This window comes from Coffea arabica, chromosome 11c, assembly GCF_036785885.1.
Source record: "Coffea arabica cultivar ET-39 chromosome 11c, Coffea Arabica ET-39 HiFi, whole genome shotgun sequence".
Taxonomy (NCBI): domain Eukaryota; kingdom Viridiplantae; phylum Streptophyta; class Magnoliopsida; order Gentianales; family Rubiaceae; genus Coffea; species Coffea arabica.
In genome coordinates, this window is record NC_092330.1 from 5,195,101 (window position 1) to 5,246,900 (window position 51,800).

Consider the following 51,800-nt stretch of genomic DNA (forward strand, 5'->3'; position numbering starts at 1 on the left):
ATGGTGATCAAGCATAGCATGTAATTAAAATAAGATAGAAAAATCAAGGCAAACATCAAGAATTTAAATAAAATAATTAACAAATACTCTTTCACAAAATCCTAACCCTAGAAACAAATTAGTTGAACATAAACATAATATAAATCAAGAATTCAAGAAACAAACACTATATGTTTGAATAAAGTATGAAAAACTTCTTAGTCTTTCATGCTCTAGTCGCCATGTTGATTATCCTTGATTCTAGCTCGCTTTCCATTGATCTTGAACTTTTAATGTCAAGTTCTAAACAATGAGCTAAACTAGCCTAATTCTTTTCTAACTCTGAAAAGGACATAGACAATCCCTATTTATAGTTTCCTAAAGTTCTAACCTAAATATATTAGAAATAGGCTTCTTGGAGTAGAAAAAAGTCGAGTTAGCATGAAAATCCGTCAATGTCTGGCCTCAAGATCGCCCTAATGCCCCGCCTCGATCATTAGATGGAACTAAAAATTCAACAGAATTAAAAAAAGTCCAGCCTAATGACTGATTTAATGACTTGTACTAGTTATAGAATCCTTATAAATCTGGCAACCCTCATTGATTCTTGTTTTTTCTTGCTTCATTGACCCTACATGCGGTTCATCTCATCCCTGAACTTCCAAATTAGTTTATTTTCTCTCAAATTGAGCTCTCCACCTGTTAGAGCAACATAAGATAAAAATTAACCGATTTTTATTCAAATTAGAGTTCAAATATCACAATTAAAACTCCACGCACTTGAACAAAAGCAATACAATTCTAGCATATCAATGACACCTATCAAGTGTTATAATTGATCTACATCTATCATTGAATCCCCTTTTCAAAGGTCCTAAGGACCACTTTTTGAATGTATTGAATGTCAATTTTTATATTTGTGTGGGTCTTGTGTAGTTCAACAACATATTCCCAAATAGAAGTATATTGTTCTACTCCACTACCCTTAATACTCTTTCTAACCTTGCTCTTAGCCTTGTATGCCTTGCTTCTACTAATCTCACACTTATATTGTTGATCTACAATTTGCCTAATCTGTTTTGTTGGCATGTTCATGTTTGAGTTGATTTGGTTGCAATATCTATTTGCTAACCAAGATATAGTCGTATACTTGTTTTTCCAAGTATGACTGCACTGGATATGCCCATCATGTAATGTCTTCACAATAAATCAATGATGTTTAAAACTTGAACTTTTGAAGTATACACACATACCACTCATAAGGTTTTTCACATTTTGTCCTCAATCTAGATTTGTCATTAGTATATATATACAGGCATACTAGTGAGAATTGATAGGTTGTAATAGTATCTATGAACAGAACCTTGCTTCCAAATTTCACACCAATTTCAAATTAAGAATTTTTTTTATAAACTTCTCTGTATCAAAATAGTGTACTTTACCTCTGCCCCTTTAGCCTCTTCATCAAATAAGTTATAATTGATGTTAAGTTCTAAGTTTACACCATCATCCAAAAAGTAGGTTCTGATCACTTTTTTTGGTTGTTCCTATTTGCTATGTAGTTTGAGGGCCACTATCATTACTTGGTTGTGATTTTCTCAATCTAGAACTCCTCATCAACTGTAGTGAAGACTGTACTGAATATCTGAATGCTTGAGTTCTCCCTTGGCTTGGGGTTATCACCAAGCTTCCTCTGACTTCTGAGAGGTGTCGAGTCTGTGCAATAATAAAATTCTACTCACAAGAATATTTATTCAAATATAATGGTAAGTAGAGTCATTTCTACAGGAATTAGGGAAAAAATTTATTTCTTTCTAAGTAAAACCAATTAAGGGGGTTTTAGAGAATTAAGATTAAAATAAAATACTTAATGAAAATAAAAATAATTAAACCAAAGGAAATTAAATTAAATCAAGATTAACAAGTTCTAGTCAAGGAAATGACTTCAAAAGTTCTTCATACAACTGATCATTAATGCACTTATTATTTCATCTATTCGTTAATAAACAGATTATAGTTGCGAAACAAGCGATAACAACCAGTTTTTCCTTACCGTCTCGATAGTGAAGGTACGTCCGTTAATTACTTTCCTAATCAAAAATTAATTCTAGGTAAACTCATAGAATTTAATCCCTTGATTGTATTAGGAACTAGAAAAACCTTGTTCTAATTAGAGGTGTCAAAATGGGGTGATTTGGGCGGGCTTGAATTGGGTTAAATGGGTAATGGATATAAGTGAGTCAATCTATTTATACCCATTTAATTAGATGGGTATAAATGGGTAAGTCAAAAAATGAATTAGGTAACCCAATTATCCATTTATAACTCATTTATTTTAAATTTTTATAAATTCATTTTTACAAATTAAGTTATCAATTTATACCATTCTTTGCACCCATCATTAGTTTTAAATATTTACTTATAATGCTCAATAAGTCTAATTATCAATTTCTTTTCCATCTGTCTCTATGTTGAAAAATTACATATTATTTAATAATTAAACAATAAGAATATAAAAATTTGAACTAAGTACTATAAAAGTTAACATAAAAACTTAATTTAAAAATTTTAAACCTCTAGCATTTTTTCGTGTGTAAATTTAAAATTTCATTTTGAAAAAGTAAGAAAAGTGGCTAAAACTTGTCATAGATTGGTAATGCTAAAAAATGAGTTAGTTAACAAACTAAGAAAAAATAAAATGATAAGATAAAACCAACAAATAATAATAATAATAATGAAACAAAAGTAGTTAATATTATGAAAAAATGAAAAATTTGAAAAAAAAATGGGTGGGGAGAAGATAGGAGATTTGGAAAAAGATAATTTTAAATGGGTTAATTGGATTTGATGAGTTACCCAATAATACTCATTTAATAAATTGGTATTATTGGGTAACTCATTTATACCTATATGCAAAAATTTAAGATATTCATACCCATCTATTCATGGGCGGATATGGGTAAATTTGATTAGATTGGTTTGTTTGACAGTTATAGTTCTAATCAATAAACATACTATCAGAGTTTATTTAAACTAAATCATATGTTTTCCTAAAATAAAATCAATCATGTTTATCGCCACTAATTTAAAATAATTAAATAATTATGAATTTAACTGTCCTAATTGGCATTAGTTTATCAAGTATTAAATATCGGACCCTGATATTCAAACAAAAAAACACCCATGAAAAATTAAATCAGAAAACATACAAATACTATGAATAAAAGAAATTAATAAAACAATTAGATCTCACAGATGTAGATGAAACAAATCCTTTATTATTTATTGTAAGGATCGAAAACAACCTAAGAGGGGGGTGAATTAGGTGGTTTAAAAGTTAGCCAAAATATAAATCACTTTTTTTCTGAACTAGCCCTCTTTTTCTAAAGTACCAGACCAAGGAACAATTTATGATAAAGCGGAAGTAATTTAGAGCAGAAGAGATAAACAGTTAATGTTGCATAACAGTGAATAAGAAGATGGAATAGCAAACCAAATCTCAAACTCGACTAGAGTTTGAATATCTCTTTATATTGTAAGCTCCTTCAAGTTAATTCAACATACAACCAATCTCTTGTGTACACGGAAGGATCACTTCCTCCTTGTCTCAAGATACACTTGATCAAGTAAGGAAGTTTTACAATCACTCGAATAACTCTCACAGAGCTACACTATTGAGGAAATTGAATTACACTTGAAAAGTTAAATGAATATCACACAATTAAGAGTACAAATCTTCTTTTTGGAGTATTCTTATGCTTGAATCACTCAAGATCTGATGTAGATTTAATGTGTATCTGTTATTTTGGTGGTTGACTTTTATCCTATTTATAATAGACCAAAAATATCTTCAATTAATGCCACTAACGGACACAAGGCAGCTGAAGAGTCAACTAGCCGTTAGTAGTGTCGGACGTCCGGTAGGCTGGTTTTGTGCGTCCAAACGCAGGCAGTGAGTTCAAGAAATTTTCTTGAAATCTTTAGGATGTCCGGCAGTATCAGAATATGCGTCCGACCATATGATGTAAAACTTGGAATCCTTCATTAATTCTTTCGGACATCTAGTGCTTCTAATGCTTGTCGTCCGAAGCGTTGCAATGATTGTCGGACGTCCGGTGCTCAGGTATTGTGCGTCCGATCGAGGTTAGAGATCTTAGAAGTGTTGACTTATCAACTTCGGACGTTCGAGTGTAAGGACCCGAAAATTTTCTTATTTTTATAGAATATTACTGAAATATTTAAATGATTATTCACTCATTTTCTTCGAATTATTTATTTCGACCATTTTAAATTCATTTATATGGAACGACACCTCTTTATATTTTTAAAGCGTTTTGTTGAAAAATTCGCTTTTTGAAAATTTGTTTAATCCGGAACGACGGGTACACGTTTTTCTAGGCTATACTTGAATCGGGAGTGTATTAATATTGGAGAATTAAGAACGATCAATAATAGATTAAGAAAGGTTAATGGAGGAATTAATACTCAATTCACGTGAGGACTCGTAAAATTATTATTTTTAAAACCCCTAATTTTGGCTCAATTAATTATCTATTTGGATTTTTGCCATGAATATTATTTTCTATCCTTATTAGACCTAAGTACATGGTTTTATAGCTTCGTTATATTTTTAAAGTGTCTCGTTTCAAAAATTATTTTCTTATAAGCTTGTTTAGTGAAAAGGTGAAAATGTGTCCAAACACTTTAGCCAATTGGGAATACAATAAGCTCGAAAATTTAAGACATATACAATGGTCCTAAAACAGGTAAATTTAGGTTTAAGTACTCAAGTGATAGTTAGTGGTACGATCGTTATAAGAATTTCTCGAAAGTTTCATTTTATCGCGCCTAAATTGGAAATACGTGTTTTCACGTACGCGCTTAATTGAGAGACTTTGGACCATTATTTTGGGATAATTAAGAATGAATAATTTTTATATGAATGTAAGTGCCTAAGAGGTTTAGTGCACTAGTGCAACAAACTTAAGAGAAATCGAGCACAAAACGCGCGTATGCGCACCAATTTCGGTTGACTTTTGTGGCCTTAAAATATTAGACGTCAAGCGTTCCTTATACGCCAAAGTGTCAGACCAACAATTCATTTCTCCAAACTCCATGGCCGGCTAGCAACTGCAAAAACAACCGAAAACTTTTCCAACATTTCCTCTACAAACTCACTCAAATCACCACCAAACCTTCATAGATTCACCACACAAGTTCAAGACAACTTGGACAGTCACTTGGACAAAGAAGGAGCTGCACATTCATGGATTTTCTTGGGGCTTTTGGGACACCAAAATCTGACCTTTTAGCACACAAGTAAGGTAACCATGATCCACTCTTCAATTCTTGTTCAATGAAGGCCAACTCACACTTAAGAGCTTGATTATGCTTATGGGTAGCTTATTATTGTTGGAAATTGTTAAATGTGGGCTCTATGAACTCCCACTTTGAGTTGATGGCTGTGATGATGTTTGATGATGGTTTTATTGTTGAATTAGTGCTTAAGGAAGTAGATTAAAGGTGCATTATTGCCAGAAACTTCATTGAGCTCTTGAAGCAAAATGTTTAGATATTGCCCCTACCTGTCCGGTTATTTTAAGGCCAATTTTTGAAGATCTGATGGCTTGAATATGATGTTTATATGTTGTAGTAGTTGTGTAAAAATTTTCATTGAAAAATATTGAGTTTTGATTGGTCAAATGAATTTATTTCCAAAGCTAGTAATCTGGAAACTGTTTTCGTAATGACCAGACCAGTGTTCGTATTTCGGCCGTAACTTTGTCCTCCGATGTCAAAATTGAGTGCCGTTAGTGGCATTTGAAACTAGACATCCCCTTATTTCCAACGGTATAAAATACATATTCTGGTTCCATGTGTGTGAATCGCACCACTCTTCTGAACTCAGCTGTTCTGTTTCTCTGTTTTGCTGGAATGGAATACAGGAGCTGTGACTTGAAGCTCGATTTCGAGCTAGTTGTGTACCGAAATTTAAAATGATTTCTACTGTGAATTTTTAGCCCTATGAATGTATTTTCCAACGCCATAAACTATGCTCAATTCCGAGTTAGGTCGACTGAATTGTGATCAAACCAAGAACACTGCTTTGTTTTGGAAAAACCCAGTTTTGGACAGATTTGAGATGAGACTTGTTGTGGTCTTACTAAATGAAATTCTTGGTGTTAAACACCTACCAAATGTACCATGAATGATCGTTAGACTTTCCTTTCACATATGAACCATGATTAGAGGATTTTCTTAGCCAAACGATTGGATTTGGAAAGAAAAGGATTAAAGGCATATTGCCTTAAGAATTTTTCCGAACTTTAGTTGGTTCGTTGACTACCTTCCCAAAGGTATTTTTCTGTGAAACTTGATAGAGAGATACCCTTCATGTAAGAGTAAAATACTGCCAATTTTTGGTACTAAGCCAAGTTCGTTTCGATACCTAACTAAACTTCTGGTGTTGGAAGTTCAAATCTGGAAATTCTTCTCAAGTCTTGAATTTTCTCCAACTTCAAGCTACCGTATTTCGGTACTCGAAACTCCGATTCTTGATCCGCTTGCTCTGCTATAAACCTCACTTGCAACTCTAATTGAGTTACAAATTTCAGGGGCCGATTCGCAACGTGTGAATTGTGTCGAATTTTCAAAGTTGGCCAAAATCCAACTTAATTCTGTCTTGTGAACCGAGTCAGTACCTTCAAACTCATTTTTGAGCACTTTCCACTTCGATTCATGGAAAAGTGTCATCTAGGAACTTGTAGTACTTTCTAAGAGGTTTCAAACGGTATAAAGTTTTCCAATTCTCGACTTATGCCGAGTGAGTTACGATTTTTCAAAAATTCATAATAAAACTGAAATTTTCCAACTTTCAAGGAAATAGAGTTTTTCAAGAACTCTTTATTCTTTTGATATTATCTAAACGTTTTATCCCCGATTTCCTAGATAAAGACTTAAATACTTTTGAATGTTATCAAACCCCTCCCGAACCTCGATTTACGAGTAATTGAGGTTCATTTTCACGGAATCTCTTAGATTAATACTAGTGAACGAATTATTCCTCGATAATTGGGATATGAATGATAATTCACTATTATTTACTCAGGCGCACACGAGAACCTTCAAGAGGATCCCACGGTGGACGTTTGAACTTTTCTTGACCTTACTTACACCTAATACTTGGTGAGTGTCAGGTGTATGTAAACTTGTTACATGTTTAATTGTTATTCATGATTGGAAATCTTGAAAGTGGAGTCGAGTGTGTACTTTACCACACTCGTTCTCATTAGAAATGAAATATTAATGGTTGAAATGTATTGAATGAATGATTGAAATGCATTGAATGAATGATTGAAATGTATTGAATGAATGAATGAAATGTATTGGTATGCTATAGTTGCCTACGTCGTTAGAATGAACCTCCTCGATACACAAGTGTACATGGGGACGCCCAAATCTCATTGGCCGACCTTGGATTCGAGCCGGCATGGGCTTGGTCGGGAACTTTGGCGAGCCATGAGATATATAAGCTTGATCTAGTGAGAGATCTTGCTTAGCATACTCGAGTAGTATCGTCACAAACAAATGACAGGCGGGCCCGATACAGGGGTATGTAAGGTGAAAGGGGACAGGTTAAGTGGAGTTCTACGGACTAAACCTATCCAATTGACGGAGTGTCAATTCGTGGAGGTTATTGAATGTGCAAGTGGAATATAGCTCCTGAGGGCTCCAGTATCCTTGAATTGTTTCTGGTTATATTTCCAGTAAATTGTTAATTACTAAAATATGATTGCTTGACTTGTAAATTGAGATTGTTATTTGAGTAATATGCTTGTATGTGTGTTCTTGGCCTCACGAGCGTTTTTGCTCACCCTGTAGATTTGTTTTCCTTAACAGGATTGAACTTGGCGAGGTATCGAAGAAACCTTCCTGATACACTTTCGTTTAGGGTTTCTATTACTTTTGGTTATGTCTTGACTTTTGGGTTGTAATTTGGAATCCGAATGTAACTTTTGGGGCATGATGTATATTTAGGATTTATGATGGTTGTTGAACACCCGATGTACGGGTTGGATAACGGATGACTTTTATTAAACTTGAACGCTTCCGCATTTATTGTATCTAAGTTATTGACCGTATTGTGTGGTCCGGTAATAAGTTTGAATGGAATTGCTTGAGTCCTGACGAGAGCTAGGCAGGCGTCCCGAGAATACCCTTTGGTTCGCCTTAGGGAGAAGTGGGGGCGTCACACCGAAGATAAGTTCTTTGCGCGTCCGAAGATACTCAACGGTTATCGGACGGTTGATAGGATGTATTTGTGCGTCCGATCGAGGTTAGAGATCTTAGAAGTGCTGACTTATCAGTTTCGGACGTTCGAGGATAAGTTCTTTGCACGTCCGAAAATACTCAACGGTTATCGAACGAACGATAGGATGTATTTGTGTGTTCGACAGATGTTTTAGCAGATACTTGGCCTTTGAACCTGTTTTGCTCCATTTTCTTACCCAAAAAAAAACTTGGAAAACATTAGTTTTATCCACTTGTTTTGTAATCATCATAAGATACGAACAAGGATAAACAATCTCCCCCTTTTTGATGATGACAAAACAATGGATGAAGTGAAGGAATTTTGGTATGGTTTCCCTTTTCTTAGAGAGGTCTTGGAGTATTTACAACTCCCCCTCATAATGATATCCACATCCCATCAGTGACCCCTCCTCAGAAAATTTTTCATACCCCTTAGAAAAATTTACTTGACTCCCCCTCACATATAGATCAGATTCATATCCTGATTCCATCCATGTTTCTCCCCCTTTTTGTCATCATAACAGCAATATCCATATCAGAACCAAAATTAATCAGAACTGAGATCAGAGCAGCAACAAATGACAGCAATCAACAAGAACTGACATAAACAGACAAGGCTAAAAGTAAACAACATCCATTTAAGACAAGAGGGACACAACCATAATATAGAAACATCTTCCAACAACGGATAGTTAAATATTTTTACAGACCAGTAGAGGAGTAAACTCCTTAAAATTAACAAACACACCAGATGTCTTTTTAAGAGCAAAATATGCGAAAAAGAGTTATTGAGAACTACTCATGAAGTGCAGTGGCCTAGTAGTGCCTATATGGTGATTTTGGATGATTCAGATCTTCTCCTAGTCAGACGAAATTGCTCAGGATCCCCATGATCTTCCTCTTCAGTATCTTCAGCATCAACTTCAGTCGCTTCTTCAGAGATGGGAGCTTTTCCTTTATTCTTGGGCTGAGAACTGGAAGCATGAGCTTCTGGAGTAGCTTCAGTACCAGAAGTGTGCTCAGTAGGCTCAGTTCTGAGCTCTTTTTGATGAGCATGTTCATTGTTCATAGGAGTGGGAGGCACAAGAAGATTTCATTTCTCAATGAAGGAAGCCTGCTGGTCAGGTGTCATGGTCGACATTAGACCATCTTCAATGAGCATAACATGTTGCTTGAGGTCTTCAAGCAACGTGATAACCTCAAAGTTGTATATAAAGGATTTGTTGGCTGATTTTCTAGGGTGAATGATGAAAAGAGAGATATACATGGATTGATCTCGAGGGGTTCTGGGAGTGACTGGAGTTTCGTGAAGGCTCTTTCTTCTGAACTCTGACAGAGGTTTCTTGTGACACCAGTGATCCTCAAAAAACTTTAAATTTTTTCGTTCAAAATAGGCCTTTGAGAAAACAGTTGAGGCATTTTCTCTAAGAGACTTTCCAGTGAAGGGAATTTCAAGGTGAGCAAAGATGGAAGTCAGGAATTTTCCATAGGAAAGTTTCCTACGACTGTCGGTACTAATCTTAAGCAAGAATTTGCACATCACAAAATCAAAATCGATTTTTGATATAATCCACAAAACAGTAAAACAGATACAATTTCATTTTGTTTGCATCGGTTCTGTGACCATCAGTGGGTACCAACAGATTGGAAACAATAGTGAAGATAATCAAGTTCTGAGGACTGAGATCCTCTAATCTCGCCTCAGCAGGAGTGTTGAAATGAGTGCGAAAGTAAGTCATTAACTTGGAGATGTGAAAATGATGGTAAGTAGAGGGGAATTCTTCATATGAAAAGAAATTTACAATTTTTCCTCTGAAGCCATCTTCAATCTTAGTTTTCAAAATAGAGTTAATGACATCAGGAGTTAAAGTGATATCAACAGAATTGACTCTAGAGATAAGCTCGGTGTGTGAGTTTCTTTTCCTAAGATTTGCAAAAAAACTGCTAAAGCATGTCAGGGTAGAAGGTGTGTGGGATAGTCAGGAGGTGAGTCCATTTTTGGAACTCAAAAAGCTTAAGCACAGGTTCTAAGTCAATCTTACAAAATTCATATGGGATGACAGACCTCTGAATGATGAATCCTTTTTGAGAGATTAATTCAAATCTATCTCTGGCCTCGTCATCAATGAACTTTAGCAGGGGTGTAGGTTCTTTGACAAGCTGACCCTCTGGTTCCTTTGAAATGCGTTTCCTTTTTGCACTTTGTTTGGCAGATGACCCAGTAGTCTGAGCACCAGATCTTGTCCTAGGTGATTTTCTGGTAGAGGGTTCAGGTGTTTGCTGATTTTCAGCAATTTGTTCCTCAGTTTGATGTGCTTCCACTTGTACAGGAGATGAATCAGCAGTTGGAGCATCCTGTATCTTCTTTGCAGGTTGCTTTGCCTTTCCACCATGAGTCCCTGTCCTCTTTTTGGATACCCTGGTGGAAGGTTCTACGATCTCAACATCTTCATTCCTGAGCCTAAATGTGTGCCCGGCACTTGCTGAACCACCTCTAATTCTCACCATGATGTAATACAGTTGATTTTTAAGATGTAGTGTAGTGCAGATGCGTGTCAAATTGACTACTAGTGCGTTAAGAGCTGCAGAGGATACTTGAGATGATTACAGATAGTGGATTTGAAAAAGTTAGGGTTTCTAGTATGAATTGAAAATTATGAGGCAGTTGGGAGTTATGGGGTGTTATGAGTGAAGTAAAACGGTCAATGGAGGTGTAATGAAGTTGGTTGGATCAATTCCTTGGAACTTGAATGCGGGAGAGACTAATTTGAATTTTAAATTTGAAGGGGAACCGAAAGGCTGCGTCCGAGTCTAAGGAGGTAACTGAACTGAATGAAGTGGATGGCTTCTTTATAAGACACAGTAAATTGAGTGTCGGACGGCCAAACGAAGTGAAGCGTCCGACATAATCGTCTGAACAAAAATTTCCTGGGGAAACTGATGAAAAATACTGTCGAACGTCTGTTCTAACACATCTGACGTCTGATAGAAGTTTTTAGAGAACTTTTTCACAGACGCCCAGTTTTGTTCTAAGATACACAAACTGGTCCAATGGAAGGAATTTTGTAAAAATATCAGCAATTTGATTTTTCGAACACACATACTGAACGCAAATTTCTCTCTTTTGGACAAGATCACGAATGAAGTGATGTTTTATATTTATGTGCTTTGTTCTAGAGTGCTGAATGGGATTTTTTGTCAAATTTATGGCACTAGTGGTATCACAATACATAGGCACACATTCATATGTTAGTCCGAAATCATTCAATGTGTTTTTCATCCATAACAATTAAGCACAACAAGCACCAGCAGCAATATATTCTGCTTCAGTTGTAGAAAGAGAAAAATATTTTGTTTCTTGCTGAACCAAGATACTAAGCAGTTTTGAAGGAAGCTTTATATTCCTGATGTACTTTTTCTATTAACTCTACAACCACTGAAATCAGCATCAGAGAATCCACTCAATGGGAGTTCATTACACTTAGGATACCAAAGACCAAAATTCAAGGTTCCTTTTAGATATCTAAAAATTCTTTTTACTGCATTCAAATGTGATTCCTTTGGACAGGACTGAAAACGAGCACACAAGCATACAACAAACATGATATCTGGCCTACTAGCAGTTAAGTAAAGCAGACTACCAATCATACTTCTATACTTCTTTTCATCAACTTTTGTACCTTTTTCATCTTTGTCGATTTTGGTAGATGTGCACATAGGTGTTCCAACCTGCTTTGAGTTCTCCATTCCAAATCTTTTGAGCAGCTCCTTGGTGTATTTTGTTTGATTGATAAACGTTCCTTCTCTGATTTGAACCACTTGGAGTCCAAGGAAGAAATTTAACTCTCCTATCATGCTCATTTCAAACTCTTTTTGCATAATTTTGAAAAATTTCTTGCACAAATTCTTATTAGTAGTACCAAAAATAATATCATCCACATATATTTGAACAATTAGAAGATCACGTGAACTTTATTTAGTGAAAAGAGTAGTATCTACTATGCCTCTTTTGACCATTTTCAATCAAAAAACCACTCAAGCGTTCATACCATGCTCTTGGAACTTGTTTTAATCCATATAAAGCTTTTGCGAGTTTAAAAACATGGTTTGGATAGTTCTCATTTTCAAAACCAGGGGGTTGATCAACATAAATTTCTTGATCTATAAAACCATTTAAGAAAATACTTTTAACATCCATTTGAAATAATTTAAAATTTTTGAAACATACAAAAGCTAAAAACATTCTAATATATTCTAGCCTAGTTACGGGTGCAAATGATTCATCAAAATCTATTCCTTCTTCTTGAGTGTAACCCTTAGCTACCAATCTGGCATTATTTCTAACTATCTCACCTTTGTCATTCATTTTATTTCTAAAAATCCATTTAGTGCCAATACTAGGATGATTTTGTGGTCTATCAACTAATGCCCAAACCTTATTTCTTTCAAATTGATTTAACTCCTCTTCCATGGCTAAAATCCAGCTCTCATCATTCAATGCATCAACAACATTTTTGGACTCAAAATGTGAGACCAATGCAAAGTTATCTATTAATTGTCTAGAGGTGGAACATGTTCTGACCTTTTCAAATGGATCCCCAATGATAAGTTCCTTAGGATGATTTTGGACGAATTTCCAGACTCTTGGAAGATCATTAGGAATCGCAGTGTCATTGTCATTGTCTTCTCTAGCAGGACTGTCTTGATTTTCATCTTCCTTTGAATCATTTTCTGATAGAGCTGTGCCTTGATTGCTGATTGTTAGCTTCTTTAATTCTTCTCGAACACCTGCATCATCATCTTCACCACAACTTATGGATGTGTCACCATTAGATTCATCAAAAGTGATATGTATAGCTTCTTCTATAACCAGAGTTTTACGATTATAAACTCTAAAACCTCTCTTATTTTTACAATATCCCAAAAAGATCTCCTCATCAGATTTTTTATCAAACTTACCAAGAAGCTCCTTAATGTTCAGAATGAAACATTTGCAACCAAAAACTTTAAAATAACCAACTACAAGTTTTTTATCAAACAACAGCTCATATGAAGTTTTATTCAAGATTGGTCTTAAGAGAACTCTGTTCATGGTATAGCATGCAGTGTTTATAGCTTCAGTCCAATAGTACTTTGGTAGATTGCATTCACTAAGTATGGTTCTAGTAGATTCTTGAAGAGTTCTATTTTTCCTCTCAATCACTCTATTTTGCTGAGGTACTCTAGCAATAGAAAACTCATGTGTAATGCCATTGTTGTCACAAAATTCTGGAAATCCACAAAAATGAAATTCTGTGCGATTGTCACTTCTTATTTTTATGATTTTCAAACCAATCAAATTTTGAACCTTGGGAAACTGGGAAACAAAGTTTTTGAAAGCATCATCTTTATGTGCAAGAAACATCAGCCAAGTGAATCTAAAATAGTCATCAACAACAACAAAACAGAATCTCTTGCCACCAAGGCTTGTGGTTTGAGTTGGACCAAAAAGATCAAAATGTAGGAATTCTATGGGTTTTGAGGTAGAAATACATTTTTTTGGTTTAAAATATACCTTGATTTGTTTTCCAAATTGGCAAGCATCACAGATGCGATCTTTACAAAAATTGAGTTTTGGAAGCCCTCTAACCAGATTCTTTTTGGAAATCTCTTTTCGCAAATCCATATTGAAGTGACAAAGCCTTCTGTGCCACAATCAGCGATCCTCATTTGCTACTTTGAGACAACTAAGGCTGGAAGCATCAACTTTTTCAAGAATCACCACATAAATGTCATTAACTCTTTGTCCTTTGAAAACAATGTTACACTTTGAGTCAAGAACAAGGCATTCATGTTTCTTAAATAACACGAGCAGGTTTCTATCACATAGTTGACTAACACTCAGCAAATTGTAACTCAAGTTGTCGACTAAAAGAACATGATGAACAAAAGTCTGACCATTCTTACTAACAGTACCAATTCCAACAGTTTTGGCTTTATTATCATCTCCAAAAGTAATCTTTCCACTTGTTTTTGGTTTGAACTTGATGAACTGTGATGCATCACCAGTCATATGTCTTGAGCATCCACTATCTATGAACCATTTTGATTCTTTAATAATGTCTACCAGGTTCACCTACACAGTAGTCCACAATATAATATTTGGTACCCATTACTTTTTGGATCTTTCATGGTTGGCATTATATCTAACAACCCACATGCATCTCATTCCATTTCTCATATTTTTCTTAACATAACAGTTGCTATTCATGTGACCAAATTGACAACAAAAGTTGCTACAGTCATTGGATCAATCAAATGAACAGGTTTAATAAATCTGACTTGTCTTCTCTTGTGGACAGTAAACTCATTTTTACTATAATTCAATCTTTTCTGATGAGTGTAAAGGTGAGATTCAGTGTCATTTTTTTGAAGACGGTTCTGTTTCATATGTTGTAACAATTGACATAAATCATCTATCCTTTTTTTTAGGCTGCATTGTTCACTTCTGAGCATGTCACAGAGATTTGTCTTTTTGTTAAGTTCAGCAAGCACATCAGTTTCAATCCTTTTAAGGTTCTCATTTTCATGCTTAAGACATTTGTTTTATCGAAAAAGATTTGCATTATCTTGTATTAGAAAGCTAATTTTCTGTTTTAGTTCTTTGTTTCTAACATAGGATTCTTTTAAACTGTTATGTATTTTTTTTAGGAAAGAATTAATATCAACATCAGACTCACTATTACTATTAGTTTGAGGTTACATTAGGTTACCTCTTCATTTTCAATGGCCATGAAAGCTACTTGGGCGGATTCATCTTCTTCCTCTACTTCTCCTTCTGAATTGCAGTCATTCCAGGTGATTTGAAAATTGTTGAATTTTGATTTTCGTTCACTTTTGTTCTCCTTCTTTTTTTTCATTGGACATTCATTTGCATAATGACCAGGTTGGCTGCATTTAAAGTACTTATCAGTTTACTTTTTGTTGAATTCCAGCTTTCCTTTATTTCTGAAATTGTTGGACTGATTTGGAAAGGAATTGCTATGTCCTCCTTTTCTGAATCTTCTGTTGTTGTGTATTCTTTTGAATTCTCGTGTGATGAGTGCAATGTCACTATCATCACCTTCCATGTCATCTCCATCCAGAGAGATTGTATCATTTTCTTCTTGCGAAGTCTTCAGAGCAATGCTCTTTCTAACTCTTGTCTTTTTCTTCCTGCACCTTAGACTTGAGTTTTAACTCATAAGAGATCAGTGAATTTATAAGGGATTCAATAGATAAAATGTTCAGATCTTTGGCTTTCTCAATGGCAGTCACTTTGCTCTCCCAATCCTTTATTAGAGCATTCAGAATTTTTCTATTTTTCTCACCTAGAGAGTAATCTTTTTCAAGAACTTTTTGATCCTTAATAAGATCATTGAATCTGCAATACATCTTGTCGATGTTTTCGTGAGATTCCATCTTAAAGGATTCATACTTCGTGACCAGAATGGACTTCTTCTGTTCTCTCACATTTTCATTTCCTTCGTATATTTCTCGAAATTTATCCCAGATTTCTTTTACAGATTTGCAGCTCTTGACTCTAACAGATTCGTTTGAGTCTAAAGCACTGTACAGTACATTCATCGCCTTGGCATTCAGAGTGAGATGAGTTCTGTCTTCAGCAGTTAGTTCACTTCTTGTTTTTGGTCTCGACCTGTTTGTATTTGCATCAATAGTAGAGGCATCAAACGGACCTTCATTGACAATAAATCATAACTCAATATCAATATATTGTAAGAAAATAATTATTCTTTCCTTCCAACTGACATAGTTTGAACCATTGAACATAAGAGGTCTAGCTACTAATTGTGTGAGGCCCCAGTCCGTTCTACGTTGAGATATTCATTAGTTGGGCGGTAACGTTTGATTTTAGGAGTATTTCGAAAACCCTATGTAGGGATTAAGATTTAAAGCCCTACTATCCAATTATTCCATAATAAGTGCAAGTGAGCCTAAAAAGTAGGGTTTCACTCTTTGGTTTCAGGATTGGAGCAAAATTAGGGTTTTTTGCAATTTTCGCCGGATGAAATTTTGGTACGGAAAAAGGATCAAATTTGGTGATTAAAAGTGACTTTTAAGTGAGAAATAATATGTGATTAGGAGCAATAAGATAAGGTTAGTGAATAGGAAGTAAAAAACCCTAGTACGTGTGTTTTAAGAAAAAACGGCGCGAACCGGCGGGTCCCGCGCATTACCGATTGAACGCACCAATTGACCACCACTTACTTGCTATACAAGTTTACCATTAATGGAACAAAATATCTTCCCCCTCTTAGCTTCTTATTGGCCGAAAATTAGAGGTTAGAAATGCAACAAGAGAGAGAAAAATTTGTGGTCAAGATTAGTCCAAGTGTTGAAAGAATTTGTGGTCACAATTAAGCCTTGATCATCTTACCTTCCTATAAGACAACTTGAGCCTTTTCTCCCTCATTCTTTCTTGCTGAGTGCCGAGCTCAAGGGGAGAGAAAAGAAGAGCAAGAACAACAAATTTTCCTTCTTGATTTGCTTCAATTAAGTTAGAAATCCAAATCTAACCCGATTAAACTCACCTTTGAGTGTCTAAGTAGTGAAGTGTTGGAGAGTTTTTGGAAAGGAAAGCTAGGAGGACACTTGGTGGACACCAATCAAGGTGAGGATGCTGATTTCCCTAAATTTTACCTTCAATCTTGTGTAAATTAGCTTGGTAACTTCAAATTGGTGGTGAATAATTGATGCAATCATGATTTGGGGGTTTTTCCCTTTTGGTTTTATGAACTAGGGCTTGCTGAATTGCTGCCCAACTTAGAGTGTGTATGATATATGTTGCAATTGAGGTTTCATAAGGTGTTTTGGTAGTGATTGGACCAAGAAATTAAGGAAGATTCACTAAAAAACTAGAAATTCCAAAATCTGGAAAATTTGTTCCAACTTTCTGTCCGAAATTTTAGCTGTATGTTAGAGGCTGTTTTGGCCTTGGGTCAAAGAATGAAAATTGTAGGGAATGGTATTTTATGTGTGCCTATAAAATTTCAGCTCAATCGGAGCAACGTAGCTCGTGAAAAGTCCAAAATACCCTTACTGTTTTAAGTATTTCCCAGCAGTCCGTTTCTTCAGTTCAGTCCAGTTTATCACGATTTTTGACCAGGATCCATTCTGATTTAGCTCTGGGCCAAAACATAAAAGTTGTAGTGTTCTGAAGTAGCTTTAAAATGCCTCAAAGAAAACCTGATTCGGACTTGTGTACACTGAGTTATGTCCATTACAGTGTTCTACGTTTAAACAACCGACGAATTGGTTTCTGGTTTAGTAATTCGAGAATTTGACTAAGTTACATTAGAAACTGGACTACGTGATCTTCATGGATGTTGTAGATCTGTGTCTTAGCTTCGAAACGGCGTAGGTTTCGTTTTAATCCGATAAGCGTAGCCTCGGATATGGTATTACCGCATTTGTACGTCAAATCTGTCTTGTGCTAAGTTGAATTTCTGCACTTGTAATTGTTGTGAATCTTGTTTTTATGATGTTCTGAGCCTATGGAACGGCTCTTGGCTTGAATTGTTTTATGTGTGATGTTGGATTGTGGTTGAAGAAAAATAATGAAGCCTAAATGGCTGGAAATTAGGTAAACACAAAGGGCATGCTGCCCGACTTTACGCTCGAGGACCTTTGCTACTTTGGTTATCGAGGGTTATACGTTAGTTCTTGGCCAAAACATCAAAGTTTTAGCCTTATGTCTCAGCTTTCTAACGCCTCTGGAATTTCTTGATTTCGATTTTTGAGCCGTGAGTTACGGCCTTGCAAACAGGGCCTGTTTGGTAACCCGCCATGAAACGTCTGGCACTATTTCGTGCCTTTTGACCTATATCTATTGAGATCTGGGTTGCGATGTCTTCATGAACATTGTAGCCCTTCCTCTTAGCTTCGTAACGGTACCTCATGTACCTTGATCCGATATTCTTAGCCTAATTTTTGACCAAAACGGTTTGAGATGGCCGACTTGGCCATTTCCGTTTGCAGTTCCGCGCGGACGTGTGCGGCCGTTTTGCCGTTCCCGCACTTGCGCGTGCCAATTTTGCCGTTTTGCTTGTTTTAAGTACGTTAGTTGCCGTTTATGATATATTGTGACATAATTTTCGATTTCAGACAGTGGTGAGCTAGGCGGTGCCGGTGGGGCCCACTACTAGCCAACACACAAAGTGAATTCCGCTTTTATACTACTTTTGGTATTTTGAGTAAGTATTCAGGCCGCTCTTATGTGTTAGTTGTTTATGTGTTTCGTTATGTGTAAAAAAGGTATCTAGGCGATGGTGTACTTTATCGCACTCGATTTAGACCCTAATTTACGCACCAATTTGTACATGACATATGTATGTGAGAAATTTTGGAACAAAAACCCTTGAGCTTGTGGCTCGGGGTGACTTTTGAATAATTTTGTGAATTTTGTGAGTTTGCGGTTGAACTCAATACCTAGATGGACTATTCGAGCCGGTTAGGGCTTGGTCGAAGTCAGTCCAACTTGGTTTGAGGTCACCAAGTTTGTGACCCGAGCTTATGATTAAAGCTCAAGTTTGTGATTTCGTTCGCCTGGGCAAGTTTGTGAGGTGACTGGCCAGTGAGGGTGATAAGGTGTCGGTGGGTGTACAAGTGAAGTTCTACGGACCTTATTTATGGTCGACGGAGTGTCGACAGGAGATCAAGCATGGCAAATGAATTGGTTTTGGAGCCACCCGTATCCTTATTATGTGATGTTACTTTTCTGCTTTTGCTTTACTCTTACTGCGTAAATGTTGCTACGTGAAATTTACGCTTTTGCCCCTGTTTACTTACTAAGCTTTTAGCTTACCCCATTCCGTTTGTTTTCCTTAGCAGGGGCCGACGCGGGTACGTTTGGGGCTCATACACTAGTTTAGTAGATTGGCTTGTAATAGTTGAACTTTTAGGATGTTTGTTTTTATTCTGGTGGTTTGTATTAGGATCCTTCTTAGGGTCTTCCTTTTGGTTTTGGTTGTAATTATACGGATGTAATAGTAAGAGCAGGTACTTTTGGAGAATGTAATTATAACTCTTTTGGGATTGTATATAGTATGTATAGTACTCTTTTGGATTTTCTGGCTTTTATTGCTTTAAGTTTTGAGTCCTGGCGCGAGTTAGGCAGGCGGCCCGCCGATACCCTTGGGTTCGCCCTTGGGAGAAGTGGGGTCGTCACAAATTGTCCCTCAAAGAACATGGCATTGTTGGTTGTCATATCTACTCCTAAGCCGATTGAGCTTAATTTCAAGGAGACCAAACTCTGATACCAATTGTAAGGATCGAAGACAATCTAAGAGGGGGGGTGAATTAGGTGGTTTAAAAGTTAGCCAAAATATAAATCACTTTTTTTCTGAACTAGCCCTCTTTTTCTAAAGTACCAGACCAAGGAACAATTTATGATAAAGCGGAAATAATTTAGAACAGAAGAGATAAACATGTAATGTTGCAAAACAGTGAGTAAGAAGATGGAATGGCAAACCAAATCTCAAACTCGACTAGAGTTTGAATATCCCTTTATATTGTAAGCTCCTTCAAGTTGATTCAATATACAACCAATCTCTTGTGTACACGGAAGGATCACTTCCTTCTTGCCTCAAGATACACTTGATCAAACAAGTAAGTTTTACAATCACTCGAATAACCCTCACAGAGCTACACTATTGAGGAAATTGAATCACACTTGAAAAGCTAAATGAAGATCATACAACTAAGAGTACAAATCTTCTTTTTTGAGTATTCTTATGCTTGAATCACTCAAGATCTGATGTAGACTTAATGTGTATCTGTTATTTTGGTGATTGACTTTTATCCTATTTATAATAGATCAAAAATATCTTCAATTAATGCCATTAACGGACACAAGGCAGGTGAAAAGTCAACTAGCCGTTAGTAGTGTCGGACATCCGGTAGGCTGGTTTTGTGCTTCCGAACGCAGGCAGTGAGTTCAAAAAATTTTCTTGAAATCTTTAGGATGTCCGGCAGCATCAGAATATGCGTCCGACCATAGGATGTAAAACTTGGAATCCTTCATTAATTCTTTCGGACGCCCGGTGCTTCTAATGCTTGTTGTTCGAAGTGTTGCAATGATTGTCGGACGTCCGGTGCTCAGGTATTGTGCGTCCGATCGAGGTTAGAGATCTTAGAAGTGCTGACTTATCAGTTTCGGACGTCCGAGAATAAGTTCTTTGCGCGTCCGAAGATACTCAACGGTTATCGGACGGCCGATAGGATGTATTTGTGCGTCCGACAGATGTTTTAGCAGATGCTTGGCCTTTGAACCTATTTTGCTCCATTTTCTGATAAAAAACAAAATTTGGAAGATATTAGTTTTATCCACTTGTTTTGTAATCATCAAAAGGTACGATTAAAGATAAACATTTCTCAACTAGAATAGAGAATTAGTTACTCTCTAGTGAGAGTAACCCAAGCAACTCCATTGAAACAATTTGCATAAGTCTTTAACCAAAAAAAAAAAAAAACCAAGAAAGGAGAGAAAAGACCAAGTGATCCTGGCATTCCCTTCACAAAGCAAAGAGTCACTACTCCTAATTTTTTATCCTGACCAAAATACTAATCAAATGGGATGCCGACTTTCTCTCTTCCAATTTCCTAGTTCATATCGACTACAATAATAAAAACATGTTTCCTAATTAGAAAAGATACTGTAATAGATAATCTTCTACGTTTTCTAATCCAATGCTATAACTAATAAAGAAAATTAAAATCTTCCAAATCTTCACCCAAAAGCTGTCTGGAATTCAATTTGGATTTAGAAATCTCCGTGTGCAAATTTCGAATCATCTGGATTCGATAGCAATTCTTGAAAAATTACCTCTTTCATCACTTTTTGCTGATTTTCCTACAATGGGTACCATTAACCAAATATAAGTAGAATCTACCAATAAAAACAATATTTGACTAAATTTATAACCAATTATAAATTTAGCAACAAATCGCAACCTATTAACTTACTTCTTTTTCATCTTCAATTTTACTCGCAGGCATTTCCTGAGTTTAAGCATGTTGAGTTGAATTAGACTGACTTTAATGTGATTCACTTGGCTATATTGTTAGACTGTTGACTTGATTGTCTTCATATATTTCATTTTTTCTACAATATTCAATAAACTGCTCAAATTGTCTTTCATCACCTTCATGCTCATCTTGTTCTCCCTTATTTCCAATAGGTTTAGAGGAAGTATGTTCACCATTATCAAAACTTGAATGTAAATCTGTTCGAACTATAGATGTATCATCTTCCCCAGCAGTTTCATAAATTGATTCTGTTTGCTTATTGCTATCCTTCCATTCTAGAGTAGCAAATGATCTATAAATATAACCACATTTCCTAACAGATTGTGTGGTCTTTGCATTTTTACTACCACGTGCATGGACTAGTTAAACATGCTCCCTATCATCAATCTTTTGTATTATTACTGCAAACTTCTTGTCATGTGATGGCTTTACGATAGCCTTGATATGAAGTTTGAACACCTCTTTCTCTAGCACATGGTCACATATCACTTCTATCAATTTGAAATGCTTCACCCAACTATAGAACTCTTTAATATGATTATTAATTTGAAGGTACCTCAGTCCATGGTTGGTATCTTCTCGAATTAAGATAACAGTAGAATATAACTTCATTGTTGTGACCACAACTCATCACCATGTGCTTAATCTCATACATTGATATCCTCTCTCCATCACATAGATCTATCTTCTTGAATTCTACCCCTATGATACAATTTAATTAAAAATAATTTTTTAAGTAAAATTGAACATTTTATTGATAAGAATAGTAAGTTTGTACACGGAATATAAATTTCTACTACATCAATAGTACTTTATACTATGCAATACTCGTCAACTTAAACAAGTCACAGATAGTTTCAACTCTATAGCCAATTCCCAACTTGCCTTGTTTACTGGAAATTTTTTCCAACCCATCACTACATCTCTTACAGCAGTCAGCACTTCATGAATAATGTCCTCCTCTTTTACAGGCATTTGTTTGAATAAAGCTTGATTTCTAGCTTTCTAGATATGGTATACCACCCTAACAAATACCAGTCTCCTCACTTGATCAGGAAAAGATTTCGACTTCCAAAGGGCACTTAACCATTGTACTTCATTTTTCCATGGTAGAATATCTTTAGTAGACAAGCAAAATGTGTACCAATTTTTTCTACACCTTCCTTGAAACAGAACAATCAAAGAACAAGTGATTCATGGTCCCCAATTGGCCTTAACATAACTTGCAAAGCTCACCTTCCAGTTTTACTCTCCATTTCTTCAATCTATCCTTAGTATTTAATTTTCTAAGACATAGCATCCAAATAATAAAAGCATATCTTGGCACTACTCCTTTTCCCCAAACCAGCTTATACCAGCTTACTGTGTTACCATGAGGTCTCAAAAATTTCATCCCTGCTTTGACATTGTATCTTCCTAGTTGTCCATCAATACAGTATACCTCATCTTTTGCCTCCATGCAGGGTAGGAAGATTTCAGGTGTGGCAGCTTTAAGGCTTTTGAACTCCTTAGTCATCCTTTTCCCTTGTGGCCATTTCCATGCCCCCTCCTGTATAAACTATGTTACTGCAGATGTTTTCAAGAACCCAAGGTTATATAATACATTTTCAGAGTATTTTGGTATAAAGGCCCCATTACGTGCTAGTTATCATACCAATAATTTGTATCCTGCCATCACCTATTACAGTTTTTATACTTGCTTGTCAATCCCTTCTAATCTTCAAAATTTTGTCACGACTACGAGTAGTTAGCCGGCTCTTTTATTCCCCAAAAGGATGCACCTTTAAGACTGACAGCATGAATCCACTTAACCCACAAGTTGTCCTTCTTGCTGTATATATTCCAGATTTTCTTTAATATTAAATATTTGTTCCATAACACCAGATCAAAAAGCCAAGTCCTCCCTCTTTTTTCTGTAAACACACATCATACCATTTTACCTTAGCACAGTAGTGGAATTTGATCTCTCCAAACCACAAGAATGATGCCATTAAATTGTTAATATTTTTATTACAACTTTTGGCAAGATAAACGCACTAGACTAATAAAGTTGAATACCATTCAAAACTGTCTTGATTAATTGTAACTTGCCACCATAAGATAATCTTTTTGTCACCCAGCTTTGCAAAGTTTGTTGCATTTTGTTAATGATTTGTTCGCAATCTACAAAGCTCAATTTCGTAGATATCAAAGGTAGTCCCAAATATCTGATAGGTAAAGTCCCAAATGGCATCTAAATTATATCACTGAATTCCTTCTGCATCTCTTCATTCACCCTAACTATGTATACTTGACATTTTTGCAAATTTGGTCGTAGTCTAGATAGCTACCCAAACTCTTGCAAAGTCTTCTTTATAACCGTAAAGGATCTATAAGCTGTAGTAGTAATGATAAAAAGTTCATTAGCAAAAGTCAGGTGTAATAGCTAAAGATCCTGGCATTTTAGATGGTAGTCAAAATCTTCACTAGTGATTTTTTTTATAGCCACCTTGAGAATACTTGCATAGCCATAAGAAATAGGTAGGGGGAAATTGGATTCCCTTGCCTTAAGCCCCTTTCATTACAAAAGTACCCAATCAATGATCGATTTAAGTTGACGGAGAATGAGACTGTAGTAACACAGCTTGCAACTAATTTAATGAAATTATTAGGAAATCCCATTAGTCCCATAGTAGATAGTAGAAACTCCCAATTCAAAGTATCATAGGCTTTCATAATGTCTATTTTGATAACTGTACGAGGTGGTCCATTAGCTCTTCCATAACCTCTGACTATTTCATGTATGAGCAGCACATTATCAAGAATGTTTTGACCCTTTATCATGCACTCTGTGTATGGCTAATAATAGATGGAATCGCCTGCTTCAACCTTTTTGTAAGAATAGTTGAGTAGCATTGTACAGAGTCTTGCAATAAGCAATAGGCCTAAAATTCTTCATATGCATGGCATTTGGCACTTTGGGGACTAGAGTGATTGTCATAGGTAGAACATGTAATGATTCATAAAGCAAAATTTCAGTGCTTCAATAACCTCAGCACCTACCACATCTCAATTTTGCTTGAAAAATTCAGCTGCGTAGCCATTCGGGTCAAGAGCTTTACCATCCTTCAATGCGAACATAACTCTCCAAATTTCTTCATCAGCAATTTGGCTAGAAAATTCTCTACATTGCTCAACAATAAGAATATGAGGAACAATTCTTCTCAATTTTCCTTCTAACTCCCAATTCTATTGACCCTGAAATGCAAAAAGTTGCTAATAAAAAGAGACAATAAACTCCTATACTAACTTGTAATTTGTAACCTTAACATCATTCTTATCATATAAAGATAATGATTCTGTTTGGACATCAAATATTTGGAATATTATTTAACATAATATTTACCAAATCAAGAAGATATTTCAGATAACACAAAAATTGTTTGGATTGCAAATAATAAGCACTGACCAATTCGATTGCCCACAAGAAGTATTTTCACGTGAGCTCTTCCACGTGGTTGTATAAGTTGGATTGCTTCTTAGCTGGATTTTCATTTTGCTCTCCAATTGCTCTCCAATTGTCTCATTTTGCTCTCCAATTTTCATTTTGCTTCTCACCTGTTCGTTTGTTCTGATTAACTAAAAAGCCAAGTAGTGTATACAAATCTATAAATCTCAAAACCACAAATTGGGTATGACGTTACTATTCCTTGTGCAACAGCTTAATGACCAGAATATTAACTGGCATGAAGAAGAAAGTACTTCATTTTGTGGTTATTTTCTCTCCATCAGTTACTTTGGAAAAAGCTACTGTGAGAACCTGCAAAATTTTCTTATTTTATAATTATTTTATTCTATTTCTTTCATGCATTTTCTTTATTTTATTTTACTACCTTAATTTTCTAGATATTTTTATAAGTGAGTATAGTTTTTAAATTATTTTCTTGGTATAAGTTAGTACATGTTAAGAGTGAAGTGCGTTATGGACGTGGGTGCAGTTAGTGCGATAAAATTTTGACGATTAGTTGCAGTTTTGTATAAAGGGATATTATTTTATAAGGTGTTAGTAAATAATTAGAGGTTGGTTAAATAAAATTACCATTGGAAGACAAAGAGATGAGATTAAACCATAAAGCGCCATTTGTCGCGACACTACTAGAAGATGGATTTTGACCAAAGTTGTCTTAACTTTTCTAAAACCAATTTTGACCAAATTTCTTTCCATTTTTCCTTTGTCTTGGCCGAAACTTGAGGAGCAAAATAAGGAGAGAAAACTTCATCATACACTTCAATTTAAAGCTTCAATCTTGAGTTTCAACCATCAAAATTGCAAACTACTCCATAAAAGTTGCTTATTAAAGTGGATTAGAGGTGTTGGTGGAGTGTTTTTTGAAGAGGAAGTACTAAGCTACCATCTTTCTAGTGGTTCTAAGGTAACTTGCCAAGAAATCCCTCTTTGCTTCGAATAATTGCATATTAGTAGTTTAAGGTTACAAAATAGATAGTTTTATGAGAAATATTATGGATTAAGGTTGTGATATGTAAATTTTCAGTTTTTATGATGAATATTCTGCCTTCATATGAAGCTTAATTGTAGACACCAAGAATTTTGGCTTTTTTTTTATATATAGTTGATTTTTTGTTTTAATTTTTGCTTATTTCATTGAAAAGAAAAGAAAAAGAAAAAAATAATAAAAATAATAAAAATAGCAAGTGGGTGGCATGCATTGGGACAAGTGTCCCTTTGTGTTTTGGACAACATAACACCTAAGGCATTAGGTGTCTAAACACTGGGTGGTTTAAGGAATTTTGAGGGAACCAAAAAAAAAATAGAGAAAAGGGGGGGAGCAGAGAACGGCTAGGGTTTCAGGGAGAAAAGAAACGAAACAAAAGAAGAGAAAAAAAGCTAGCGGTGGAGGAAAAAAAAGGGAGAAGGGGGCTGAGCAAAACGGAAGAAAAAGGGCAACGGTAAAAAACTAGAAGAAATTGAGAGCTTGGGAAGAGGCAAGAAAGGCAGCTTCGGGCGGTGGGGGAAGTAAAAAAAAAAAACAGAGAGGAAGGCTGGCGGAAGAACAGAGCAAGGTAGGAGGAAAACGAGAAAAAGCAAAGAAATGGGCTTCGGGCGGCTTCGGGCTGAAACGGATGAAGAGGAAACCAGGACAAGAAAGGCAAAAACAATTGGTGGCTAGGAAAAAGGAGTGACGGAAGAAAAGAAAAAGGCAGCGAAGGCCAAGAGAGAAAAAACAGAGAAGGTAACCAGAAAAACAGGGAAAATGGGCGGAGGAAAAGAAGAAGAAAGCAAGGGACGGAGGAAGAACCGGAGCCGGCACCACCTCGTCGAATTCCACCACTGCCACCTATGAATCTTCACCGTGAGAGACCACTGTAAGTTATCACCTTCCTTTACATTTTAGTGTTCCTCCAAGCACGGGCCATGAAAGTTTTCAAAGCATGTCTGCCGCGAGCTGTCAATTCAATTTTCATGTTGATTGTTCATGGATTTTAGAATATATATGCCTTATGTGTTAAATTGGTTTGAATTACTTGGGATTTCTGATAATTTTGGGTGCTGAGTTATGTCAATTGCGCGAGAAATTGGTGAAATTTTAATGGCCATTTGTTGTTCGATGAAATGCTCCATTGAGAGTTCGGCCTGAAGGATGGACTAATTTTTGTTTTTGTATACACTCGACCAGTCCAAACGAGACTTGTGGAAAATTTTGATGTGTTTACTTTTTGTGCATTTCATGTCTTTCTTACCCTTTCTCTGGTATGAATCAGAGTCACATCTTGACATTGTATGAGAATAAGTTTGTATGAGTTTTTTTTTTTCCTTTTTTTGGGGAGTGGCCAGAGTTGAGCTTTCTGGTATTCTTCATTCGCAAAGAAAGACGGAAATGGAAGCTGACGCTTGATCTATTTGGAGAAGATAATTGCTTGTTTGGATTTATAATTTCTGTCCCTTTATTCTCCCTGGCTTTGTGGTTTAACCCCAGAGTTTTGAACTTCCTAATTTGACTCCCAAATTTCTATAATTTTGTCGATTGGATCCTTCTTTGCATTGCATTGGAACCCCTCAAGTCCCCCTTGTTCTGATATGACCCGGAAATTGAAAAAAGTGAACTTGTTTCTCCCTTTTAGATTTTAATCATCTTTTAATATGCATGAGTAGTATTTTAACTAGATGAATTCTTGTTTTTTAGGACATAATTGTGGCTTAATAATTTTTGTTGATTTTATCATGATCGGGTGCTTGTGAAAAGGTGATTTGGGTTGAGAGGTTATTTTACTTGGTTTTAAGGGAGTGGGTTTGAGTTTATTATTTTGGATTTTTGGCTTGGGCTAGAGGGTCAAGACCCATCTGTTTGGTTGGCTAATTTTGGGCAAAAATAATATACTAGCCCGCTCCATTTGCCTTGGACTTTCAGTCGGGTTAGGAAGCCTTCGGCCCAAAGAAAGAAAAGTGGCCCAATGACCTGATGTTCTTAAGAAATCAGTAAACAAATTTGCAGATGGGTCCTTGTACTTTCGAGTATTTTCACTATGGCCCAAGCAATTAAAAAATCCACCAAATTGACCCCTCAAAACTTTTTCCTTGCCTTCCAATTGGGCCCTATTTAGTGAATATGGGTTGTTTAGTTTATTTGAATGCTTTTGTTTAAATTTTCAATTTCATGTTTATTTTATTTCTTGAGATTTATTTGTTAATTAAAGTGATGCCTTGACCTTTTCTTTTATTTTGGAGGGTAAATTAGTAATTTCACTCTATTAGATCTCCAATTCAAAGGAGGTACACTCTATCCCTTATTTTCTCTTTATTTGACCCTTATGTGCACTTATGTGTTTTATGTGTGCAATTGCATGATTTTTTTGTTTTTATTTCATTTTCATTCATTTATTTCTTTAGTTATTTAATCCTACTTTAATTTATGTGCTTATTCTAATGTAATTATTTGAAAGGCATTCCAATGCCGAATTGTAATAGTTAGGGGGTTATTTATTTATTTTTTTTCTTCCCCCTTAGATTGTAGTAGGTTCGCCCCAACTGTAATAGATAGGGCTTATGTGCTATGTGCTTGTGTGTGCCTATGTGTTTATCGCTTTCCTAGGCCTTTGCATCTAGATGAGCATGCTTGTATGCTACGTGCTATGTAAAACTAGGTGCTTTGCATATCTATTTGCTTTAGTATTATATTTGATTATGTGGAAGAATGCACATTACCATAGTTAGTCCAATACTAATTATGGTCTTCCTCTCGAGCCCTCATAAGTCCAATGCTTATGAGAGAGCGTTAGTAAAGGGCTAGTCTAATGCTAGACCCAATAGAACCGTCCCCCTTTTCGCTAGTGTCATATTTGCATGCTTCACTACAATTTCATTTTCATTTTAGTATTTCTCATTTCTGCGTGCTCCTCTAACCTTTCTCCTATATATCTAGGATTGCATTCTCATTTTAGACTAGTTCATTTGCTTGTATAGGTTAGAAAGTTACCTTTCTGGTAAGGGAAACAGACAAATATGGCTACACATAGCCTTAGCACGCTTGTTTTCTTTCTAACGAAAAGGCAAATCAAAAGTCACGATTTAGGGTCTCCCCATACCCGTTTTGCTTGCATTCCTTTGGGGTTCATGCATTTCTAAGGCACATTACCATTTGCACACTCCCACTTTACACTATCATTTTTTCATTATGATTTCACACACTCTCATTTTATACATTCTCACTCCGCACACTACCACTTCACCCACTATTAATTCACACGTTCTCACTTTACTTTACACTCTCTCACATCTACCCATTTACATTTTTTCACACTCATTTGCACCCTTGCACTTTACACACCCACTTGAACACATCCTTCTAAGGTTTGGTGATGCAAAGAGATTATGGGTTCGAACCCTGCCTCCCTCAAAAATTGTCATAATATGTGACGGTGTTCTTTGGCCATCTTCGATGGAGTTTCTACTCACATCGAGTCTCCTCCCCCTCCCCCCTAGAATAGGTTAGTTTAACTTATAGAAATCCTATCGTTTCGACAAAAAAAAAAAAGAACACATGCACTTTACACACCTATTTGCACACACTTGCACTTTGTACACTTGCACCTAGCACTCGTTTTTACACTAAACAATATTTTCACATACTCTCATTTTTTTCCTCATTTTAACTCGAGCATTCATTTGCATTTTTTCGTGATCTCTTTGAGAATTTATCATTGGCTATCACAATTCATGTAATTAGGACCAATCGAGCCTCAAAAGAGACATTTTGTCCCATTCAAACCAATCACTAGATTTAGGTTTGCATTCATGTTAGACACATCCAAATGCAATACATCTTTTGGATAAAAATTAGGAAAATTGTCACTAAATCAAGCAACTAACTTAGGCTAAGTTAAAGGGGTGCCTTAGACTTCGTCTTTGCCTTTCCTTTTATCAACCGTGACCCCCGAACTCACTTTTTTGATTTTCGTAAATTAGGAGTCATCTAAAAAGATTTTATTTTATTTTTTTTCAAAAACTACTTTTTGGGTAATTTGGTACACCCCAACTCAATATCAAGTGGCGACTCCTATTTTTTTCGTTTAAAAACCTTTTTAGATTATCATTTTGGCCAAACTGTCACATTTAAAGTCCCATGGCCTTTTCCTTTATTTCTCACATTCACACACTTCATATTCTTCGCACTACGCATTATGGTTTCAAACGACTTTTTTCTATTTTTCAAAAAATGGGGCGCGACAGTTTGGCGACTCCACTGGGGACTTCCTAAGTGGGTCCGAGCACTTGATTTAGTTATTCTTTTCCTTTTCTACCCTTTTCATGTATCGCATTTGGATGTTTAGGGTTGCATTTTTTCTTTTTAGGATTTTTGCATTTCGCGCGTATCAACTCACTTCTTCACCAATTGGCGTGCGATTGATTTGATGGATGGATGGTTTCATTTGTGTGATCCCTCGCTTTGCATTGCATTTGGGTGGGGGGACATTACCCTAGAGTTTCACGTTAGATCTCAAATCCCTCCCCTCCAAACGAAGCGCTTGCATACGTGCATACGCTTTTATTATTTTTTACCCCTCATTTATTTTTCTTGTAGTGGTTTGTCACACCACTCTGCTCTATTAGGATTAGACGACCCACTTGGACTTGTGATCGCGACACGATGTGTGCATAGCATGATCCGAGGGGTCATTCAATCTTCCGCTTTAAACTTTGGATTGATAGCCTTTAACTTTTAGTCGAAAGTTGAGGATTTTTGATAGATTCACTCAAACACGTAGCCGTGATACGATGTGTGCGTAGCAGTGTTTAGGAGATCACTCGAGCCACCGACAAAAGGTCTTGGAATTGATGACCCTTAACCATGAGTCTGAAGGCTTGGGGACCTGAGTTTATTGAATCTAAATGCATTAGTGAGCCCCAGTCTCATGCATCCATGGTAGTTTACGTAGGGTAGAGTCTACCTTACCCTATTAGGGACACCATTCACGAGGGGAGGGATCCAACCCTTCTATTTCTTTTATTGCTTTATTTTTTTGTATTACCTTGCTACAAATGTGTTATGTGTATTTGTCTGATTGAACTAACTTTTTTTGATTTTGTCTCCATTGCATTCATAAGCCCTAGAAAATAAGAGTTCTGGCATGGTACTCTCTAGGAGCCTACCCTGTTTGATATGACACGTTTAAATTCAATGTTTCGCATTGACAACATAAATACATTTCATTTTAACCTCACCCCGACATACAAAATGGGGTTCCTTTAGGACACGTTTCATTGGTATACTGCATATTTAGTCGCATTGATAAACTGGCATCATGCATCCACCTTAGAAGGGAATGCCATTTAGGGAATCCCGTGTTAGGAACAAACCGCCTTGTGTCTCGGATATATAATCTAATAAAACTTGCACGTTTGTATTTCCTGTACCATCCAAAGAGATAGTGCACGAGGTAAGGGAGGATCCGATCTTTTCAAAGACGACAAAACAATTTTTGCACATTAGAATATGGGCATCTAACAATCATCTTTGGGCCATTTTAAACAAATTTGGTAAAAAATTCCCTTATGTAAAGGACATTAATTTGAAAAAATTCACAAATGATTCCTTATTATTGAGACAATAAATATAGAGGCCAAATCTTGATTTTAGGAGACTCATAGACTAATGCATTGCAATGATTTTTTGATACTACCAATGGGTAGATAATTCAATCGATTTTTGAATAAATCATTAATTTCATCCAATCCATTTTGTCAATTCATTCAATTTTAGGACAATCTAATCATTTTTGAATAAATCATTAACTCTATTTCATTCATTTGGCCAATTTACCCATTTTTAGGGCAATCGATTCGATTTTGAAGAGATCATCAATTTCATTCAATTCAGTTGACCAGTCTACCTATTTTTAGTGCAATTCGGTCGATTTTGAATAAATCATCAATTTTATCCTATCCATTTGACCCGTTTTTTCCCCTTTAGGGTTTATGTCTAAGGTTCACTGAATAAATTAATCGAGACATTGCAATCTCTTTTACACATCATTTTACGTGTTGATCAAAGCAGGCAATCCATTCGAAATTTGTCCTCATTTTTCAGGACAAATGTCTCTTCTCACTCCAATTGATCAAATTTTTTCAAATCATTTTTCACTCAATCAGTTGATCGGATTCATCAGGTATTGTATGGTACATATTCTAAAGGATTGCATTTTCATACTAAACCTATCCTTGGCATAAAAGGGTTCCCCCCATAGGACATGCATACCGATTTTATAGTCTTACTTAATAACTCAGGGTATTTTTTCTTTTATTTTTTCCCTCCCCTGCATTCATAAAAATACTTTAATAAGATGAAAATATTTTTCTATGTCTGATAAAATTTGAAAATTACAAGTATTACTTGATTCCTGGGCAGGCTTTGCAATGAAAACATGAAGGATCTATCTGGAAGCGTTAAGCTAAAGTCTCTAAGAGATTTCATAATTGTTTTTCAAAGAAAAATTATGTATATTTGACTTGTTAATATATTTGTCCCAAAAGAAAAGGAGACAAAAACTGTATATGTGGAGCTTTTTAGAAATTTTTCTCTTCTTATTTGAATTATAATTGAACGAGAAATTTTGATTTAAACTTTTTCAGCAATAAAGTTTTTGGACAATTATTGTTTTGTGTATATTCATGTACATTTCATTCTTTATTTTTGCTCATTGGAGATTTCATGATGAATTTTAAAAAATAAGACCAAATTGAGATTTTTTCAACCTCTAGGCTGAAAATCACAAGTGTATGCTTTCTAAAATCTTTACGTACACTAGATTGGTGATCCGAACTGTACAATAAGAATGCTCAAAATTAAAAGAGATCACTCGAAAGACCCAATTAGATACCTTTTCTCCTTCACTGTACAATTCATATTTTGCCCACTTCTATTAACCCCAAAATAAAATCAGTCACATTGATTAATAAATTACAAATTGGGACAATCTTTGCTTGAAAATGTTTACTGTATCAAAATAGATTCAACCCACATCTTAGTGAAAGCAAAAATGTGCACTATTCTTATTTATTTTAAAAATTTGGAATGATATTTCAAGCGTTCGTTTCTCTATCCATACAGCTTTTATCATTTGTTCTTCCATTTGAACTTTTAAAAGAATAATTTCGTTTCAAATAAGCGCCTTGATGATCACTACCCTACATTGAAAAATTTTCAAATATCAAAAAGGGAATGGATTGTCAATGAGCATTTCGTTACTTTGGTTGTCATGAAGCGTAAGAATGATGCTTTGGCCATCGTTTCTACAACGTAAATACTATTTATCCCTTGCATCCTTATTTAAGCTAAAATGGTTGGTTCTTTTCAAAACACCTATGATTGCACCCCACATTGGGAAAGAAGATTGGAGAATTTTACGAAAAAGGGGTAAAAAAGGCAAAAAGACTAAAATTAAAAAGAAGAGAAAGAACCCCAAATTGGAAAAATTTGATTCCACTATTAATATTCTGAACTTCAATTTTGAAAAAAGAAGAAGAAAGAGAAAAGAAAAGTAAGAGTTTTGTCCGGCGAATCACCTATGTTTCACAAATATAAATGAGCAGGAGCCTTCCTCAGTCAATTAATTCAGATATATGCAAGAAATTTCGCATTAATAAAAGTTTCCTTTCAGAATTAATGTAAGAAACGGAATAAAAAGTCAGGCTCTCTTCTTTTCCAATCAAACATTCTATCCCTAGTTATCTCTTTTGAGCCTTCAGAATAAAATATTTCATTTGGCAACCACTGAGGATCGCAAACCCCACACTGGGGCAAGTTTGAGTCGCAAAGGAAAGAAAAGTCTCAAGAAATGAAAAGTGATAAAGCAACAAAAGCAAAAAGAAAAAAATAAAAGAAAAGAAAATCTCTGTTAAACATAAATTGGGGCAAATTTTAAAATTTAAAAGAATGGCAGAAGGCCAAAAAGAAAAAAAGAAGCAAATAAAAGAGAAAATAGCCTCAATTGAGAATAAATTAGGGCAAGTTTTAATTCAACCCTAAAAATAGGATTGATGCAATAATGCAATCGCAAATCATTCCAACCACTTTTAAAATCCGCTTCCAAGCCTTAACTTTTCTAAACACCCCACCAGACCCCATTATAAAAGTTGAAAGTCCTGACTTTTGTTTTTTGCAATATCTCAGTCAAAAAATTTTCTAATTAGCAAGTAATACTCATATACTGATACTAGAAAATTTTAGATGTATTTCTGAATTGATTAGGTGTGAGGTTAATACTACTCATCATGTGAAAACCCACAAGGACGCCTTTGAAAAGAAAAAGCAAAAATAAATGCAAATGAAAAAATGCAAAAAAATTCAATGCTGAAAGTCCCTGTTGAGTGATAATAAGAGTCAAACAAAGTTCAAGATTTTGGAGTCCAAAATTAGGGCAATTTTTGGAAAGAAATGCGATATTCGGTGCAATGTCCTTGAGAATCTTATTTCTTTAACTATCGTTTCAAGTCACATTATAAGCTCATAAAATCCATCGTTGACTTATCCTTCATGACAACTCGAAGTGAGGATTATGCTTCTGAGGTATCCCTCAATCATTCGGGATCATAAAACTATAACCTGTTTTTACATGTTCATCTATCGTTTCTACCCATATGTTACAAGCTTATAAAGCTTAAATGTTGACTAAGTTTTCTTAAAAAATAAGAGTGACAAACTCTTTGTTTTCACTAAGATGTGATATTGAATGGATTACATACAATTTGGGCACAAGAATAAGACAAATCCTGATCTCTCATTTTCCTTAGCCACCTCAAAATAAAAAATAAGATCAATTGATTGGTCCTAAAAGACGAGCTAACAAGAAGTGGTGATCCATTACCCTAAGCGTTGATACTAAAGTGAGGAAGAAATCTTTTGTAATTGGTATTATTTTGAGAAATTCATCATGAAATTTTTTGTATGAGTTTAAGCAAGACGTTTAATTTTCTTCACATTATATGTTAGGAAACATAATTTCTTACTTTGTTCAAATAAATGGAAAGTCATCCAAACAAATTTTTGCAATTAAATGGGTCCACGTTGGGGCAAATTTTTATTTGTGAGATTTTTGTAAAATGGGCCCACACTGGGGCAAATTTTTATTGTGAGATTTCACAAAATAAATCCACACTGGGGCAAAATTTTTAATACATCTAGAAATTTCATCCAAGAGTCAAATAATGTACTTTCAAATCAATCACGCTGTTCTTTTCATTAGTAAGTGCATCAATTTAAGTGCATATTGTACTTTCGTAAGTCTCCTGTGCAAGTATTCATGGCTAAAATCATTGAAAAATCATCTAATAATGTTGAAGGCCGATATCGGAAAAGAAAAGAAAGAAGAAAGAAGAAGGGCCACACTGGGGCAAATTATTTTTGGAAAGATTCTCAAAAATAAAAAAAGTAAAAAATAATCAAAAATTAAAAAAATCAAAAATCAAAAATCAAAAAATCAACAAATCAACAAATCAACAAATCAAAAAAATCAAAAAATCAAAAAAATCAAAAAAACAAAAATAAAAAATCAAATCAAGTTTTATCACGGCAGGATCTGATTTAATCCCACTGATCGATTGTCAAGGCATTTCATTTGCACTGCCACTAGACGTGGGTCAGTCCCACTAGTCAGCATTTCATTTGCACCGTCACTAGACGTGGGTCAGTCCCACTAGTGAGCATTTCATTTATATCGTCACTAGCGTGGGTCAGTTCCACTAGTGAGCATTTCATTTGCACCGCCACTAGACATGGTTCAGTCCCACTAGTGAACATTTCATTTGCACTGCCACTAGACGTGGGTCAGTCCCACTAGTGAGCATTTCATTTACACTGCTAGTAGACGTGGGTCAGTCCCACTAGTGAACATTTCTTTGCATCGCCACTAGACGTGGGTCAGTCTCATTTGCTCCGCCACTAGACGTGGGTCAGTCCCACTAGCGAGCATTTCATTTACACTGCCACTAGTAGTGGGTCAATCCCACTAGTAAGCATTTCATTTATACTGTCACTAGCCATGGGTCAGTCCCACTAGTGTGCATTTTATGTTTCTTGCCACTAAACATGAGTCAGTCCCACTAGTGTGCATTTTATGTTCCTTGCCACTAAACATGGTTAGTCCCACTAGTGTGCATTTCATTTTCATTTCCACTAAACATGGGTCAGTCCCACTAGGGTGCATTTCGTTTTTTCTTGCTACTAAACATGGGTCAGTCCCACTAGTGTGCATTTCATTCAACTTTGCCACTAAACATGGGTTAGTCCCACTAGTGAGTACTTCATCGATACTAAACACGGGTCAGTCCCATTTTAAATTTTCTGTTCGGGTCAGTCCCATTTAAATTTCCTACTCAGGTCAGTCCCGTTTAAATTTCCTGTTCGGGTCAGTTTAAATTTTCTGCTCAGGCCAGTCCCGTTTTAAATTTCCTGTTCAGATCAGTCTCATTTTAATTTCCTGTTCGGGTCAGTCCCGTTTTAAATTTCTTGTTTGGGTCAGTCCCGTTTAAATTTCCTGTTCGGGTTAGTCCCATTTAAATTTTTGTTCGGGTCAGTCCCGTTTAAATTTTCTATTCGGGTCAGTCCCGTTTTCAATTTTTTATTCGGGTCAGTCCCATTTAAATTATCGTTCGGGTCAGTCCCATGTTTAAATTTTCGTTCGGGCCAATCCTATGTTTAAATTTTCGTTCGGGCCAATTTCATGTTTAAATTTTTCGTTCGGATCAGTCCCATGTTTTAAATTCTCTGTTCAGGTCAATCCCATGTTTGAATTTTCGTCATGTTTAAATTTCTTGTTCAGACCAGTCCTATTTTAAATTTTTCGTCTGGGTCAGTCCCAGATTATTTATTTATTTTTTTTCTTCCTCCTTAGATTATAGTAGGTCCGCCCCAATTGTAATAGATAGGGCTTATGTGCTATGTGCTTGTGTGTGCCTATGTGTTTATCGCTTTCCTAGACCTTTGCATCTAGATAAGCATGCTTGTGTGTTACGTGCTATGTGCTATGTGAAACTAGGTGTTTTACATATCTATTTGCTTTAATATTACATTTGATTATGTGGATGAATGCACGTTACCGTGGCTAGTTCAATGCTAGTCATGGCCTTCCCCTCGAGCTCTCACAAGTCCAATGCTTGTGAAAGAGCGTTAGTAAAGGGTTAGTCCAATGCTAGACCCAATAAGACCGTCTCCCTTTCCACTAGTGTCATATTTGCATGTTTCACTACAATTTCATTTTCATTTTAGTATTTCTCATTTCTGCGTGCTCCTCTAAGCTTTCCCCTATACATCTAGGATTGCATTCTCATTTTAGACTAACTCATTTGCTTGCATAGGTTAGAGAGTTACCCTTCTGGTAAGGGAAACAGATGAGTATGGCTACACATAGCCTTAGCACGCTTGTTTTCTTTCTAACCAAAAGGCAAATTAAAAGTCACGATTTAGGGTCTCCCCGTATCCGTTTTGCTTGCATTCCTTTAAGGTTTATGCATTTCTAAGGCACATTACCATTTGCACACTCCCACTTTACACTATCATTTTTTCATTATCACTTCACACACTCTCACTTTATACATTCTCACTCCGCACACTACCATTTCACCCACTATCCATTCACACGTTCTCACTTTACTTTACACTCTCTCACATCTATCCATTTACACTTTTTCACACTCATTTGCACCCCTGCACTTTACCCACTTGCACACCTGCACTTTACACACCTACTTACACACACTTGCACTTTGTACACTTGCACCTAGCACTTATTTTTACACTCAAAAATATTTTCACACACTCTCATTTTTTTCTCATTATTACTCGAGCATTTATTTGCATTTATTCGTGACCTCTTTGAGGATTCATCATTGGCTATCACAATTTATGTGATTAGGACCAATCGAGTCTCAAAAGAGACATTTTGTCCCATTCGAACCAATCATTAGATTTAAGTTTGCATTCATGTTAGACACATTCAAATGTAATACATCTTTTGGGTAAAAATTAGAAAAATTGTCACTAAATCACGCAACTAGTTTAGGCTAGGGTAAAGGGGTGCCTTAGACTTCGTTTTTGCCTTCCCTTTTATCAACCGTGACCCCCGAACTCACCTCTTTGATTTTCGTAGACTATAAGTCATCTAAAAAGGTTTTATTTCATTTTTTTTCAAAAACTACTTTTTGGGTGACTTGGTACACCCCAACTCAATACCAAGTGGCGACTCCTACTTTTTCCGTTTAAAAACCTTTTTAGATTATCATTTTGGCCAAACCGTCGCATTTAAAGTCCCATGGCCTTTTCCTTTATTTCTCACATTCACATACTTCATATTCTTCACACTACGCATTATGGTTTCAAATGACTTTTTTTCATTTTTCAAAAAATGGGGCGCGACATTAATGATTGGCCATGGTTTGATAGCTTTATTGTGTGAAATATTGGAGTATTACGTGCTAGATTGACTTGCCTAAAGAAAATTTCAGCTTATGTTTGTAAATTTCAGATTAGGGTTTCAATTGGGGGCTTTATTGTGGTTGGTTGTAGAGCTATCAAATGGTTATATGTGAAGGGTATTGTGGCCTTAATTAAGTGCATGTAATAGTTTATGATTTGTGGTTGCTATTGAGGAGAATTGATATAAGTTTTGGTGTTGAGTGTAGGATGGTAAAGTAAAGAAATTTAGAGAAAATACTGTCCAATTTTTAGGGCTACTTGATTCCTTCGAGTTTGGGTTGATTTGGGGTGGAAATGAAGGGCTTTGGGGTTGTACATATCTATAGGATCAACTGCTACATTTTCACTCCAAAAGCCATACTGTCGCTTTGCATTAGTAGTTCATTTGACTAGGCACATGACTCGTAAGCGAGTCTCACTTGTGAATTCCGTTCACTAGGTTGTCGTTGTGGAAACCATAATTGTTTTACCTTGGTTGTTCTTAGGACGTGACGGTGATCAAGAGCATACCTTGGGTGGAAACTTTTGAAGTCCTTTTGCTTGACTGGTGAGTGTACCACTCGCATGACTTGTTGCTTAAATTGATTTACTTGTACCTGTAATCTGTGACTTGAATGACTGTTACCTTTATTTATTCTGAATGAGACGAGGGTGTACTTTATCACACTCGTTCTCTCGCCTATTTGACTGGTTCCTGTATACATCTGAATCTGTTACTTGTACATGATCTAATGTCATTTGGAGGCTTGTATCCAACGACCTTTTTGTTAAATTTGAGCTCAACCCCATTGGTAGTTAATTGAATCGAGCCAGCAAGGGGTTTGGTCGAGGAAAATTAACAAGCCATGGGGACCTGTTTCTTTGGAATCTTTGAGTATTGGAGACTCTGGATTCCTGGAATACTCGAGTATTACCACTTCTGTTCCTGTTGAGGCATTCGGGCCCGGGAAGAGGTATGTTTGGTGGACGAAATTGATGTAAAGTGGTGCTCTACTGGATTGGTTGCTTACTTGAAAGTTGACGGAGTGTCAACTACTATTTGATCAAGCTCTGGTGATGCAAAAGAGGAAATTGGCACTTGAGAGCCATCTGTATCCTTTCTAATTGAGATGTGTATTCATTTCCTTATTTGGTATGTATATTTGACTAATTAAAAGTGAATTTTCATGATTCTTGACTGCTTGTACTTGTGGTACCTTATTGAGCGTAAACTCACCCCCGTTATCTTTGTTTTCCTTACAGGGTTCAATATTTTGAAACCATGATTTTTGAAGAAAAGAGTAGAACTAGTTACAGACCTTCTTTTGATTAAGCTCCTCTGTACTAGCAAAATTCTAATTGTATTTTGTATAAGTATGGATATTATGGCTTGTACTTCAATTTCATTTGTTGAAGACTCCGATGTATCTATATCCAAGTGTTTAATCATGTGTTTCAATAGGATTTATTTGAGATTGTACGTTTCTATAGTTATGTGAACTTTTTTGGTGTTCGTTGGGAATTTGAGCAATGCGGAACTTGAACGAGAAAAAAATGAAATTTGGCGGGAAGCTGATGCAGGAAATCCGGCTGTATATTTGACCAGTTCTTGGCCGGATTGACAGGGGAAGTTGAAATTTTTATTTTTGCTCACTGCCTTGAATCCGACCACCAATCCGGCCAACTATTGGCTGAATTCTGACGTGGCACTTGTTCTTTTCGATTTTCGTTGGAGCATTTAGTCGAAGTCCTATTGTACCGTATGGTTTGGTAATCGTGTTTAGATCAGTTTCTGATTGTTCTTTTTCTTGTAGTTCTATCGCGCGTTATGTAGGATTTTCGAGTGATTTGACTCTGTAGTTCAAGCGAGAGTTGGGCAGGCAGTTCACTAACCCTTGGGGTACGCCCTAGGGGAAAGTGAGGCTGTCACAGTTACAACTGTCGTTGGTTATATTGAATATAAATGGTTATGATCTATTTTATCTATTCTACTTGATATGCAAACTTGCATGGGTGGAGTATATGATCCACCGTAGAAGCGAAGTGAAATTTGCCGCCTTCATGTAGCAAATAACAACATAACACTCCAAAAACTTCTTCTATTACATTTGGTGCTATACCACCAATATAACAACAACTTCAAATAGAGTGCATCGTACAGGAAATACAGGATTAAAGCAATAGACAGTACAAAATTTGTTGCCCTAACAAGAAAATTGCGTCTCCTATTTCACTGCATTAATAAGTTTGTAGTAGTACACCATCCTGGCATTAATGAGTTTATTATGAAATTGTAGACATCCATTGATATCACCGTCCATATTTTTTTATTTTTATGTACAAGCTGCAAAACTTCTTTCGTCATTATTTGTAATATAATGGCAATAACATCATTCAACTACTGCCTCCATCTTCGTGATATGGCATGCATTTGATTAGCAATTTCTTCTATCATTGCCTTCCAAACTTCTATTTCCTGTGGGGACACTACCAATGGTTGTATCTGTGGGTATGGACCAACTCCAGCATTGCTTTCGATTTGTATGTCCTCTTGTTCATACTCCTTGAAGTGATCATCCGAAAGTTAATTTTTTCTTAAAAAAATTGTGCAATGCACAACACACTATCACTATATTGATCTGCTCTTGCATATATGAATATGGAACCAGACCCTTCAAATAGGCGAATCGTTGCTTCAAGACACTGAAAGTGCATTCAATTATATTATGAAGTCGAGAGTGGTGGGTATTGAATAGCTTCTTCGACCCTTGGTCTTACCCACATTCTTGTCCAACTCCTGTATTACGTCCTCCCTTGAATGGTGTTAAAAATTTTGACACCATCTTATTAGCCACGTCCACGAGGTAGTACTTACCTACATGCATAAAAATTGAAATACGATAATTTTTTTTAAATCTATGCTATTTGAAATAGAAAAATATGTCACTTGGTGATGTTTAGTAGATGAAATAATAGTAGAATTTGAACTTGGGGAAGGAACTGGGAAGTCGGTGTGTATTCTTAGTGCACTTTCTAATACGCATGCATCGTGTGTGCCACCTTTCCATTCGGCATACACATAAATGAATCACATATCATGATCACATACAATTAAAACGTTTTTCGATTGTATCCAATACCAATTAGTGTAGGCCATTTGTTCTGTTGTTAGAATTGAAGCAGCGATACGAGTGCCATCCAAAACACCTATGGCGTCCTATATTTTATACAATATTTGATAGTCAATACCAGAAAATCGAAAAGCTTCCAAGATGTAGTATGCTACCATATTTTGCTTTAAGCAAGCGATTGAAATTCTTGTGATTTATTGATTACACATTTCCTATGCCTTACTAAAGGGGTTGAGTCATTTTCTAATTTCTAAAAATGTTGACATTGGAAAAATGTTTCGACTAGGAATCGAATCCCAAGAACCAATACATATAAAACTTGTTGTGATACAAAACTGCAAGAGTTTGGCCATCTCTAACCTTGAACCAATGATAATATTTGGTGCTATATCTTAATCGTGAAGGCACTTCATTTGTTTGTTTTGGTCGAATAATCCTTTGTGCAAATCTACATAGTTCCAAGATTACACCTACTACATTTCTGTGGATGGTTTTGTTGAAAGTTGAAATCTCTCGATCACAACATGAGTGTGCGTATTATGACTCAACATAACTAGTGTCGTGGCCAGCGACTTCTCGATTGACACACGCTTGTTAGGATTTTGTAAAACGTAGTTATTTTGCACAAGAATTTCACAAAATCTAATGAAATTATCAATTGTTATTCTATAATTCTCCAATATATGTAGAGGGTGACCCGTTATTAGCTCCTGCACTGACTTCCAATCAAGCATATCTCCGTTTTGGCAAGATACTTTGATAAAAGTCCCATCGTAATGTTTCAATTCTAGTGTAAAAATCAATATTGCTGCACCATTGAGAATTACCTTGTCATCTTCTTAAAAGCTGGAGCCATGCTAGAAATGCATAAGATGATTTACCCAATGTTTAGTAAGTTTAGTAACATGTATTTCGACTATTGTTATTTACACTAGAAGCGATACTGCACCATTGAGAATTAAACCATGCTACTAAACTAGCTACATTGAGAAATTCTCAATGGTTTAATTCTTAATGGTGCAGCAATAGCGTGGTTTAATTCTCAATGGTGCAGCAATAGCGTGGTTTAATTCTCAATGGTGCAGCAATACATGTTAGCTGCACCTTTTAGTAAGTTTGGTAAGTTTAGTAACATGTATTTCGACTACTGTTATTTACCCAATGTTTCGCTTCTGTTATTTAACATGTATTTCTTGTTAACATGGGATGAAGTTGGCCATGTAAAAATTGGGAGAAATTTGGATGCAGCTAACAAATCAATTAGCCTAAAATGCAACAAATATCGAGTGGTTATGCATGGATGACAGTAGGATGTCTGGTGGAATGTGAATGCATGACAAGACTTTACTCTACTACATTTTAAAGGAAGGGTGTAACTATAACTGATAAACAATGCTCAATTTTTTATATATAAAAAGGACAAGTACCCATTGAATTTATTTACATGTGGAAGATTCAGTATTCATTGTACTCCTACGAAGGAAAAATAAAAATATCACACCAAATTGGTGAAATTTTACCGTTTACCTCTTAAGTGAGACTTCTACCGTGGATCTATGGCTATGCAGTGGCCTACTTGGCAATTGCTTCTATTACCCAACAAGCAATTAATTTTGTAGAGTCAGACAAATGAACACATTATACTCCAAGGATTGGTCTACTATAGTTAAAATACATGTTATATAAGAATAAAAACATATGAAAATAAAAGATTTGAGATGAGAGGACAGTTGGCAATTACATCTGCCATGAATCTATTGACAACACATCTAAACTATAAGTAGGAATAAGTAGTGAAATAATAAATTAATTTGCACCGAAATTATATAAAATTAGCAAATGTACATCACTGTCAATTCGTACGGTCTAAAGACTCATGGCTAGAAAAGCATAAAATGATTAAACCATGCTACTAAACTTGAATAAGTTAAAAATGAACTATTGGATAAATAACAGTAGTCGAAATACATGTTAACAAGAAAATGGCAATCCGAAGCAAAATATGGTGGACTGCTACCATGAACGGCCACCACATTACGAATACAAACCGATAAATATTAATTATAAAAGTCTTGGATCATAACAAACCAACAATCTAATTGTACAAGTTAAAAGTTTTGAATTTCCTCACTTTCCCTTCATCTTCGGAATGATGAACATCTCTATCCATGTCATCTACTTACTATCACTGAAGCTAAGGAATAAAAAATAGAACTCTTCATCTAACAACTCTTTTAATAGAAACATTTGTAGCATTCTCTCTAAATTTAAGCTTTCCACAGTCTTTTTGACTACTTCTATTGAATATTTCTCCTTTGCTTCTCTTTCATTTGAAACAATGGAGGAGAATCTGTTGAAATTACTAAGTGCCTTTTGGTAGTTATTCGAATCTGACATTCAGGACTTCGAATCTCTTGATCCCTTCTTCTCAAAACTGTAGGCAGTTCTAGATATTAGTCACTTATTGAGATTTCTTAAAACAGGGTTGCTATCACCATTAGATGAAACAAAGTGATATGGAGGGTCAATAATAGAGGTTAAAACCACGCTTTTTCCTTTGCTAGTAGAATCTTCTCTACATCTCCATACTCGGGGAGGCTCGTATTGGGGTGAGGTTTGGGTTTGCCATTCATCACCTCATCCCACCTCATCAACAAATCAGCACTATTTGGATGTTAAAAATCTAGATATTGCCGGTTTAGCTATTGTTCAAATAACAAGTTGTGAGATTCATAATTAATATTTAAAGGTGCTTAGAATGTCAAGTGAAAAGCAAGTCACATTCCAGTTTTACTCATGAATGTGATTACCAGCTTGCAACTATAATATAGTACATAAAGTTAATCACATGTCTATGTAACGTTAGGATAGGTGAGACAAATAAGATAAGCACTCAGGAAATTAAATTGAAAAAATGATAAGAAGCTGTTGACAAATTAAAACAGTAATAATTTTTTTTTAAAAAAAAAAAACACCACAAACCTCAACAATAGTTGTGATTAATGTAAATTAGTTGCACTTCCATAACATGCAATAGGTGATTGGTAATGTTAGTATACAATTTGATATCATCCAACAACTTCCACTCTTTTAGACACACAAAATTAACAAAAATGAATGAAAAGTCCTTTAGTCGTTTTTGATGACATATAAAATTATTAACCTCCACTTAAATCATTCAGCAATATATGAACCAAAATTATTGTATGCTAAAAAATTATGGTGAAGTAGAATTAAGCACAAGTAAAGGGACAATTTTTTAAAATCATACAACTGCCATTAAAATAAAATATCATTCCAAGCCAATAAGTTAGAATTGATTGCAAATACACACAACCATAAACAAGTAAAAATAATTGATACTATGACATGACATGGTATACAACCTCAAAACTAAATTATAATAAGAAAATAAATTTGCAAAAGTAGTAAAATCAGACACTTTCTATAATTTGGAGCAGCCATTTGTTATGACTAAATGGCTAAAGGAAAAATCAGCAACTAAATTTCCTTTCTAGAAATGAACATGTGTTTTGCATATTATCAGCCACAAAAGGATGCAAATTTAACTACATCAGAATGCCGGCTAAGACACCTAGTAACTATAGGGGCTGAGTAGACGGGGAGAATATATAACATATAAGATATTTATACCTGGTACAAATATGCCCATTGATCTGCTCCTATTAAAAAATATTTATGCTTAACATCCCACCCTATCCCTGTCTCTAGCTTGGCAGAATCTCCCCGGAGATGAGTGAACAACCTCTACTTATCCACCATTCGATAGTACTTGAACTGGCATTGAATTCCTGTACAATTGACCCCACATTCTTAGGTTAAATAAATGGTCATTGTTGTGTAGTTTGCCAACATGCTATAGGTCGACTCCCATTTTTCATTTTTCTACCACTCTATGTAGGTGCGAACATAGAGGTCCTCCTCCTAATCTAGCCAATATTTTTTATCAAACATCTATGGATAAACAAACAAGTACTTAAAAAAATAGTAACATGTTGTATGCACAATCACCAAATTCGTAGATTTAGCCAACAAAATATCTCACCTCAAAGTAATTTATTAGGCTGACGTCAAAGTCATTTGAGTCGCACGCAGAATGGGCACTAACAAAAGAATAAGGGCTAGATGAGGATTCTGAACAATAATGAAAATTATAACCAAAGCTTCATTATGTGAGTATCTGTGGAGAAAGGATGTATTAGAATGAATTGTAATAGTGGAATGTCTTACCAGTTGGTGAACTTGGTTTCTTCTTTTTTCTCTTGGGCATGAACACTTTCATTTGACAGGGCATACAACTTTACAGTTTGGGTTCACAGAAAATATGATAAAAACAAGGAGAGAAGGATGTCCATAAGAAATTCATAAAAGCAAAATCATAAAATTTTCGGGATGACAAATACAGGAAATACTTCTTGGTCTCTCTATCTAGACACAACTAAATTTACAAAAGTTTGCAATCTAAAAAAGCAAACTAAATCAATTAGCGAAGTGGTTGTCTAGCAACATCACTTTTTCGCAACACAGGAAACCAAACAGGACACCAATAAAATTTGTCAACCTATATGTCTCTACCTCTGATGTTAACATATGTATGTTCTTTAGATGAAGCGTTATCGAATGCAAAGCTAAAAATTTGCATCGCTAAGTAGTAGGTTTAAAGTCCAACCTCAACTCTTCGATTGGATTTATAGGTGATTTTTATACCACCCTCTGTATCAGAACCAATTGATTGTTCCTATTTCACATAGTTTTATGTCAATTGTATATAATTCAGAGGCAAATTGTCTTCAAAAGTCAGCATGCTTAACGAAAAAATTATGGCCAATTATTAAAGCATATTGGATGGGGACAATGAATAAGAAACTGAAGAGAAGGGAGATTATAATATTGACCATGAATATCAATTGCTCATACCTAATTCATAAATAAATGCATGAATGTAGAAATCTAAAAAACCCTAAGAACATCCAAGTTCCTAATTTCATGTGTTTGGAGTTACACAAACAAGCTTCCTATTCAATTGATTTTCTTTTACATACAACAACTGCAATCAAATTGAGGAAATAGTAAGGGTAATAAAACTTCAGAAATAGAAATTACTAACTGATGTACACATAACAGGCAGGGTTAGGGCAAGTGAATTGAGGAAAATTTCGTTCAGTAGCTCCTTTTCTTACCGTGGGATAGAGGTTAGAGACCGGCCACACCTAATAACCGGTATTTCAATCCCAATCCTTCACTCTCCTTGTCCAGTAGTTCTTGGTCTTTTTGCACATCTAAACCCAAGGCCAGACTTTTATAATACGTTTCTACCCTCTATGCGTACACAGGGAATCAATTCCCTTTCAGATCATTAGCAGAGAAATCGAATCCTTTGGTAGATTTTGCTAGCAATAGCCTAAGGTTGAAAGCCCAAAATAGCTTTTGCAGTTGTTGATTGGAGAAGACAAAGTTATGAAAGTGTAAGAGGATACTGCAAGCGAATAAATTCTCTGAAGAGGGCAAGTAGGAGTAGTTTTAGCTTTCGTTTATTGAGTTACTCCAACAATAGGAAGCAACGGTACAAAAAACTTACTGTACTTATGGTGTGTTTGTTTGGATGCAAAATGTTTTCCAAAAAACATTTTCTACATTTTCTGCTGTTTGGCTCTTAATTAAGTAGGGAAAATATTTGCAGGGGAAAAAATTTTCCTTCAAAAGGGTGGAAAACAACTTACCCCTGCGAGTTACTAAAGTTATTTTCTTTTAATTGAGCATCTCTGAGTGGGCCCTTTTTTATCAAGGAGACATACATCGGAAGAGACAAAGAAGTCACCAACAACAACCTCCATCTCCGGCGAAGGGATTGATCCAAGGTCAAATTCCAATGATGTAAAATTCTCGAATCTTTTTCCCCCTCTAAAGGGCACTACACAACTTTGTCTTTTGTATTTCGATCAAGGACATCTACAATAGAAAGAATGGAGAGATCAGCAACGAATACCTCCATCTCTAGTGACAGCAACAGCTACGTGACTTAGGTAAGACTCCAGTGTTATGCAAGTCTACAGGTTTTTATTTTGGTTTTCCAATTTAGGGATTTATCGACTTTTTGTTGTGCTGCTACAATTTCTGAATTACGTTACTAATTTTTCTTAAGGATTTGAGATTTTGCTTTGAAAAATCTTTAAACTTTTTTTTCAATCCACGGAAGCTCTTGGTATTCTGAATATTTGGCAAAACTTTGCTCTACTCCCCTTTTTCATACTGGTAGTAGTTATGCCATTGATTGGAAAGTCATCTTATAACCTGTTGCCTCATTCTGTAGTATCCATTCTTGAGAATTGAGATATGATTTCACTTGTAAGATATTGACAAATGCTATGATGAGAAGCTATCTTTTTTTTTTTAATCTTTTGAGGGTAGATAAGAAGCAATCTTCAGTGTCTAAACTATTACTATATTAGTAATAATACTAAACTATTACTATTACTATAGTAGTTATGCCATTGATTGGAAAGTCATCTTATAACCTGTTGCCTCATTCTGTAGTATCCATTCTTGAGAATTGAGATATGATTTCACTTGTAAGATATTGACAAATGCTATGATGAGAAGCTATCTTTTTTTTTTTAATCTTTTGAGGGTAGATAAGAAGCAATCTTCAGTGTCTAAACTATTACTATATTAGTTTATGTGCTAATGACTTTGCTTTCTAGTTATTTTTTCCATAATGCAGCAAACGTTCCTTTTCCAATTGCAATAGTATTACTGAGAGTTGGGTTAAGGGTCAATATAGACTTTAAACTCTCTTGTTCAAATTGCTTTATTGAACACATAAATACATCTTATTTTAGCAACTCGCAGTTTGTGTTGTTTGTATTCAATTGGTACATCTATTACTGCCAAATATCCTTTCAATCAATACTTGAGTGGTTAGCATGGAAGATGTATGATACTGCTATATAAGTTGTAAAGGATACTTTCATTCTCGTATTTTAAATTTATATTTAAGTTTAGGGTATTGATTTAGATGTTGTCAGCTAATTTTGGAAACTTTTTTGGTTTTCTCTGTTCTTTTTAGATCATAGCAAAGGACTTGTTCAAGGCCCTGAAAGAGAAATGTGATAAGAGATCTACACATTTTTGTTGCGCAAATGATTCTAGTTGTATCTGGTAATATCACTTGTGATAACTTTGGAGTAAAGGACATAAATTTGGTTGATAATGGTGAGAGCTAGATATTGTGGTTAACATGACCTAGCTACAACAACCAACTTTGAAGAATAGCAAATGGTATCAATTATTCTTGAGCAACATAAATATAGGCTTGAAAAGTATATTGATTGAGTTATTCTTCCAGATGTTTGTAGGTAGACATGAAGGAGAAATATATGATAATTGAGTTGTTATCGATTAGATGTAATGGTTTTCTTGTCTTATCTTGTTCTGGGGTCACTTGCTAAGTTTTTTTTTTTTTTGAGTCACTTTGTAATTTACAGATTGGCTCGAATGTTTTCATGTCTTGCAAAACACATTGTTGTCATATCAAGGTGATCTGTAAGCCTTTTGTGAATGTAGTTTAGTTTCATCAATAAAAAAATCTGACTTGTAATTTCTAGGACTAGGGAATGCCACTACTTACTCGGAGTGTGAGTGGTGATTGTGTTTTGTTTAAATTTAGATTTGTCTTGATTGGTGTTCTGGACTTCTGCTTCTGGTCTGCCAGCATAACTATGGTGCATAACTCTGGAGCATATACTATTAGTTTTAATATTGTTGTTACTATAATTGTCACAACTATCTCAGTCATATATTTGAACATGAGCAACTAGCAAATTTCTAGTGAAATGCCAAAACTAAAAAGACAGGATACATGATGAGTACTCAATTTTCTGTATGCAACAATTCTGGAAGAGTTTTAATTGTATTGTGACTAAGTAGTATGTCAAATAACTTAATCTATACATACATTTTTAAGTTTGCAAAAGCAAACACTTGATTCTTTGTAGCATATTTAAAATATCAAGTTTGGTGAAAGAGTGCAACATGAATGGAAGTATGTGAAAAAGTCAGATATTCTAATTTTTTAAGGCTAAGAATGAAGTAAAATTATAATCAAATGAGAAATATTTATAATTACCATAAATTCTAAAGGTAAAGAGTGAAGTAAAATTATAATCAAATGGGAAATATTTGCAATTACCATAAGGTCTGTAGGAAAGTATCTTGAACATTTAAATCAAACACTAGAAAATGGGTTCAGAAAATATTTTCAGTAGGTTAACCAAACACAGGGAAATTATGAAAATGAAATCATTTTCCTGGAAAATGACTTGCACTGAAAACATTTTCCAAGGGTAAATATTTTACACCCAAACAAACAGACCCTTGGTGTAGTCTCATGCCAACAATTGATATGAGTTTTACTTGTAACGGTCATGATACTTAGGAATGAGATTGTGGAGTCATTTCCACGTGGGAAATTATTGAAACATCTCTTGTTATCGGTTTTCATTACGTATTCCATGTGGAAGATTTGTTGGGAGATATATATTGAACCTTATTTGGGTTATTTGTCTTGTTATCCAAACACCTTTGTCACATATTATTTGGAAAAATTCAAATATTACATATCCAAACACTCTCAATATTTTATTCCGAACAATGTGTGTTGTCATCTTTCTATGAAAAAAAGCAGTGTTTTTATCTCCTTCTTTTTGCCACAAAACTCGAGAGTTCGCTTTGTAAAAAGCCTCTCCAGCATGATATAATGCATAATATTCATCCATCAATGATCTTTCCTGAGCTATGAGTTCATCATTAAAGGGCTTTTCTTGCGGCAAAGCTTGGGTAGCCAACATTTGTTCTTTCTTCTGCAGCACACGAACACTAATGCTGCCATAATGTATTTTGTTTAACTGTTTCAATTCCCTTTTTAATCTCTTGAAATTTTGACAAATAGCAACTATAGAGTTACTCCTGATAGTTTTAGTCTAAGATCTTAGCAATGTAGATTTCAACTTCCTATGTTTCATCCAAAATTTTTGGAATTTGAAAGGTTTCGGCCCAAATCTTTGACTACTATGTATATCCACTTGGATGGGAGAGTGATCTGGCATACCAGTCCCAACATTTCTACTTCAACATGAGGAAACTGAGTATACCAGGCTTCATTGGCAAATATTTGATCTATTCTTCTATATTTTCTATCTGATGCTTCCCTATTATTGCACTAGGTGTAGAGGAAACCCCTGCTAGGATATTCCTCCACATCTATAATTTGCAAACACATATTAAAATCCTCTATGGCATTATATTCAAACTCCTTACTGCCAAGCCTTTTCTGTATGATTCCTGATGGCATTAAAATCCCCAAGTATCAACCATGGCATATCCCCAATGAGAGGCTTTATTTGCTGGAGATGGGACCATAGAGCTTCCTTTCCTTTGTCTTATTTTTCCCATATACTGCAGTGACCACAAACGGCTCAGTTTCAAGGCTATCCACAATACATAATATAGCCTAATGGTGACTTGATAGTAGACCACATTTCACAACAGATTCGTTCCAGCATACCCAAATACAATTGGCATTTCCTGGTATAGTGTTCTGTCCTAATTCCCATTGCAGGAAACAATGTGCAAAGACATAGTTAATATTTACATCTTTGATTTTATTCTCTACTACTCCAACTATAGCTGGTTGTATACTATTTACAGTTTCACTAAGTTTTTTTTGTTTTAGGGGGTCAATTAGCCCCTTCACATTGCAACACAATAATCTCATGCTATAGTAGGGGAGAAAAGTTTAGTGCAAACCTTCTTCTGAGCACCTCTACCAAGTTTTTCTACTTTCATCTCCACTGCTGGATATTCTTCCACTCCTTCCAGTAAGTTGTAACTATTTTGGATGTTCTGTGTCTCAATTTCAATTTTCTCCTTGCCCTTGGAAATTCGTTTGTTTACACTACTGGCTCCTCTATTAACCACTTCACCTTCGTTTGGTGTTTTCTTTTCTGCAATAACCAACTCTGCTTTTCCCTTATTTGATTCTGCTACTCTCCCATGACCTTCCACCTCTTCCTTATCCACAATTGGAACAGAGATCTGCATAGGTTCATCCCTTTGCACTCTTGATAGTGGTATCCACTTTGTCAGCATATTTATAGGACAATTCTTAGTCTGATGTCCAAACTTTTTGCATTTTGTGCAACTAGGTGGTATCCATTCTTATTCTACATCCTAATATTCCAGCTTCCTAGTTTCATTCACATAAGGAATCTTTGTTGGTCTAACTGCTCCTACTTTTAGCTCCACAGATATCCTTGCATAAGCTACTCCAGATTGATTAGCAGTCTATTTATCT

General features: G+C 35.5%; 2 long non-coding RNA genes across 2 annotated transcripts; one reads left to right on the forward strand and one right to left on the reverse strand.

Annotated features, from left to right (window-relative positions):
* The first annotated feature begins 16,768 nt into the window (after window positions 1-16,768).
* Window positions 16,769-19,393, forward strand: LOC140016758 (uncharacterized). The gene is made up of 2 exons (XR_011822961.1): window positions 16,769-16,939; window positions 19,159-19,393. It is a non-coding gene; the product is annotated as an uncharacterized lncRNA (long non-coding RNA).
* Window positions 19,394-44,730: 25,337 nt separating this feature from the next.
* On the reverse strand, window positions 44,731-47,012 carry LOC140017055 (uncharacterized). Its single transcript, XR_011823351.1, has 3 exons — window positions 46,630-47,012; window positions 45,495-45,552; window positions 44,731-45,240 (listed from the first exon to the last, which is right to left on the reverse strand). It is a non-coding gene; the product is annotated as an uncharacterized lncRNA (long non-coding RNA).
* Between the last annotated feature and the right edge of the window lie 4,788 nt (window positions 47,013-51,800).